At 38.0% G+C, this 72,089-nt stretch overlaps 2 protein-coding genes across 3 annotated transcripts; one reads left to right on the forward strand and one right to left on the reverse strand.

Moving 5' to 3' along the window:
* Positions 1–5,267: 5,267 nt before the first annotated feature.
* On the reverse strand, positions 5,268–25,743 carry LOC149832829 (protein FREE1-like). Of its 2 annotated transcripts, XM_090014738.1 has the most exons (10): positions 24,801–25,743; positions 14,062–14,148; positions 13,832–13,963; positions 12,667–12,801; positions 8,785–8,850; positions 8,558–8,668; positions 7,443–7,532; positions 5,960–5,993; positions 5,795–5,874; positions 5,268–5,705 (listed from the first exon to the last, which is right to left on the reverse strand). In XM_090014738.1, exons 1-10 carry the CDS (start codon positions 25,659–25,661, stop codon positions 5,628–5,630), a joined length of 1,674 nt encoding a protein of 557 aa, XP_089870864.1. In that variant the 5' UTR covers positions 25,662–25,743; the 3' UTR covers positions 5,268–5,627. The 2 variants fall into 2 exon arrangements, with proteins under 2 accessions (XP_089870864.1, XP_089870865.1); XM_090014739.1 differs by lacking the exon at positions 8,785–8,850.
* A 31,371-nt stretch (positions 25,744–57,114) lies between these two features.
* On the forward strand, positions 57,115–58,173 carry LOC149832830 (putative BOI-related E3 ubiquitin-protein ligase 3). Its single transcript, XM_090013311.1, has 2 exons — positions 57,115–57,324; positions 57,413–58,173. Exons 1-2 carry the CDS (start codon positions 57,115–57,117, stop codon positions 57,926–57,928), a joined length of 726 nt encoding a protein of 241 aa, XP_089869437.1. The 3' UTR covers positions 57,929–58,173.
* Positions 58,174–72,089: the final 13,916 nt, after the last annotated feature.

Genomic DNA, 72,089 nt, shown 5'->3' on the forward strand with positions numbered 1-72,089 from the left:
TTGATCTTCCAGGTATAAAACCAAATTGATTCTCCGATATCATGACAACCTTCCTCAACCTAGACTCAATCACCCTCTTCCAAAGTTTCATAGTATGACTCATAAGTTTTATACCACAATAGTTTGTGTAATCTTGTATATCACCCTTATTCTTATATAGAGGCACCAAAGTACTCTTCCTCCACTCATTAGACATCTTATTTGTCTGCCAAATCTTGTTAAAAAGATTTGTCAATCATTCTAAACATTTCTTTCCCAAGCATTTCCAAGCCTCGATAGGTATACCATTTGGGTCAACTGCTCTTCTTGATTTCATTTTCTTTAAATTCTTTGCAATTTCTTTCTTTTGAATCTTGCGCATGAAGTCATGATTCATCTCATGAAAAGGAATGGAGAAGTCTCCAAGATCCTGAGCATAACTTTCATTAAATAGCTTATCAAAATAATCTTTCTATCTCTCCTTAATCTCTTCATCTTTGACTGAAACCCTTTGTGTTTCATCTTTGATACATCTAACCATACCCAGATTCCTCGATTTCCTATCTTTCATTTTTGCAAGCCTATAAATATCCTTCTCGCCCTCTTTGGTATCCAACTTGTCATAAACCTCCTTATATACCTTATCCCTCGTGTTTCAAACTACTTTTTTAGCTTTCTTCTTTGCTATCATATACTTCTTCAAATTCTCATTATCACGACTCTTACTTAGATTTCTATAACACTCTCTTTTAACCTTAATAACTAATTTGACATCCTTGTTCCACCATGATGTATCCTTACCTAGTGGTGCACTGCCTTTAAACTCACACAATACCTTCTTAGCCACCTTTCTCATGCCACCCGCTATCTTATTCCATATTGATTCTGAATCCTCCTCGAGATACCAATCAGCTTCCTTAACTACCTGCTCTACAAACATTCTTTGTTTAGCTCATTTCAGTGCCCACCACTTAATTCTAGGATCTATCCTATGTCTATCCATTTTGCGACATTGTCTAATTCTAAGATCTAAAATTAAAACTCTATGTTGTGTAGCTACATTTTCTTCCGGTATAACCTTACAATCAATGCAACAACCCCTATCTCTCTTTCTAAGTAGGAAAAAATCTATCTGACTCGTATTAACTCTACTTTTAAATGTTACTAGGTGAGACTCCATCTTCCTAAACCAAGTGTTTGCTAAGATCATATCATAGGACAAATCAAAATTTAAAATCCTTTCTCCACTTTCGTTTCTTTCTCCTATACCATAGCCTCCATGGATACTCTCAAATTCATCCCTACGAATGCCTACATGTCCATTAAGGTCACCGTCGATGAAAAGCTTTTCTCCATAAGATATCCCTTGTACTACTCCATCTAAATCTTTTCAAAATTGACGCTTAATGAAATCATCTAAACCTAATTGAGGTGTATAAACACTAATAATATTAATAATATTCATAGCTAATACTAATTTGATAAGTAGAATCATATCACCCTTCCTACGGACCTCAACTACATTATCTATAAACTCACGACTCATAACAATCCCTACTCTATTCCTATTCTTATTTATTCCTGTATACCAAATCTTATATCCCCAAGGTTCTATCACTTTTGCTTTCTCACCTACCCATTTGGTCTCTTATAGACATAAAATATCAATCTTTCTTCTACACATAACATCTACTAACTCTACCAACTTACCAGTTAAAGACCCTATGATATAATAAATTAATAAAACAAAATTTAAAAATATGTATCCAACTAAAAGGGAAACGTGTTTCCCATAAATTTTTGTTGTTTCCCAATTGTTCTGGAAATACAATGTTTCTCATTTCCAAAATGGTTTCTTAGGAAACACGTTTTTCACTCTCTTATAGTGTTTTTACAAAGCTTGCTTCTTAATAAATAAACAATTATGGTAAACACATCTAACGATTTAGAGCTTGCATAATATACCAAAAACTATGTTTTTTGGAGGCTCCAAATGCGACCTACCGAAAAAGGGGCAGCACAATCACCATTATATATATATATATATATATATATATATATATATATATATATATATATATATAGAGAGAGAGAGAGAGAGAGAGAGTAACTACCTACAATGATCTGTGCCCACCGTAACGAGGATTTAAAGTGTTATTTTCTCTGTTTTTCTCAAATCTGACCATAGAATTGTGATCTCCGTGCTTGATTTTATAGGAATTGACTTTGCAAATCCTTTAATTCGGTCACGTGGGTTGGATTTATAAGGTTTGAAAATAGATGGTATAATTTTTCATAAATATTATAAATATCCAAGGTTTAAAAAATCATGGTTTTTAATAAAAAAAGCACAATACAAGTGTTGTTTCCTAGAAAATTAATTATGCCAAACACAGCTGCAGAGTCAGATATGGGAGAAACAAACGGCCGAACACCGATCCCCCCGCCCCTTGCCCCATTTTGCTCATGGTAGGCACAAAACAAGGTAGACAACTACTCTCTCTCTAGTAGAAATGCAGATCTGATCCTCCAAATGTGATCTTCATGTTTAGTGGAGTAGAATCTAGACTATGGTTTCATGTTTTTTTAACATGTCGGATTTTTCAGGAATGAAAAAACAATGTACTCCCTTTCAGCAAGAGGGATCTAGGGTACTTTTACACCAATGAACTTGTTGGTTATGGAAAAAGAGACATTTTTTTGTAGGGGACAAGACTTCTTTCTAGTTGTAAAGATCTGAGTGAGGACAACTGTAGCTTTCTAGTTTGTTGATATCTGGATCTGTGCTAGGGATGCAAACCGATTGGATTCCGATCAGCTAAATACATGGGAGAGTCGGATCTGGATCAGGGGTCAGAACAGCCAAAAATCACAAAACCCCAATACTGGATCCGACCCCTTTGCATCCCTAATCTGTACCCATATGTGAAAATGCCCCACACAATGTCCATATCTAACCAACAAACAGAAATCCACTAGCTATATCCTGATATGTCAAAAAGGTGAAATGATCAATATATTTGCTTGATGAAGTGACAATGCAAATTGCTTTCAGAGGTGGACCACGTAAGGCTGGGTGGTCGTGGGGTCTCATCTGGGGTTTTTCTCGCTTCGGCGAGGGTTCCTCGTCATAATAAAAAAAAAAAAAAGGAAAAAAAAGGTAATAATGCAAATTGTTGTTTCTGAGTTTTTTCACCTCACGAATGAAAATCGACTTCCTAACGAATGCTTTGAATCCGGAGAAAGGTTCCATAATTGATGCATGTTGGTACAAAGAAGGGATTTTGTTTGCTAACTAAACAAAATCCAAAGATGGTCCATCACATCCTTGCAACACAAATGCCCATTGAAAGTACCCATGGGTTCCCTTCATGAGCACATTTTAGCCATCTGTTGCAACTCTCTATTCATTCAAGCCATTGGAAAATGACAGCATGGCAATTAATTGTGCCTTCAATAAAGGATGCCACTTTCCCAACTACCATTTTAAAGAGAGCTTTTGCAATCCATCTAGGCCATGCCAACATGATATAGTCCTAGATCCTGAGCTTCAACATGTGAAACTTTATATGTTACAAAACTGCTGCTGGAGATGATCTAGGGAACTTAGTCACGTTTAGTTTGATGCCGAACACAGATGACATAAGATTTCTGATTCCCAAGCATGATCTTCTTCTTGGGACTGTTTGTTTCAGCAGTAGGAAAGTGAAGTACCTTTCTTACGAAAGGCACATTTTTTTCTAAAGAGTTGGATGGTCAGGTGGGAAAACACTTTCTAAGGACTGAGGTGTGGAGGCACTTTCCTTGGAAATGCAGAGTTTCCGATAGAAACACTGGGGCCCACTGTACTAGTCAAACCAAAGTCCAAACACACCCCATAGATCAAGCCCGCATTGATGTGTTGCCATGTGCTCAAGCATCAGTAGCCAGCTACAGTTGGAAGCAGACCATTATGATGCCTACTTTAGCCAACACAACAAAAATGCCATAAATTTGTTGTATCTATTGAATTGAGCACAAGCTCCACTGATCTGTCCCATGTCTACAGGTCTGAAGTAATTGTTATGTATTGTACCTTTGGTTTAGCTCCAAAATGCCAACTGTAAACATACCCTACCGGTTAGCCAGAATCGATCTGGAACACCCTTTTTTAGAGAGTAATTTTCACAAAGTTTCATTTATCTTTCCCATCTTGACGAGTGACTTCAAAAACTTAGGGGGCACTCCATTGGTTGCTTGATTTTATAAAGATTATTATAATAGAACTTGTCGAAGAGCAGATTAAACATAAAGAGCCCAGATACAAGTGAAGTTCTTCCCATCACCAACCAAAGAGATACAATGCTTCAATAATGATCTGATAAACAGAAATTCTGGAAACTGACAACAGTTCTGCATGGCCGTTCGATGTACTTGCATTAACGTGATTTGCATGAGTCATGATCATGGTCAGAGTTAGGGGGGTCTGATTGTGTGAAATAATTTGATACTTGCATATACACGGTGACCTGTATGATATAACTTGATATTTCAAAAACATGGTAACTACAATATGGGTTATAGTACGGAAGTCAATGAATCAGATTTTATCCGATATCTGACCAACTTGGATTCCATTTAATTGCATTTAATACGCCAAAACCATATCAGATTATAATCAGGTGGGGATATGGTTTTGATTTTTTGCAATTGAATCTGACAAATATCCAAATTTGATGGATATCTGAATCTGTTTACATGCAAAAAAGCAGATCAGGCATGGGCTTTTCACCATCCATTCCGATTCCAAATTCCAATCTGTTTAACCAACATCCAATTAGCCGAATATGGTATTAACTACACGTGGTCCGAATCCAAACCCTTTACATCCCTAGTTATATTGTGGATCTGGCCATAAACTTGGGTGGTACTTGCTTTAGATCCCAAATCCAATAGCCCTTGTCTGGACTGGGCTCTAGGCCGGTCACTGAAGGGCCAAGTTCATCTCAGTCCAGGTTCCATACTTTTAGAAATTTTAAGTGTAAATACTTTTTTTACAGAGGTCTTAGAGTCACTCTTATCTGGGCATGGAGATGGAACCGGCCAGGTGTAAATAGGTCCAAACAGGTACTGGATATCGAACAAATCTAAGCATATCTTTGGATTTGTTCAGTCTTGTGGTACACCACGATTACAAAATACTATTTGTTCAATCTTCTGGCTGCAAACAATCAAGGGAGAAAGTTCTGGCTGAAAAAACAATACAAAATAACATGATAACCAGAATACTTGCTCTGCAAAAACAAAGCTTTCAAAACAACTTTAGCACACCATTTATTTACCGCTTCGGCCAACAGTAACAATTACTGTAATCAAAGACACCCAACATTCTAAAGCATACCGACCATCATTTATCTATCACCCGTAGAATCATCAAATCTCCTACTGCGTCAACCATTTTGACACCAGTGACTTGTGCAGCAACTCACACAGATTACACAGTAGGGGAATGAACCACGACAAAAGGGATAGTTCTTAGTAAGGTGCCATTTATAAACAGGCGGTTCAGTATATACACAAGCCTCTAACTAGAAGCCATTACTAGAACTTAAGAGCGGAGGAAGTAGTGGAGATCTCAGAGGAAGTTAAAATGAGGCAGGTATCCATCGTCAGTGTGCACTGACAAGGAAGGGATGCTGACAGACTCCACACTCTATCGTCTCCGATCCAGAGCTTGGAACTTGGACCTGCAAGTGCAAGTGATAAGAAAATGCACAAAATTCTTCGTAAGAGAATAGAGAAGGTGTACCGTGAGGGTTTCAAAGAGATTACGCACCTGCAAATGGACTGTGCATATTGGGCATGCAACTTCTCTCATCCTTCTCCCAGATCCATCAGAACCGGCTCGAGAAGAAGCTGTCAGATTGCCACTAATCAGAGAAAAAAAACTTGTGGTGGTAGATGCCAAATGGAATATAACCTGGACATCAGTGAAGCTGACCTGATGATGACTTTCGATTTTTGTTCATTTCTTCCTGTGGTCCAATAAACAAATACAGATCTTAATCAGAGTTTGGCATAATCCTGCTCGCAATGCCAAGATGGTGACAGGCTTGATATCCGCAATGTTGCCTTTGGAAATATCTCACAGAATATGCAGTCTTAGGGATGCCTCTGGATTCTTATTTTCATTTGATTAAAGTGAAAACGAGGTTTACAGTAGGAAAAATTAACTCTCGCATGGAAAAACCCAACCAACATTATAACCCCAAGTCCTTTCTCTTTCCTTTTGAACATAAAAGGATAATAATTCATCAGACAAATTAAATGGCAATTATCAAAAGGCCACGATACTTTTCCACCGAAGTGTTCTAACTTTTAAAATACACCAAAACTTTTAACCTGGGTTGAGCACATAACCGCATGAGTTAACCCCCAATAATCTTATATGTTGAAATAACACATTTACCCTTTCAAAAGTAACTAAAGCCAAATTTAGTTCCATGACTTGAACTCATCCCTGTCCTAACTTCTTCATCGTAAATGATAAAAGTGAACAACAAATAAAAACTATCTTGTTCTGGCGATCTTACACGCAAACAATGAAGGATAAATGGGTATTCAGCATAAGGAATATTGTTGATAACTTGATACATTTCTATAGGGGTAACAATGATAGCTTTAACATTATAATAAACATAACCCATGACCAAAACAATGGTCGTAGAGCTATGTCACACGGGTGCGGGTGTGGGTGTGGGTGCGGGGGTGCGGCAATATATATATATATATATATATATATATATATATATATATATATATATATATATATATATATATATATATATATATATATATATATATATATATATAAAGTCCAAAAGTTGGACATAAATGACTCTGGCTGCGTTGACCACACCCAGGGTCAGGTTGACCGCACCGGGTGCCGCACCTGCATCGCGTCGACGCGGGTGCAGCACCCAGTTGGCCGAGTCACTATGACATAGTCGTAGAGAAATGGGGGTATCTGCTTCAAGGTGGCAAAAGCTTGGGATCATTTTAAAAATGTGAAAACTCTGGTGGGCATCTTGATTAAGATAAAAAATTTGGTAGGTATTTGAAAATTACCCTAAATTAATATAAGATGTCGACAAGATTTCTGTTAACATGAAAAAATCCAACTGGATAAACCTAGTTAAGGTCTTCCACGAGTTGCCAGAAAAACATCAAAAAAGAAGCATTAAAGAAAAACTCCAACAAGATGGCCCACAAGTAGACTTTGAATGAGTGCTCTATGTTGTCAAATGCAAGCCCAAATGACACCAAGTCGACTAGACCCGTTGGTGGACTTGTCAACAAATTGGCACATTAGGTTAAATATAACGTCCACTGCAGCAATGCTTGTTCTATTAAACAGAACATTAAAATGATATATGATCAAACTCCTATGTAATTTATGGATCTACTAAAGATTCATATTGTACCTGAAGCTTCTTGGCAAGATCTTCATGGCTCTGCACTCCAACTGCTTTATTGGTTTCTTTGGCACTACTCAGCCTTTGAGTTACTTCAGCCTACAGGGAGAAAAAAAATGGACAGTTTTCTGAGCTGAATGAGAGAAAAAACCTGATTCTTCCACCATAAACACAACCAGTGAGATACTATTTGCATCCCTTTTGCTGTATAAAGAATATGAAAATTTGGACACAAAAACCAAAAAAAAAAGGTTATAAAGTGTTATTTTCTTTTTGAAGTCCAAGCTCTCTCTCTCTCTCTCTCTCTCTCTCTCTCTCTCTCTCTCTCTCTCTCTGACATCCAGATAGTCAGAGACCAAATTACCAGGCAGTACTAGATCTACAAAATTTTCTTATACCTCATTTGAAGGTGTGTGTGTGTGTGTGCATGCTCAAAACCAACACTAACAATTTCAATTTTGTTAGAATGGAAGCAGGGCCAAGGTCAAACCCACTTATACATTTTGTGATACACATATGTGGATTAGACATATAGATCCAAATAAACAGTTCATGTATCCACTTGACTACAAAAGTGGGGTTCAGAACCTGACCAACTACATCTATAAGCATCCCAAATCTGGACCCATGTCCATCAGGTCCCCTAGACCAAAACCTCCAGAAGTTATATCTGGATTGAGTGCGTACCCCAGAGCCCACACCTGATGATTCACAGCTTTGTGAATCAATGGCATCGGAACGCTACAATTACAAATCTGCCAACGGTATAACTCTCTAGAAGCAACAGCCTAGCACCCCAATATAGCAATCATCAGTCGTCATAACACATAAACAGAGAGAAGGTCAATGAAGAATCATGGATTTCTATATAACACACTCAAACTAAATTCCAACTTCAAGAATAAAACGGTAAGCAGAAAGAGATGCAAAGTGTTGACAGCACATCATACTTCAATAATCAAGAAATCAGGGTTAAATAAGATAGTCTGACCGGTTAGAGTGATGCTATCCTAATTGAGGGGTATCTGGTTCAAACTCAACTGGGGGTTGCCCTCCAGCCTGAGTATCCACCAGAAAAAGGAAAAACCAATAAGTTCACTGACAGGCACAAGTAAAAACCATACCAAGCATCTGTCACAAACTCTCACAGGTTGAGCTTGATCATCATTTGTGAGAGCAATTCTACCACAGGTGCACTTATCACAGAATATATCTCCACAGTTCCTGCAATGATGCTGAAAATAGCAATGGTCCAAAATTATGCCAAAAAGTCACCTTACAGGAAAGCTTATTTAGTTATTCCAGAAAAAATAATTGCAATATGAGACAGCCAAGGAGGAAGAATTATAACCTTACGATTAAAGGCCCCAAAATCTGTTGCACATGCTGTGCACTTTGATACTGCTTCATCAGGGACCTGATGGAGCAATTTGCATTAATTTTTTATCATTAAATTTGAATATAAAAAATTAAAAAGTACAAGAAAGAACAAATAAATTAGTCATGCTGGTTTACATCACAAGGAATACATTTTTTTTTTGGATTTATAACCTGAAGAAACTGCACCCGGCACAAAGACCTGGTCGTGCTGGCTCAGCCTGCCATACCTACTGTCGTCATGCCGGCAGCGTAAAACTCCAAGGCTAGGACCCCTGCCCCCGGAGCCTATGCTATGTGTTTGCTTGCACAGAGGGGCAACGCCTATGAGAATCGAACCTTAACTGCCCGTCTAACAGCCAACGCCCCCACAGAACTAAGCCAACCACCCTTGGGGCAGGATTCAAATAATTTGCAAGCAAGAAAAGTCTCTCTTTAGAAAAAGTATGATACCAATCCTGTGAATCTGTATACCAAAAATTATCCTGATGTCCAAATCCTTGTAGTCAAGTTCTAGCATAACATAGAGCCTAGACTACAAAAGCCAGTATCAAACATTGTCCAAACTCTCTAGTCAAGTTCTCGCATAAAATAGAGCATAAAATATAAAGTGAATCTGTATACCAAAATTATCCTGATGTACAAATCCTTGTGGTCAAGTTCTTGCATAATGTAGAACATAGATCAGTGTTGTAAGTATTGTACCGCATTGTATAATACGTACCGTTACTATGAGGATTTTCAATACGATACACACTAGTATCGTGATACGAGTGTGTATCATACTCGTATCGGTTGTGTTGTACTGTATCGTATGATATAGTCGACTTCTCCATTTGTGTAGAAGTCACTAGAGGGGAACTCATGTACCCCAGAAATCGTGAGAGCAATTTAGGGGCCGATTCATGCGTAAGGGAAGGGGCTTTTATGGTTTGCTCAAGAGTGCATTTTCACCCTTTTTTCACTCAAGGAAGTGGACTAACATAAAAAATCTCTATTAGTAGCTTCTTATTGAGTTTTTAAGAGGAAGATGGCATCAAATGGTCTGACATGGAAATGGGGCACTCAAGTTAGTGAGCGGGAAATGATTGAAAATCAAGTGCAACCTTTGCCATAATACTTTTTTTAAGATATCTCCTGGTTGAAGCATCATTTGGTAGTAGACCTCACCTGAGTCAGCTTCTCTAGTAGACCTCATCTGAGTCAGCCTAAGTCCAGTAAGTCATGCAAGCCATTCCCTTAACCCCAAACCTAGTTTAGAGTCCACTAAACCCAAGTCTGCCCAGCCTGAATTCTAACAAACACAGAAAGTGTCAGACTTCGAAAAATCACCCAGCCCAAACCGTGAAGTATCTGAGTCTGCAAATTGGATCCAGCATACTTTAAGGTGTCTAGCGTCTACCCTCAAAATCTCACGATTTATTGAGTTCACTGTAAAGAGAACTCGATTTTAAAAGTTGTCTTGTCTATCCCTGTCCTGTCTAATCTGTCCGACCACTTCTAAAAATTGCATCTCCATGTCTCTGTGTCGCTTGCCCCTGAAATTTGTGATTTTTCTATGATGTCATTTGGGAGTTCTAAATTTTCTCCTGGAAGCTTCATAGATAGGTGGGAAACCCGTTCGTAAGCACGAAACTCATCGCTTCCGAAACTTGATAGGAATCTCGATTCTCCTACGCTTCTCCTATGCTTCCCACACGTTTTTTTCATGTTTCCCTACATGATTCCTATGTGCTTCTCTCATGCTTCTTTTCATGCTTCCCACTCGCTTCTCATATACATCCTTTAAATTGGCAACCAACATTTTTAGATTTTGAGAAGAATTTAATTCTAACACTAAAATCACAAAATTTAAGAATAATCATTTTTATTTTAGTTTTTCTTCTCTTCTCCTTTGATTAGTATTTTGCTTCGCAATCGATCCATATCACTTCTTTTTTTGTTCCTATTTTGCTTTTAAATTGATTCTTCGCTTTCCGCTTCTTATAAATTTTAAAATATCTCGCTTCTCGCTTTTGCTTCTCGTTTGTTCCGCTTCCTAGTATGGTAACCTCAGGGTACACAAACCAGATTCACACATGGACATTGACCAGCAAAAAATAGCAAATCACTCAAAAAAAGAAATTCCTTCAATTGTTCCAGAAAAGAAACATAGGGGGGGGGGGGGGGGAGGGGGGTCAAATGAGATAGCTGGATGGTTAGGTCGCACTATCATAACAGAGGAGTCTTGGGTTCGAATCTCATGGGGGTTATCCCAAGAAAAGAAACATAGTCGGATCAAATGAGATAGTTGGATTATCATAACCGAGGGGTCTCAGGTTCAAATCTCATGGGGGTTATCCCCAACTTGGCTATCCAAAAAAAGAAAAGAAACGTAATCAACAACATATACCTAACGATCAAATGTATACAAACATCATAAGGCTCTTAATGAACCTGAAGCACATCTAAGGCTGAACTTATTAACAAGTAAACGTAAAAGGTAACCTTGAAAAGCTATCATCCTAAAAAAAAAAGGAATGCTTCATTTATCATGATCCTCACGTTATGCAATACCTCCAACATCATTTGCATCACCTACTTCTACACAAATTAAGAAACTAAAATCAAATAAATGAATAAAAGACAAAAAACATATAAACTACAAATTAAATACTTGCTCCCCCTAACAATTGCCAATATAAGCCACAATCTGAACCCAGCTTGAAGCACACTCAAAAGTAAAGCTTAAAAAGGTTTTTGAGTGGTCTAGTGACAAGCTACGATTATTTATAAACCTTCATGACTGAGAAACACACCATACCCATCAAAAAACAAGCTAGACACCCCACCATTTCTGGGAAGCTAAGGTACAAGTTGACATGTCCACCTGCTAATCAGTTGCTCAGTCTGGTTGAAACAAGTCGAGCACGTACCTCTTGAGATTCCACTTGACTAGATGAAAGATAAGAAAGCCTTTGACTCTATAAGACTTGTCCATCTCATGAATCAACTTGACAAATTTCAAGCAGTCACCACAAAGTGAAAATAAAATTCTCACCAGTTTTCACTTCTTTTTATTTTCTTAAACAAAAAGACAGATGAAATCACTTCTAAAAACAAAATCAGTATTTTCATTATTGTTTTCTTGTTGAAATATTGTTGAGATCATCTCAAGAAAAAATAGATTTTTAAAGGAATTTCCTTGCTAGCATTACTGTGAAATTGATAATGGCGATTATGGTTTTTCAAATTATGTAAGAAACATCATTTTGACACCAAGAAACTTTCCCAAAAAATAATCTTTGGCCTAAAACAGACAGGAAGCAACCATTGCTAAGTGATATCAGGAAGCCCAGTTCTCAAACAATCCATGTTTTTGCATCTGGTCGAGGTATTACACAAGCAAGCTCTCAACCAAGGATAGAAAAAGCTGTTGGTCAAGACAACATGGTCTTGCAGAAGATGAAGCAATTGAGACCTAATTTTATTGAAGGTACATATTGAAGGTACATAGACAAAAAACAAAAAAACAACTGCTTTCTTTCAGATTGCTTTTATTAAGGATACAAAAAACATTTCGAGAAATCAACAGCTCAAATTACATTATCAGTATCAACTAAGCTGCTTCAAAACTCAAGACCAACTATAAAATCTTGTAGACATTAGAACAAAAAACTTAAAGGAGTACTAATACATTGAAAAAAGAGCAAAATACAATAGTTAGTACAGTAAAATGTTCTTTTTTTTAAGGCAAACCGACGAAGAGGATAAATTGCAATTTGGCAAACCAAAAAAAAACAAGGTTAATGTGAACCACAACATGGAAGCAAAAATAATTGCATGAAAATAAAAATTGCATCTTTCAGAAGCATACCCAGTGATCTTTTTCCTCATTGGCAGGCTTAATAATGTTTATCCAATCAACAAAGCCTTTCTTCTTTTCTGTTGTCTGGTCTGACGGTTTACCAGCATCAGTGTTTTCTCTGCTTCTCACTCCCATTTCCTTAAGCTGACATTTGGACAAATAAGAAACTGTAAGCCACTCCACCATGTGACAGTGTCAAGTATTTGACAATGAAAGGCCTTCTTGCATCTCTCCCTAACCTATCACTCATCCAACAGTGATAAAACCTCGATCAAGAAACATTTATCCAACACCAAAATCTTTCCCTCTAAAACCTCAAACAAATAGAGACAATGAGCATATGTAAAATAGCTAGGGCTTGCAGACCAAAGGAAAGTGACCAAATGCACGCAGAATGATTTCTGCAGCGTCAAAAAGAAAAAACAGACCAAAATGCAGCACAATTTTCTGCAGGGAAAAAAGAAAAAGAACGACCATGTGACTGTCTCAAGCCTGCTTAAGTCAAAAGCCCAGACCTATTAAAAATTACTTGCCCATGACTACCCTTAACTAGGGGTGTCAACGGGTCGGGTTTGGTTCAGACCCAGGTGGAACCAGACTTGGACCCGATTTTCGGGTATGGTATCTGGTCCGGACCCAGGTCTAATCGGGTCCACTATAAGAGAAACCATACCCGGACCCGATAAGAACTATATGAACCAGACCCGGACCATACCCAGTAAAATAATAATTTTTATCATTTTTACATTAAAAATTTGTGGGTCTTAATCGGAACTCGGGTCGGGCCCGGGTCTGGCATAAAATTTCACAAACTATACCCGGATCCATGTATTAATCGGCTTCAGGTCCGAACCTGGGTTTTCTTATTTATCACCATACTTGGACCCTATAGGGTTTGGTCTGGGTCAGGTCCAGGTATACAGGACCCGTTGACACCCCTACCCTTAACCATAAGCCATCACATATGCCGCATCACTTACAAGATGGAGTTTCTCAAGAAAAAGACAGAAAAAGGGGCAAAGGAGCACGCATGTGCACACGGACACAGTGGTTAAAAAAGATGTAACAAATAAAGAGTACAAACACAAAATAAAAATGTGTTTTCAAGATAATAATGATAATCAATACAATACAAACCACCAAAGGAGCATAAATTCTATATTATGATTCTAACCTGCACAGCAGCAGCAGTTACGGTGTCCAAAATGGTACTAGTGGTATATCTATTTGATTGCAGGCGTATGCGCCTTGGCTCAATGTCAACAGCACTCTTGGACCAAAAAGTATATATAGATGGATCATTCACCTGGAAAACTCAGAAATGAACAAGTAGTGATTAGAAAATAGTAAAGCCATTAAAAGAAGAAAAAATAGCCTGCAGGTTAAAGGAACCAAATAGCTTACTTCCCATTTTGTAATTGTCTCAAGCGGGTATATTCTAAGCATCCGATTTGTATTTGGCTCAAGCATGTGGATCCCATCCAAACCAATCTGCGAAAGAAAAAGGAAAAAGGTTTAAAATGTGATTATCTTATTATAAAAGAATTGATAAGCATACCAGATTCACAAATAACATATTAATCTACTAGAGGAAAAGGAAAGGGTGTGACTTTCTGCAATAAGCATCCAACATGAACCTTGGGAAGGAATGGATGCCTCTACCATAGGAGAAAGCATTACTTGCAATGTTGTGAAAAGCGTTGAGGCGTAGCGAGGCGCTCCACCAAAAACTGAGGCAAGGCATATGCCTCGAGGTGTAAAGCATAAGCCTCAATTTTTTTTTGAAAACTTAAAAAAACTATAAAAAATATCTAAAATTATAAATAAATAAATAAATGCTTTATTGATGAAGCAACAAAAAATCTCAAATAAATAATGAAAAAATATGAGATTAACATGTAAAAGCAAAAATGCATATAAGAAAATATACATTAACACAAAAAATTATAAAAACTCAAAGAGTAACATGGCACCCCTAAAGAAATTGAGTCAATGCTTTATATAATCCAATGAATTGGATATGTTTAGAAAACAGCCAAAAAAACCAACAGAGGCTCAGCTTGTCTAGAAGGAGAAGCTAGTGCATGTCACCTTGTGTTGGGGTGTTGCAGGTTAAAACCCAATGGTATGGTTGTATAACTAGTAGGGGTCTGACTAACCCTAGCTTGCCTTTCAAAAAAACGCAAGGAGTGCAGGGAGAGACGCAGGGCGAGAAGATAGTCGTAGGGAGAGCAAGGAGAGAGAAAGATGCAGGGAAAGACCGAGAGACGCAGGGATAGCAAGGAGAGACCGAGAGACACAGAGAAGGAGAGCAAAGAGAGAGAGAGAGAGACGCAGGGAGGATTGGTACATACCTTCTTCTTCTTCTTTGCCAGAGATGCAAGGAGACCGAGAGAGCAGGGAGGGAGATAGTCCAAAAAAATTTTGGGGCTAACTCATAACTATGAGGCACACGCCTCATGCCTGAAGCGCACCTCACCCTGAGGCGCACGCCTCATAGCGCATGAGGCATACACCTCAGGGCAATTGCGCCTCAAGGCAAAAAGGCCCTCGCCTTGAGGCGAAGCGAGGCATGCTTTTTGCGCCTTGAGGGGTGTTTTTAACAATACTGATTACTTGTAAGGAATGACTAGATAAGGCTAAGATGGCATATACAAAAATATCTTACAAAAACAGAAAAAGGACACACTTCATGTGCAGGATGGGATTGTAGAATATTATAGCAAAATTTCTTGATCCACTACGGATACAGGTTATTGGATACACTTCTTGCAAAAATTATGTCTATAGTCAACATCATCACAAAAATTTACATATCAAAAAGAAAAGGTTCAAGTTATTAACATGACTCAGGTTTGGGTTTGGATTGACATGTTTGGATCGACCCATTATTGTGATGTATATTGTTATTTTGTATATTGCCTTAAATACCCCTCATTAAATCCTTTTGTAAATCAGGGGTATTTTTGGGATGTATTTTATTTTAGCAGTTTCAATTATAAAAGAGACCAAGAGGCACGATTTTCCCAATTCTGGGAATCGTGTGATTACAGCCCCAAAACCTTCTTGTCTTCTTTCTCATTGCAGGTCTCTCAAGAATCCTAATCTATCATGGTATTAGAGCTATGATCCGGATCAACGCTAGTAAGTCTCCACGACCATCAAGATCTAATTTTCTCTCCAGGTTTTCATCCTCCTCTTCTTATCTTCTCTTTTTCTCAAGGTTTCTCAAATCTGTGTTTTCTTTTTCAAATCTGTTTCTCTCCTAAATATTCATTTCTATCTTCTCATCATCTTTTCTTCTTGAAGTTTCCCAAATCTGCATTCTTCCCAAAAACTGGTATCTTTTCGAATCTACGTCTTATATCTCTATTATCCCTGCTTTCTTTCATTAATCTAAAAAAAAAGGAGGGGTAATAACATAAATACCTTTTTTGGTTTCTTATCTAATATCTTTGAGTCACGTTGTTGACCAATCTTTGCTTGATTGAGTCTGTCTGAACCTCGATTTTTCTCTTGAATCATGTTGATTAATATTTTTCTCTCTGATTGAGTCTGCCCTAATTTTCCTTTGATATCACGTTATGGTATCTCAACAACCCAAGGCCTGCTGAAATCATTCTATGCTGATCAATTTTTTCTGTTGGGTTCTTTTTAACCTGATCTGCAAAAAAAAGGCAGATCTCCACCTCGTTGTTAGTCAGCAGTCAGAAGTTACCATTTTCTTGGGTTGCGTTTCTCCATTATTTGTTGTGTGATCACCACCCTTGAGCCTATGTTTCCCTTATTTTACCCATAATTCTTTATGTGTTTTTCACCTATTTTGTTTTGCTACTTCATTGTTTATTGTGCGACAACATTTATCACTCATGGATTCAAACTCCTCCCAAGGATCCATCCCTGCCAATTTCCTCAGCCAATTAATCTCTGAAAAATTAAACTCCAACTTTCTTACCTGGAAGAGACAAATTGTTCCCTTCATTAAGAGCCAAGATCTTGCTGGTTACCTAGACGGATCAGTTTTTGCTCCACCTAAGTTTCTTGTACAGGATATTAAAGATGACAAAGGGGTTATCATAACAACAAGGACTGTTTGCAATCCATATTATGTCAATTGGATGAAGAAGGATCAGGCTCTAGTAGCCTATATTACTTTCACCTTGTCTCAAGAAGTATTAGTGGGAGTTCTAGATGACTGTGGTGCCATCGTATTGTGGAGCACCTTGATCCAGACTTATTCTCAAATTTCAGAGGCTAAGGTCATCTACCTGAAGAGAGAGTTTTAGATGTTGAAGAAGGATGCAACCATATCTATATTGGAGTATTTCAATAAGATTTCGTCTATCACAGATCAGTTGGCATCTATGTCACATGGGTGCGGGTGCGGGGGTGCGGCAGGGGCAAAAATGTAAATATATATAGAGAAGGGGGTCGGGGATGAAGACTTGTTACCCACGTTCTGCTTGTTGTGTACTTTAGCTCAACGGGACAAAATTGATGAACCGAAAGGATTGGCAATCTGATCGACCCAGCCTGCTGCGTTCTGCTGACTGTCATGATTCAATCATGTCTGAAACTCCCTGGTCTTCACGAAAAAAAATATAAACGAAAGGTTTGACGTGGTTTGTTGGAGAGAGAGTCTTCACGAGGCCTACGACGCCACTACCACGCCACTGCCTAGGGTTCTTCAAATTTCATTTTATATACAGTTGCACACAGATGACAGCTAAAAGAAATTTATTGGATTTGACATGTGGAAAAGAGAGGTCTACACAAGGCTACGGCTAGAGCACCTCGTCAGGAGAAAAGTGAATACTAATAGCCACCAAGGCTCTACTCTACCACCATCATTATCATTTATTATCATTTATTATCATTTATTATGGAGAGAGAAAATCCTTGACGAAAAAGGATTTGGTTGGTTGAAGCATAAAGACTTCAAAAGGCTCTTGAATTTTGGTTTTAATTTTTGAGGAAGATGGATCATCATTTCCAAGTTAACAGTATGCCAACGCTGTAAATTAATTGTTTGGAGGCAGGAATAACATGGGATGCCAACAAAGCTCGTCAGATGTTGTGGACACAAGTGCCCCTTTATAAAACAAGAGCAGCAGCAGCAAGCAGCTGTCCAGAATTTTTTTTTTTAAATTCTGCAGCCCATTTCGTAGGGCAATTTTTTTTTTAAAAAAAATCCAAACAAAAATGGACCGAAATGATCCTGGGTGCGGTCAACGCACCCAGGATCGGGTTGACCGCACCCGGTGCCGCACCCGCACCCGCGTCGACGCAGGTGCGGCACCCTGCTAGCCGAATACCTGTGACATAGGTTGGCATTGGTTGGATGTGAGGTCTCTAAGAGAGATAAAATTCAGCATGCCTTAGTTGGTTTGGGCCCAGAGTTTCATGTGTTGTCCACCACCTTGCAGTACACTGGAGCAGTTCAAAGTTTTGATGATTTGAAGGCCAAGCTCCTTAGTTATGAGATGTCACTAAAGGGAACATCTGACACAGGAAAAAGTGAAGTAGAACTTGATGAGGCATTAATTACATGAACATTGCAGAATCATGGACGTGGAGGAGGCAGGGGCTTTTATCAGGGAAGACGAGGAATCCTTCCCACTCCAAATAGGCCCCCATTCGCAAGTAGAGGCAATTCTAACAATATACCTACATGTTATATATGCAAAAGAAAGGGTCATGTAAAGGCAACGTGTTGGTTCAAGGATGACCTAAGGTATAATCCTGAAACTCAAGGCAAAGTTCAGTATGATGATCATGGGCAGAACAAGGGACAGAGTGGTCCTGACAAAGAACTTTTAGCAGCACTTTCTAGGTTAAGTTTCAAACAAAATGATCAAGGTGTTTGGAAAGTTGATTCTGGGGCTGCCAGTCATGTCATAGTCTATCTAACACGGACTCTTCTAACAGGGCACCACACCCACGTCACACCCGCGTGGGTGCGGGTGCGACACTTAGACACGACTTCATTTGTGTCAGGTGAAGTCAACCACATCGGGGTCCATTTCTATCCAAAAATAAATTCAGTTAACCCTACCAAATTTCAGTTTTATTTATATTATATATAAATACATAAATGCACACACATACCTGTATATATATATATATATATATATATATATATATATATATATATATATATATATATATATATATATATATATATATATGCACCTCCAATGGTGTTGTTTTTTAGTAATGAGGAATAGCAATTGTAGATTATTAATTTGATTTGTTGCATGAATTTAGGCATGATGAATTGATGATATGATAATTGTTTTTATTTCATTAGTGTTAACTTAAAACTGTTAAGTATATATATATACCCTCCTAGCACCCAAAGTTCTTTTAAAGTGCTGCATCGCCGCACCCGCACCTATGTGACATAAGTCACAGGTGATGCAGGTAAATTCTCTATATTAATTCCTTGTTATGGTAGAAGTAACATTATTACTGGAGATGGTAAACATCACCGCATCACACATTCTGAAAATGTTATTATATCTTTGTCTAAATCTCATCTTATTCACTTGTCTAATGTATTGTGTTCTCCTAATATTAAAAATAATAGTCTCTATTTTCAAACTTGTTGATGACACCAATTCTTACATTGAGTTTACCCTGTCTTTTGTGTATGTAAAGGACCTTCAAACGAGAAAGATGTTCACTGAAGGTGAAAGACGTGGCAACATGTATGTCTTCAAAGAGGATGCCCTGAGTGCCCGAGCCAAGCTGGATAGTCATCCGAAGCCTAAGTCCCATGCATCTATCTTTAGTATTTCAGAGTCTTGTCGAGCAAATGTGTGGCATAGTAGGTTAGGTCATTGTGGTCATGTTTTTGTTGAGAGATTAGTTATTAATAAATTATTGCCTAAATCAGTCTTGGATCATGAGTCTAGTGATGTTTTGTATCCAAGTTGTCAAGTCTGCAAGAGTCATGTACTTTCATCTAATTCGTATAATAAAAGAACTTCGAGACCCTTCGAAATCGTCCATTCTGATGTTTGGGGGCCATCCCCACTTGTTTCTCTCTCTACAAATAAATATTATGTTTCATTCATTGATGATTATTCCCTATACCTGGATATTTTTTCGGAAACATAAATATGAAGTGTTTGGCATGTTTTAAAGGTTTTGTGTCTATATTTGTACCCAATTTTCACTAAACATTTTAAATTTTCAATGTGATGGTGGTGGTGAATATTAATCAAAGGAATTTATTGATTTCCTACAGAATAATGGTATTAATTAAAGGGTTTCATGCCCGAACACACCTCAACAAAATGGTATTGCCGAAAGAAAGCATTGTCATATTGTGGAAAGTACATTGTTTATGGTTCATGCAAGTAAGATTTTCATAAAGTTGTGGACCGAAGCTTTTCACACAGCTGTCCACATCATAAATCGATTGCCCATAAAGATTTTGCAAAATAGCTCTCCTTATTTCACATTATTCAAGAAACATCCAAACTACAATGAGCTAAGGGCATTTGGTTGTGCATGCTATGTTCACGTGGATAGCCAACCAAGAAATAAGTTTCAGGATAAGGCTCACATCTACCATTTTGTTGGGTATGCCAATGATTACAAGGGTTATAGATGCTACAATCCTAAGTCAGAAAAGATCAAAATCTCCAAAAATGTTATATTTGATCAACATAATTTTTCTTCTCATATGTGCAACAACCATGTTTCTCAGGACAACACTAATGTTGAGGTCAAACCTGGTTGGATGATGGTTTATTTTCCGGAATGAATTACAACATACATCTCAATTATGAATTTGATCAACTTCATGACCAAGGATTAGAGAATGAAACACATGGAGTTTACACAAAAGCTGATTTTGAAGGTGAGCGGGTAGGCTCAGGCAGAATTAAAGAGGGTTGTGTTTACACAAGACGCAATAAGGATCCACAACAAGCCATGTCAAATGATCAACAACCACAATCAAACTATGGAAATCAACTCAAGCTGGTGATAAAGTCAAGCGGGGTGAGACATCTGATTGAAAGGTGGATGAGTTATTAAAACTTCAGCATAGATTTCCAATTATTCCTCACTCAGACTGAAGGACAGCAAGAACCCAAATTGTTTCAGCATGCAACACAGTCAAATAGGTGGATAGAGGCCATGAATGAAGAAATAAAAGATTTACATGAGTGTCAGACTTGAGAGATAGTAAAAAGATCACCTAATAAGAATGTAGTTGGCTCAAAATGGATATATAAAATAAAGTATAAACTTGATGATACCATTGAGAGATACAAAGCCAAAATGGTAGCAAAAGGATTCACGCTGGAGTACGGACATGATTATGACGAGACTTTTAGCCATGTGGTTAAGATAGGTACCATTAGCATTATCTTGTCCTTAGCCATTGATCATTGAAGAAAATTGAGTCAATTGGATGTTAAAAATGTCTTTTTTCATGGGCATCTCAAGGAAGAGGTCTATATGGATCAACCACTAGGATATGATGAGAATAATCCAAAGACTCATGTTTGCAAGTTAAAAAGAACCATTTATGGGTTGAAACAAGCTTCAAGATCTTGGTTTGAAACTTTTTCCTTTGCAATTCAAAGTTATGGTTTTCTTCGTTCTCCACAGGATCACTCTCTCTTTATCTACAAAGGTAACAATTTTGTCACTTTACTTCTTATTTATGTTGATGACATAATTATTACCGGCAGTTGTGATAAACATATTAAAGAGGTGAAGGAGTTTTTGAATAAACAGTTTAAGATGAAGGACCTTCGATTGTTGAGGTATTTCCTTGGAGTCGATATTGACCGAAAGGATGATTCCCTTATTCTTATACAGCATAAATACACTATGGATCTCCTTAATAAGACAGGGATGAAGGAATGTAAGCCAGCTGCCACTCTAGTTTCTATCCACCAAAGATTGAGTGTTGATGAGGGAGAACTATATTGTGATCTGACCAAGTATAAGAGTCATGTCAGCATGCTGCAATATCTTATATTTACTCGTTCAGACATTTTGTTTGTTGTTAATCAAGTGTCTTAGTTCATGCACCACCCTAGAGTTCCACACATGGAGGCTACAAAGAAAATTCTAAGATATTTAAAGGGTCCTGCAGGAGATGGTCTGATTTATGGAAAAAAAGCCACAACTGAGAATTTAAAAATGGTTATGGCATATTCCGATGCCGACTGGGCTAGTGATCCCGATGAAAGGAGATCCATGTCTGGGTAGTGTGTTTTTATTGGGAGAAATCTTGTCTCTTGGAGTAGTCAGAAGCAGAAAGCTATAGCGAGATCCAGTACAAAAGTAGAGTATCGTTCCATGGCTTCTGTTACTGCTGAATTGACTTGGATCAGACACCTGTTATATGATTTGGGGGAAACTGTACCTAAATCCCTACTACTATGTGACAATCAAGGGGTTATCAATACCTTGTTAAATCCTATTCATCATGGAAAAACAAAATATATTGAAATTGATCAACATTTCATCAGACAAAAAATTGATGACGAGATAGAGACCAGAGTGCAGACTGAAGAGCATGAAGCTGATTTGTTTACCAAGGGCCTCACGAAGTGAAGATTTTGGTATTTGAGAGGCAAGTTGTCCATGGTCAATAACCACGTTCAACTTGAGAGAGGCTATTAACGTGACTCGGATTTGGGTTTGGGTTTGGATCGACCCATTATTGTGATGTATAATTTTTATTTTGTATATTGTCTTAAATACCCCTCATTAAATACTTTTGTATCATATGTAATCAGGGGTATTTTTGGGATGCATTTTATTTTAGCAGTTTCAATTATAAAAGAGACCAAGAGGCACGATTTTCCCAATTCTAGGAATAGTGTGATTACAGCCCCAAAACCTTCTTGTCTTCTTTCTCTTTGGAGGTCTCTTAGGAACCCTAATCTATCATAAGTATCTTGGAAGAGGTAGGTTTCCATTAATACCCTCTTGTATTCTCTAAATTATTTTTAGTAAGACGTACATTTAAAGGGGGAAGAAATCAAAGAAGAATGGTTTACTACTGATAATGGGTCATTTGAATCATGGATAACATCATCCTTGGCCAGGAACTGTCTGATAACAAGGAGATGCATCTCAGGCTCATGTATCAACAATATGACAAGGAACTAGTGCATTTCCTTATTCTAGATATTTTTGATTGTTTGCTTCTAATGGAAGTGTTGTAGTCAAAAATAAAAAAATCCAAGGTTAAAACTTATAGTGGCTATGACTAGAATAATTTATTTTATTTAATCATGTGGCAATTTGATAAAAAATAGGCCTTTGTTCTTGATTTTAGCTCCAACTTCCATTTTCAGAAGAACCTTGAATTTCATGCAACTGGCAGCATGATGTGCTCAAGGGCTGACCTTTTGGTTCAATATGGGTTTTGAGGGGGTTTCAGTTGTCTCCACATCTTTATCCTTTGGGTGGCCAACTATCGGAAGCACTGGTTTATGGTTAGCAGAATCTGGTTATTTTTTCCTCTTGGTAAAACTTTTGAAAGGGCAAAAGGTTGCAATTAGAGGATAAGCAGGTCAAATTTTGTAAGGCCTCTAAATAGGTGTTTCCATAAGGCTTAGTCTGGATTCTTAGCTGGCTCCATTTGATTGTATACCTATTTTAGTCAAAGAACTTTGACCAAGGGTCACAGCTGTGGAAGATAGAATAAACCTATTGGTATTATTTATCTCCTTGAGTGGTTACATGACCTATTGGGACTGCAAATACCTAGTGACTCCGGGGATTCATGTTTGTTCAGGATTAGTGATATAGCGATACATAATGCAACATGCTTGCAAATTATATAAATGATCTTCTGGCAAGTTTTATAGGCTAGATCCAGCAAAATGTCATCACAATGTTTTCAATTTGTTCCCCCATAATAAATATCCCTCTTTAAGTGACCCCAACATGCTTACTACATGTTTGGGCTTCAAGAAAGGAAAGAAAGAAAGAATCCAAAATCCAACAAAGACTTCAAATTAAATTTTGGCTCAGGAAGTGTAATCTCGAAATGTGTGGACACTCCTTTCGGTAATATTGCTCCTTTTGACCAAGTGGATGTGGTATTCAGTGATACCAGAGCATAATAATATTTTCATATTTGCTTATATTTTACCATTCACTAAAGAGTTCCAAGATTGCTAGATAGATTGACAAGGCCTTTTTTTTCCTTTTCCTATTTGAAGGGAATAGAGGGGAAGTCTTAAACAGAATCAGTGATGGTGAAGCACCCTGCTATGGAAACATAACTGCCGTTTCATGATGATATTTTTCAATCACCATCTTTTAAAATAAGCAGGCAATTATTCTTTATAGCAAGTAGAGCTGTTCATAAGAGTATGGTGGCAAGCAGCTGACTGCTGATCTTCGTGCTCAGTCTTTCACAGACGTGCATGGGCAAAAGGTCCAAGGTTTATGCAGGATGATGTGCAACTAAAGGCAAGTTAAAAAATTTCAAGGAAGAAGGCGCTTGCAAATGCAAGAATTGATTGTCTTGAATGTCCAAAACAAGAGCAAGTAGTTCTAATCTTAGACAACTCGTTTTCTATTCTCAAAGACATTGATCGTTGGTATTTTTATAAAAGGAAGACAGGATCACTTCATACAACAAAAGGAAGAGGAAGCTTGATCAGACATGTATCATACTTTCTGAATATGGTATCAGATGACAAATTATCTCATGATTTTCAAAATAAAGGAAAGACAGAAAACATATATATAAGAATAAGAGTGAAATCACGCAGTCCGTGGTCCAGTTCTTGTACATGTAGCGTAACCTACATTAAACTATGTAAAATCATGAAGAACAACCAGATAGAAAACACAACTGTGCATAGTGATCATGGTATTGTCCTAGATTTTCTGCTGGTAGGGATGATGTATAGTCGTTTTCTTCATACACAAAATAACAATAACAGATAGGAAACTCAGAATCCAATATTTTCTGTTTCTTCTGTATCAAGAGTTAACCATTGGGATTCAATCCTAGAAATGTAAGTCAAAATTAATTAAACCAACAAAAGAGAAGGATACCCCCCACATTATTCACATTGAAAATAAAGATTGAGCAAAAAGAAACAAAGACATGACAAACCACAAAGATCTACTATTCCATTCACAACCTGGCAAAGAACATCCATGGTGCCCTGAGAAGCCCCTTCTGGCAACAGCTTCACCCTGAACTTCTGCACCCCGCTCCTCACATCCTCCTGCGTCTCCGCCTTTGGGACCGCCCTCGTGATCTTCACCAAGCTCGACTGCTCCTTCCCCGCCGAGAACCCCGTGGACCTCCCGTAGTCATCGAACCCGGACAACACCTTACCAGACGTCCCACGCGCCGCATAAGGCTCCACGCTCCCACCATCATAGGCATAAACACCCTCACCAAATTCATCATCGTCCCTGCCGAAGCTCCGACTGTTCCGAAACTGAGGTCGATCATACAATTCCTGCCCTAGTTCCGGCACGCGATTCTGGTTATACTCCTGACCGCCATACCTCCCCGAATTGCCGTCCAAATAACCCAAATTATCGTACTTCGGCAGGGAATCGTACGAATTATATGGCGGAGTCGTCGAAACAGGGTACGATGAAGGGTAGGGCGGGGGGATGGAGGAAGGGGGAGGGGGAGGGTAATTGGGGTAGGAAGAGGATTGTTGCTGGATGGGTTGGGGAGGGTAAGGCGGGTCGAGGGCGTAGGAAGGGTTGAAGGATTGTGGGTGGGGTTGGAACTGAGGGGTTTGGGCGTAGGAAGGGGCGGTGGGAGGGATGGGATCGGGAGGTGGGGAAAGATGGGGGTAGGAAGGATAAGGGGAGGGGTAATCGGGGACGTGGGGGATGGTGGTGGTGGTGGAATAGGGCGGGGCGGAAGCGTAGGAGGGTGGCTGATTCTGGGGGAGGTGGTGGGGCGCCGGTAGTGGTGGTGGCGGTGGTTGGTGATGGTAATACGAAGAGTTGTAATCGCCAACACCACCTTGCTGCATGGTGAAGGGAGTAGGAAAAGGACGGGGGAGGATTCGAGAGATCGAGATCGAGAGAGAGAGAGACGAAGAAGGGCGTAGCGTTAAGCTTGAATTTCGTTTTGGTTTTCTTTTTTGGTTTAATTTCATCATCAGTTAGGAGGTTGTGACACGTGTCAGATCTGTGGATGAAAAAAAGAATTAATCTGGATCTGCCGATTAAATTGAAAAAAAAAGACCGACCCGATCAGGTCTTAAATTGACCTGGTGGTGGTAGGAAAGGAAAAGGAAATGAGCTCTAACTCATGAAAAGTAGGCTTGGCAAGCTGAACACAAACAATGAGCGTTCGGCTGGGATCAGCTCGTGTAGGCTGCTCATTAACTAACAATAAACATATTTTTTACATTTTATATCATAAAATGTAGATGGTTTGAAATGTTTGGCTTGCAAATAATAAGCCTAGGATTCAAATTCTATAGATTTGTTTTGCTTGCAAGTAATGAGCCTAGAGTTCAAATTCTATAGATTTTATTTTGTAAATGAGTTAGTCTGAGCTTTTCTCAATAGCAGTCCAAATTTTGTTATTTTTATTTTTAAAAAATGTATTCTGTTGATAAACAAACCTGACTGGAGCTTTGTTTGTTTAACTCATGCTCACCATGAGCTTGAGCTCGGCTTGGCTTACCATAAGAATGAGTCAAGCTTAAATACCCTTTCTTCAGTTCATTCAGCTAGTTTACCAACCAGCTCGACTCTGTAAATGGTGGTCTGCTCTTCCTTACATGCATGATGTAATCTTCAATTTTCTTATGCAAAAGTATAAAACACAGTCTAAGTGGTATCTGGGTTCAAATCCTGGATTGGCCTCACCAAAACACTGGTATAGAATTTAAGAGTTTTTTTCATTAAGATTGATAATTTTGGAAGAGGGGTTCGTACAATGGTCTTGTTTCAAGGAGAGGATATTTACTGTGTTCTCATTTTACTACTCCCTGTTGCCGCTTGAAATGACAATCCTTACAAGTCTTTGTGGGGTTTTGTTCTTTCATCTCAGTCCAAGACCTTTGTTTGGCTACTTATATTGAGCCACACTTAAAAATTGAGGATTTCATAAAACTAGCAGATGTATCAAGTGCAACTCAGCTGAAGAGAGAGTTTATCACCTTGTTTTTTTTATCAAGGATTTCATATAACTTGGCTACTTTCAACATTTACTGTCCTCCTCCTGCATTGGTGTCACTTGGGTTGCCATGGAGGAGTCTTTTGCTAGGGACTAATTGATACTTGCATTGTGGTACACTTGGAAAGAGAGAAATTGTCTCCAAGTCTTTTGACATCTTTCACCTGGTTAGGATGAGATCTGAGGATGCGAAATTCATCTTCTTTTCAAGCTTTATTGGTTGAGATTATTTTTTTTTTTTTAACCACACTCGGCATGAAGACCTAGTCACACTGTCCTTATCACCGTACTGAAATTATAAGCACATCATCTTCTTTTATTTGTTTAGATTAACATTTTTATACTCGTCGTTGGCAAATTAACATGATCCTAAAGGCTAGCGTGATTGAAGTAAAAGCTGAAACTGACTCCGGCCACACTCAGTTGGGTCAAGTACTACTAAAGGCTTCTGACTATGAACAGGTTTTGTTTGGAAACTGGTAACTGAGATGAGAGATAAAACATTTGGTATAGACTTTAGTCAAAGGTGACTGTTTGGGAGAATGATGTTAAGGAAGTAGTTTATACATTTAAAAAAGATGATAAAGACCATCTCTTTTTTGTATTTGCCCTAAAAAACTGAATTTTGATAACTACCACCACTTACAAGTGGTAGCTGTCCAATTGAGGGATTGACATCTGCCACTTTTCCAAATGCATGAAAGTCTCTGTGACTGCCAGATCTCAAACACAAACCAATTTCAATTCCGAGTGACCTGCTCGTTCCCAAGCATTGAGAAATGACAGTTTATTCTCCACATGACCAAACCCACTAATTACCAGCCCTACCAAGTACCACCCATTAAGAAGAGCTGGGTCAGCTAGGCCCATTGTGTATTGCACCTTGAGCATCTCACACTTTTTAAGAGGTGATGTTTGGATTTAGCTATCTTGGTCCCATCAAATGTGTTGCAGCTTGAATTCAATTCATGGAGGAGCTGTGACAGCACTTTTTTCAGCAATACATTTTTAGAGTGAATGGTTCAAAGACTTGAGAGGGGGGGGAGTGTTGTTGAATGGGCCCCTACCCTGTCTCACTCCATTTGGATCGGGGATAGAGGACATGAAACGGGGATGAAGGCCGGTATGGAGGTTAAAATCAAAACCCATGCGGGGATGGACTTACGCTTCCCCCCATCTTGCCCCCATCCCCGTCTCTATCCTTGCATTTTCCCGCCCCGCCTTGTCCCACCCTACCTCGTTCCCAATCCTTCTTTAGGGATGGTAATGGATCGAGAGAAAATGGGGCCCTGTCCCGCCTCGCCCTATTTGGATCAGGGATGGAGAACCTGAAACGAGAAGGGAGGTTAAAATAAAAAACCGGTGCGGGGATGGAGGGCAGGATTTTGAAATGAGGCCAGGGTGGAGACCTTGTCGCCCACCCCCACCCCAACCCCAGTCCACTGCCATCATTATTTGCCGATGAGAAATCCTAGATTTGAGTTCTGAGAGCAGTCACTTGATGTAAAAGACAGTATTGTCCACGTCAGAAATATAGGACCACACTGGGTGCCGTGTTTGCTAGGTATTTGTAAAAGTGATTCAAAATCATAAGAGAATCTTACTCTTGTAATTACCAATCACCAGTAGATCCAAATGACTGATCCATGTTTGGCATCCACACAAAAGAGCATAAATCCCATTTAGGTATATGATTTCGCAAAATTTTTCATGAACTAGGGGAGGCCTCAACTTTGAAGTGTCTCACCCAAACGTCCTCCATGACACCTCTTTTCTTTTTTTGAAGGCGAGCTGGGGTTAGGCAGACCCTCCACCAGTTACACAACATACTATTGGGTTTTGAACTTGCAACCTCCCAACACAAGGTGACATGCACTGACAACTCCTCTTTTCTTTTATTTTAAAGGCAAGCTGGGGTTAGGCAGACCCCTACCAGTTATTATTCAACATACCACGGGGTTTGAACCTGCAACGCCCCACCACAAGGAGACGTGCATTGACAGCTCCTACCAACCACGCAGAGACCCCGTTGGTTATACTAACAGCTCCTACCAAACAAGCGGACTGCCGTGCCGCGCCGCGCCCCGTTGTTTAAAGAATTTGTTTCAGGTCTACCTATAACCAGATGCAATTTAATTTGGTCCAATATAATTGCATTGTCACTCAGGACTTGGATCAAACCATCTCTTAGTTATCAGTTTTCAATGCAATTTTTCTTGTTTTGGGCTAGGTCGACCAAAATCTCTTCACCACCAAACGCACATTTGCAGGCCTCCAGTTACCAACACGACTAACATCTCTCTTTCAGTAAAAAAAAACATTAAAAAAAACACATAGAGCTGGTATCCCATGTGGTAAGCCCGGTCCTATGCCAAGCTGAAGGCCCCGGTTCGAATCCCTCTGCCACATGAAGCTTAAGAGATATCTGGTAGGGGTCTGCCTAACCCCATCTTGCCTTAGAAAAAAACATCATTTATGCAATTGAAAATTTTCTGTTTGCATAAAAGGGGGCTGCACTATGAAGCATGATAGCCTCCAGAACAGGAACATTGCAAAAAATAGAAATCTCAATTTTCTTATACATAAACTACATAAAAATGCAAATAAATATACAAAAAAATGCAAAAAGATGGTTTCTCGCATTAATGTCTTAAAAACATGATATTTTCAGAAACAACTAATATTATGAAAATATTGCATTTTTTTAGAATTATGTTGGCGTTTCAAAATATTGCAATAGTTTAAAAATATCAACGATATTTGAGACATAGCTCTAACTGCATTTGCATCTCTGGTATGGTGTCCATTTCTACTTTCAAAACTTCATCGACGTGATAATATTTAAGACACTGCCCATCATAAACCAACCTTTCACTTGACAAATACAACTATGTCACAGTGACACGCCATTTTGATCGTGTGTCCTACGACGCGCTATGACACACCGATTTAGACATGGATTCATATGAATATTCTCCTTATTTTTAAATATTTTTTTATAAATGTAATAATGTTTTAATTCAAACAAATTTAATTATTAAAATAACTAAACTTAGTTTTTTTATTAATTAAAAAGTTAAAAAAATCTGCGTCTGTGTCCTATTTTGGAAAAAAAAATTGAACTTGCAAATTGAAACCATATCGTGTCCTAGTGTCCTTGTAGACATAGAAACACAATTGCTGGTTAGCCAAAGACTCCTGTGTTGTAAAAAAAAAAAAAATTGTTGGCCAAATATGATCTGATCAGTTCTCATTAAAACTCCTCGGGGTTTGTGTCACCTAGCTTTCTGGTGATTGATTTTCCCAAGGAAATATAGCATTCAATGAGGCAGACAAACATCAAATTAAGCAAAGTGTCCGTCCAGAAACAGAAAATTCATTGGATTGAGCCTCACTTCATGATCTGCTTGTACTGCATGGAACCGTGCATGCAAACACTTCACGTGGAGGGAAACACGGCCATATCTGCTCACAAATTCCAATTACTCTTCTACAAGCTGAACAAAAAAACATAACACACATGGGCTATCTTTCTGGTACGAACATTGCATTTATGAACCTGGGCATATCGGAAGATGAACCTTGTAAGGAAGAGGAGAGACTGGTACAAGAGAATCAATTAGTTAACAAGATGAAAATGAAATATATAAGATTGGCATGCAGCCTGATCATGATTAGAGGAACAAGATTCAGAATATATATATATATATATATATATATATATATATATATATATATATTCTTCACCCAATACCGCAAATCTTGATATTGGGATTTCCTCGACATGCAAAAGTGTCAGACAAAATTAAAGCCACATTTGGAAGCGAGGAAAATCTCACATCAAAATAAGCATTACATATGAAAACTTCTCTTTGTGAAGAATTTTTTTTTGCTTGTGTGACATCAGGGGCGGAGTTACATGCTAGCCAGGGTGAGAAAGTGTCCACCTTGACCTGAAAATGTACAGAAAGAGGGTTTGCGTTAAGGATAGCAGTGGACCGGGGGGAGGGGAGGCAGGGGACAAGGTCTCAACCCCCACCCCGTATCAAAATCTTGTCGTCTATCCCTACACAGGCCTTGATTTTAATCTCCATCTTTGCCTCCATCCCCGATCCAAACAAGATGAGGCAGGGCGGGGCACCATTTTCCCTCGGTTCATTGTCATCCTAAAAAACACTACAAGAAATCTGTGGATTAGCAATGACCTCAATTCGTCGCTAAACTATTTAGCGATGGATTAGCATCGGCTTAGCAACGGATAACTTTTATAGTAAAATTCTAGTCGCTAATTAGCAACGAAAACTATCTGTCGCAAGTTTCGTCGCTAATTTGCAATAAATTAGCGAATGCCATAATTCGTCACAAGGCCATCATTAATATGTGGAGATTTGGTTTAGCGACGGATTAAAATCCATCGCTAATTCCATCACTATTGTAGCGGTAAATTAAAATTCCTCGTAAAAATATTAACCGATTCACTTTTAAGACGGATAAATATTCATCACGAAATTATATGTCGATACTAAATAGCGATGGATAATATCTGTCGCAAACAATAAAAAAAATTTAAAAAAATTGTTTAAAACATAAATATCGAGAAAAAATTCTCGTGATACAATTTAGATTTCTTGTACAATTTATATTTTTTGTATATAAAAAATAAAGTACACAAAAAATACATATAAAAAGCAACTAAAATAATTTATCGATCCACTACAATCCTTGCCAAGTTCTAATTATTTACAAGTGAACATTTATAAAGATTTTCTTTTGAAACAACAAGAAGGTAGAACAAATTTAACACATGAATCTAATCATCGCCAAGATTCGGTGTGTCATCTTCTTTATTGTCTTGATCTGCCCCTTCAGCTCCTCTACGTTGATTATCTTCAGTATCCTACAAGAGAAAAGAAAGGTTAGTATTGATAAACAAAATATAATAAAATAAATTATATGCAATGCACCTAAGTTAAGGCAATCAAAGTAACATGAGTGAATTACACATAATTTAGCTAGCAATAAAATGAAGGATATTAACAGAATTAAGATGTGTTCTAAAGCTGACATAAAAAATTCATAATGATTCAATCATGCAAATATGTGTTCTAATCATGCATATACTATCGTGAAATCTAACGACATGAAACAAATTACATGAAACTTTCATACCTGAGAGGCACCTGCAGACAAAGTTTCCCAGTCCCCAAAAAAGCTGCAAAACTCATTAGGGATAACATCGAAAAATGCTTCATGTAAATAATCACGCATTGTGTCCTTAACAGGCTGACAGACACCATCCCAAGAATTAGGAGGGATAGTCAGATGCTTGGAGTTGATGCTGGCGGAAGAACTCTGTGAGCCGTGATTGGAGGAGGCAACGACAGATGAGGTGTTTATATTATTCTCAAACCCGAACACACGACCATTTTTGGGTTCACCTGTTGCATTCACCCATGTTGCAGGATCAAAAGGTGGATGTTGAGTGGAGTCATCGCCATATCGTTCTACCATCTATTGCTCATATGACTTCTACAAAGTAATGATTACAGTATGAAAGAAAGTCACTGATTGTCCATAGAACAACAACCTTTAGATTGAAATTTTATTTTTTGTGGGCACCGTACGTGAGAACACTGTCATCCACCAGTACTTTCAGTTTATCAATTAATGACCTCAAATATACATCAAGATTTTGGCCCAGAGAGGTCAGACTAGGGATCAATAGAAACAAGAAAAGATTTTGACGTTTCATACACAAGCTTGGAGGAAGATTGTATGATGTTACAAATACTGCCCAACACGAGTATGAAATTGATTTACCCTCAAATGAATTAAATTCATTTGTACATAAACCGAGCTTAACATTTCTCACTTCCATTGTGAAGGTCTGATGAGTATGATCAAAGTACTTTCAAGCTTTCGCGTCAACAGGATGCGTGATCTTGTCTTTATCATATCAAACTTTATTTACATGTCATCTAATGTGTTTAGCTGTCCTCGAAGTCATATACAATCATTGCAATCTAAAGGTGAGAGGGAAGTAGTGAAGCAACTTGTATGACACTTCTTTTGACCTCGTGCTACCATTGTCTGTTGTCTTAAGCTTGAACCGAGAATGCCCACATGACAGACATGATCTGCTATTTTTCTGATTTTTGAAATACAACATGCAGTGATTTAGACAAACATCTATCTTTTGATACTCCATACCGAGAGCGTTGACCATAACCTTTGCATGATAGAAATTTTATGGCAAATTCTCATCTTTGGGCAACATATTCTTCACAATAGAGCACAAACAGTCAAACCATGATTGACTCAAATTAAACTTGAACTTCAAATTCAGTAGTTGAAGAACTGCAGACAAGATAGTGTGACTCTCGCAACCATTCCAAAGTGGCTCATCAACATCGCTAAGTAAATCATAAAATATACTAGCTGTATCGTTTGATGCTTCTTCCTCTACCCCAGTTGTTACATCACTAGGACCCATATCAGAACCTAGTTCTGGTCCTGCGACATCAAATATCAAAATCCATATATGGATTATCGTGCACCATATCTACCCATGCATCAAAATTATTCTTAAATTCTTCACAAAGAAACATCCAATTCTAATAATCACTCACAAAGCCCTTCTTGTATTGGTGATGTCTAACACCATGAGGTTCTACAAATCGATTGTTCTTACAAATTTTGTAAGTACACCTAATCTGACATGTGGGATCCACTGTACTGACACTTGCCGTTGTAAATTCAATAAAATTGTCAACACCATTCATATATTCAAGCGATACCTCATTGTCAACTATCCTATGATACATCCATTCACGGTTTGTAGTCATTTTATTGTATGATGTTACAGATATTATCCTAACCAGTTAAAAGAGAATCATCAGAATGATATGATGAAGAAAATATCAAATTTATCATGCATTTGTGGTAGATGTAATGATTTGATATATATTGCACACACACACACACACACACACACACACACATATATATATATATATATATATATATATATATATATATATATATATATATATAATCATACAATCACAAGAACTATGATACATGCATTGATAACTTAATATTTTCATGTGCAAAACCATTCATTTGAAGCATGTTTGAAGCATTGTTAACTTATCATTCATTTTCATGTGCAAACTCATTCATAACATGATACATTCATTTGAAACATGTTTTCATGGTACAATTTCATATGGAAATCATAATCAAATTGAAAGTAACTTCATGCAAGCATAGATACAATCACATGAAACATTGCAATACATTCAAATCATTCATATCAAAACAATGTCAAACATGCACCTGCGGCAAACACATTCCAATATCCCGCTAACTACTACCATGACTTGCATGAAATTCGAACTTCAAAGATAACAATACTTCTATTTTCATACATTAAAATCATACTCAGCATGATCTCCAAACTCCATCAAAGCAGTCTTAGATATCCACAATTGAGTGAGTGTGTGAACAGAAAAGTGTTGCATCCAAGATAAATAACCTCTGATGCACATGCATCACTTACTCACCACGGGTATTTACCCGATTTGTATTGCTTTTGTCACTTACTTACCACGGGTGGCAGGGCACAAGTGGGATCCGTTGAGAAATATGCAAGAGACACTATGCTAAAATGAAGTTTATTACTTGATGACAATGAGGGTGACGCCCCCTGTCGAAAATGAGCCTCAAAACTACTAGCGGCAAGGGCCTTACCCCAGCCAACCTGCAAAAAAAAATAGTCAAAGTTGGCAGAGCTTGACCCCTACCGACCTACCTAGGCAAATAGAGAGGCGACATGGCTTGGCTGCGTCCTGCCGACTCACCGAAAAAACCCGAGGATGTGTCAGAGCTCGACCCCTGCCCACCAAAAAGAGAAAAAAGAGAGGGAGACTGCCACAAGGTTCGGCCCCTGCCATTGATCACAGACACAAGGAGGTGGCGGGGGCTCGACCTCTGCCAACCTATCGAGAAAAAGGGAGATGGTAGGGGCTCAACCCCTACCAACCTGCCTGAACAAGAAGTAGGCAGGGGGCCCAGCCACCCTGCTGACCGAGGCACGAGAAACCCCTCTTCTGGGAGCCCTCTACCTGATAGAAGAGGCAACGTAGGCGACAGTCCTGCCGCATGCTGGAAAGGAGAGGGGGCGGCAGAGGCTTGGCCCCTGTCGGCCCGCTCGAGCTAGCCGACGGCAGAGCCTTGCCCCTGCCAACCCTCTATAAGAGGAACATGAGCGACAGGGGCTGCCGAAAAAGAAAAAGAAAGGGGATGCCGAACACGACAGAAGGGGGGTCGTTGGGGAGTCTGCCAGTCTTAGGGAGTAAGAAGACCCTGGAGATGGAGGGTATACCTGGAAGGGGGCTCGCCGGATGTGGCTCGTCAAAAAACACAGAGGGGGAGCAACGAGAGAGAGAATGGGAAGGGAAAGAGAGAAGAGGTCGTTGGGAGGTCGATGGTCACCGGACGGGCGGTGGGAGGTCAATGAGCGATGGGCGGGCGGGCGACTGATGAAACGAAAAGGAAAAAGGGGCTCGCATTAGATATTTATGAAAAATTTAGCGATGGATTAGTGATGACAATATTCTATCGTAAACACCGTCGTAAATGTGCGACGAAGTAACGACAATTTTTTTTGATGTTGAGCCGTCGCAATTTTGCGACGGAGTTTGAGACAGAATTATTTCGTCACGAATCCATAGCTAATTCACGATGAATTCCGGACGGAATTTTTTTCGTCTAATTTTGCAAATAATTTGAATGTTAGCGACAGATCATTTTCTCTAGCTAATCTGTCGTAAATTTACGATAGAACATTTTTGTCGTAAATTTTCGTCGCTAATTAGAGTTTTTCTTGTAACGGAAGGACGAGAGATGGGTAGGATGGGGCAAGGTTGGGATTGGCGATGGGGCAGGGCAGGGTGGGGAAAAGCATAAGTTTATCTCCGCCTCCACCCCCGTACGTTTGATTTTAACCTCCATCCTCGGTCCAAACGGGGTGAGGCCCCGTTTTTCCCTGGTTCGCTACCATCCAGTTCCAGTCAAGGTGGGTAGTGAATGTTGTGCCCTCCCCCCCCCCTCCCTCTCTCTCTCTCTCTCTCTCTCTATATATATATATATATATATATATATATATATATATATATATATATATATATATATATATCCTATCACGAGAAAAGAAAATTGATATGATAATGAGCTGAAATGGTTATATTTTAATAAATGCAAAAAATAGATTAAATTAATTTTTATATTATTTAATGGCTTTAGCACATGTCACGCTTTGATTGACACATAATATTTTTTAATTATTTTTTGGCCGATTCAGAACGATTCACTTGAGAATAGATATCTGCCAATTCACTTGAATAGTTGGCCAAACGATACAGATCCGATTCCAATACTAACAACATTGGTGTGCCCACCCTAACTTGGATTTCTAGCTCTGCCCTCTTGTGACACACGAAAATTGTGGAGAAACATTGTTATATATTAAAAAAATAATAATGGTGTCAATTTCCCCAAACTATCACAACATTTTCACAATAGGTTATCCCATTGCACTCTTTTTCATGATTCTAGTTTTTTTTAATCTTGTGGTAAAATAATGCTATTTTCATAAAAAGGTCTCTGAGAAGATTTGTGATAATGGATCCACCTAACTATTGCCATGATTTCGGCATCCTACAATTTTTGGGGTGGGGTCAATTGAATAGATGTTTAGAGTTCATTGCATTCTCATGGCTTTTGGATTGCTCTAGGGCACAGTGACAAAAGCTTTTTTAGGCAAAATCTCGTTTTTCAAAAACTCATGAGACATTGAAAAAAATTCATAAATCTTTCATTTTTGGCAAAATCTTGGCAATAAAAATATATATTAAAAATTACAAAAAATAATTTTTATAAGTAAATATTAATAAAAATTATTTAAAAATAAAAATACACAGTTTTTTCACGATAAATAGCCCTTTAAAATGTAAATATCACGTTTAAATCACGACATTTGTCACTATCTAGGGTCTCAATGTTAATGAAAAGAATTGAGAGATTTAAAGCATCTGCAGCCTCAATTTTTGGATGCAGGATCCGGTGGTTACCTACCACCTACCTTGGTCTTCCCATTGACAATGGCTTGATTCGAGCTCATTTATGGAAACCGGTCTTCGATAACATTGACTGTCTTCTATAATCATGGAAGACGTACACGTGACCTTGTGTTGGGATGTTGCAGGTTCAAAACCCAATGATATAGTTGTATATCATTTTTTGGAATTGTATTGGGTTCAGATCAACGTTTTATGTGATATCTATGTTTTGATCCAGATCCATTTGCACATTTTGCATGCAAAACCCTTTCTGGTACTGGATCCAGAGTTGCATTCGGACTGATGGCACAGAATTCAGATAAGGAGGATCCGGCCCATATCCAATCTGTTTGCAGAGCCATAACTGGTGAGTTGTTGGCAATGGCATAGATTCAACTACAGCTAAGATGAGCAACCTAACCTAACCTTTAATTATACTTGGGGGTCATGGGTTGTGCAGACTAATTAACAACATAAAAATCTATTTATAAACGATAATTAGTCAAGATTTCAGAGCTGGATACCATCTTATTTAGGTCAATCATCAGGTTTTACTTGAGCGGACCCGATATGGATCCTGATGATATTAGGGTTTGAACATATTAAGGCAGGTCCGATTAGCTGATTGGGTTGAACCCATAAAATATGAGAAGTAGATGGACTTGGTTCTTGTTTAGAAGTTTGTAACCAAACTGTAATGTGATTCTAGATTTGGCTAAGATTGGTAATTTTACACATAAAAATGTTATGATTTTTTCAATCCCAGATCTTATCCTGATTGATCCATAGATCTAAAATGGATAAATTACATTAAAAAAATTTAAAATATAAATAAAAACTTAAACTAGAACCAGATCCAAATATATCTCTTAGACTCGGGGTACACGCTGCTTCGCTCCTGCATCAGTCGGTGAGGTTGCTTTGATCCAAAAAGGCCCATTGCTTCTTCTCAGCCTATGTGCAGCCACACCATATTCCTTGACCAGCCTCCTCACTGGATCTAAACTCATGATCAGCAATGTGCGCTTTGTCCTACTCATTTTTCTATGTATAAACCGGGTTAATTATAGGGGTGTCAACGGGCCGGGTTTACCCGGACCAAACCCTATACAGTATGGGTATGGTGACAAATAAGAAGACCAGATTAAGACTTGGTTTCGGACCTTAAGGTCCAATTAATATATGGATCCAAGTATAGTTTATGAAATTTTATACCAGACCCGGGTATGACCTGAGTTCCGATTAAGACTAGGGATGGCAGTGGACCGGAGTGGAGGCGGGAGACAAGGTCTCCACCCCCACCCTGTCACAAAATTCTGCCCTCCATCCAGAGCCGTACCTGTGTTTTATGGGGCCTGAGGCGGAGGGAAAAAATGGGCCCCCTATTAATAGTAGGAGTTCGGTGGCAGTGCCTCCGATTTTTTTTTAAAGAATCAAAATATCAATAAAATTTGCATTCACATTAAACAAATATAATATTCCAAATATTTATATTATATTAAATAAAAATATATAAAATATTTATATAAACTACCCAAACAATGGGCTCCTAAAATCTTTTTGGGCCCAGGGGCCCTGAGGCCCAAGCCTCATTGGCCTCTTTACAGGTCCGGCTCTGCCTCCATCCTTTCCCTCATCCCCACACTGATTTTGATTTTAACCTCAATCCGCTTCATGTCCTCCATCCCCGATACAAACGGGGCGAGGGGGGTGGGGGCAGTCCACGTTTCTCTCGAGTCCATTGCCATCCCTAAAGGTATTTTAGTTATTTTATTAATAGGGGGGGGAGCATAAGTCCATCCTCGCAGCCGTTTTGACTTTAACCTTTATCCCTGCCTCCATCCCTGGTCTAAAACCCGTAAATTTTCAATGTAAAAATGATAAAACATATTTTTTTATAGGGTATTGTCCCGGTCCGGTTCATGTAGTTTTTATCGTCAACCAAACCCAACCCATTGACACCACTAGGTTTAATGTTTGCTACAATCGATTGGACCTGCTATTGACTTGGCGAAACCCCTTTTTTGGTTTTAATCTAATCTCATGGATGTGATTCAGATACTCCGATTAATTAGTAAGAATGGTTTTTGGATCACCAAAATTTGACATGTTTATAGGTTTTTTTGGTAATACAAAAATGAATAGTGGTAGATACATAAAAAAAAAAAAAATATTCAACCGAGAAACATGATTTAAGAAACGATTTAGGTGGTTAGATAGAGTCAAAACGACTTACATCAAGAGATGCAAAAATGGATTGTCAGGACAATTGATTGTAGCAAATGCATATCCGGGTAAACCTGGCCTACCCAAGTTAGCACACATTACTTGATGGTTTTTCACCAAGTTGGATCTGGCCCAAGAACCAAAGCCAAGTACCCACACTCCTTGAATTGGCTGCAGATTCTGATGCAATTGGCTCGGCATTCCAGATAGGTTCGGGTCTTCATCAACATGCACACCATGTACTCTGGTCGCACCTCATGAGTCATGACAGCATCAGGAAAAGGCAGATATGATTAAATGTGAATATGGGCTGGCCCAGCCTGTCAAGTTTTCAGGGCCCTGCTTGTTTTGGCCCAAGCATGTGCAGCTCTTCTCTGCCAGTTTATGACTGTACAGTCACAGGCCGGGCCTGGACCTTGGTTGACCCAAACTGGCCTGATTTGCCCAAAGACTCCAAGGTCTCAGTGTGGATCCGGTCAAATATCCAATCCCCAAGGGTCTCCTGGATACCATTCTTCCATTGAATGAATGACACCCAACCACCATGGCTGGAGCCTTTTCTCTCACTCATCCATTTGAGATGCTGCATATGCGCTTCATCTAGAGCATCAATGGCCCTGAAAAATTTTGTTGGTCCTATCTAAAACATAAGTGATCTATCCATGATAGTTGGGTGTCATTATCGAGCGAATGAATGGCATCCAAAGATGGTAATACCGAAACCATTATTGAATTCTAAATTTAGTTATAAATCATAGGACCAAGATCTGAGATCCAAGGTAATCAAATGACGACCCTTGGTGAAGTTTTGGTTAGATCTCAAACCCTACTCTTTTGTATGATCAATGGTCAATAAAAGCAAAACCTAACAAATCTGGACCTGGGTCCGATTCGTTGAGAATGTAGGCCCCGGAGACCAACAAAAAGTTACTGAAGGATGAAGGAAGCAGCAGTTTACTGAGGGGCGGGGTGGGCACCTTGGGTCTAGTTCTTTATATCATGTCTGAGTCATCGCCATCAATGCCACCATTTTCTATACAAGTTTTGTATGGATCCGTACTCTTCGGAGACTCTGTAGTCTTCGTTCATATGACTCAATGGCAACACATGCTCAGCAGGTAAAAGTAAAGGAAAGGGCCATGTGATGGCTCAATGCATCGGTCCTTCTCCTCCCTAGGGATGGCAGTGGACCGGGGCGGGGGCTGCTGACAAGGTCTTCACCTCCGCCCCGTCTCAAAATCCTGCCCTCCATTCCTGTGCGGGTTTTGATTTTAACGTCCATCCCCGCCTCTCCATCCGGGTTTCATGTCCTTCATCCCCGGTCCAAACACGGTGAGGCGGGGCCCCGTTTCCCCTCGATCCACTACCATCACTAAAGAAGGATCAGTGACAGAAAAGTGTAATCCATCTACGCCTTCATCCCCGCACGGGTTTTGATTTTAACTTACATGTCCGTTTCGTGTCCTTCATCCCCGGTCCAAACACGGCGAGGCGGGGCCCCGTTTCCCCTCGATCCACTACCATCACTAAAGAAGGATCAGTGACAGACGGGGAAAAGTGTAATCCATCTACGCCTTCATCCCTGCACGGGTTTTGATTTTAACCTCCATGTCCGTTTCATGTCCTTCATCCCCGGTCCAAACACGGCGAGGCGGGGCCCCGTTTCCCCTCGATCCACTACCATCACTAAAGAAGGATCAGTGACAGACGGGGAAAAGTGTAATCCATCTACGCCTTCATCCCCGCACGGGTTTTGATTTTAACCTCCATGTCCGTTTCGTGTCCTTCATCCCCGGTCCAAAATGGGCAAAGCGGGGGTGGGCCCCTGTTTTCCTCCAGGCCACTGCCATCCCTACTCATCGTATAGATCCAGGACCTCATGACAAGGCTGGGTGGGTGTTCCCATAGCCCCCCCCCCCCTCTCTCTCTCTCTCTCTCACACACACACACACACACATATATATATATATATATATATATATATATATATATATATATATAGTGAAAAATATACTAATTGAAAAATGCAAAATAAATATTCTAAACAGTTTTTTGGGTGTTTTTTCTGCGGTTCTGATCCTATACATCTGTTCAATCTGGTTGATTTACTGATAATCGATACCTAGATCATGTTTATTTGATAAAAAAAAAAGGATATTTGAAGCGTTGCAAATTTATGAACGTTTTTAGATGTTGATTTTTCAAACATTATAAAAAACCGACCCATATATTAGAATCAAATTAAATCAAGCATGTAGATAACATTTGTGGGGACAAAATTTAAAAACAAAATAAAGAGCCAAAAAATCCATTTAATATGTTTTCACCACTATATATACTTCTCTCTCACTACAAGAAAATCGTGGATTAGCGATGGTCTCTATTCATCGCTAATCCGTCGCTAAACAGTTTAGCGACGGCTCAGCGACGGATTAGCGATCGATAGAGACCATCGCGAATTTTTGCTCGCTAATTAGCGAAAAAACTTATCTGCCGTTAATTCCATCGCTAATTTGCGACAGATTAACGACGGATAATGTCCGTCGCTAAGCTGTCGCTAAATTTTAAAATAAAAATAAAAAAAATTGATCCCTGTCGGGCAGTATTCCGGCAACAATAAGCCGGACTTATACCGCACCCGACATGCATTGCACAGAACTAGTGTTCTCCAGCGTCGCCGTCCTCCGTGAACCGGCGTCATCTTCCTCCGTGAACCGTCCTCCGTGAACCGATGCTCTCCGGCGTCATCGTCCTCCGTGAACCGTCCTTCGTGAACCGATGCTCTCCGGCGTCACCGTCCTCTGTGAACCGGTGTTGTCATCCTCCGTGAACCGGCATCGCCGTCCTCCGTGAACCGGTGTTGTCATCCTCCGTGAACCGGCATCGCCGTCCTCCGTGAACTGGCCTCCCGCACCGATGCCTCGAGGTTAAAGTGGTTCGAGTCTCCCTCCGACTTCACCCCGGACGGAAGGACGATCGCAAAGGAGAAAGACAACATTCTGTCTTCAATATTGTCGTTCCTTGACAGTCCAGAGGCCGACCACTTCTTCTCATCCACTGCAGCTGCTGGCACCGCCATCTTCGGCTCCAACGAGCTGCCAAAAGCTGAGGTTCCGGCCACTGCTTTTGTGTCTGCCTCGTCGCCGTCTTCCATGAAATGGCATCCTCCGTGAGACGGCGTCCTCCGGCGTCGCCGTCCTCCGGCATCGCCGTCCTCCAGTGTCCTCCGACGTCGTCGTCCTCCGTGAAACTGCCTCGTCGCCGTCATGCTCTCCGCCGTCGCCGTCCTCCGAAGAAGTCTGTTTAAATCGAGCGCGGTCGATTTAAATTTCGAACGTGGAGAGAGGGAAAATTTTGCGCTCTGTTAAATCGAAAATTAGCGAGGGATTTAGCGAGGGAATTTTTCCGTCCCTAATCCGTCGCTAATTAGCGACGGATTAGCGATGGAAAAATTCCCTCGCTAAAATGTTTTTTTTTTGTATTGAGAATTAGCGATGAAAAAATCATTGTCGTTAATTAGCGACGGATTAGCGATGAAATAACTTTCATCGCTAATTAGCGACGGCTTAGCGATGAAAGTTGTTTCATCGTTAATCCGTCGCTACTTAGCGACGGATTCATGAAAAAAGTTTTCTCTAGCTAATCTGTCGCAAAGTTGCGACGGAAAAAATCCATCGCAAATTTCCGTCGCTAATTAACATTTTTCTTGTAGTGTCTCTGGATATATAAATTTAAGGATTTTATTGTTTTTAATTTATGGATCAAATCTGACCTTGTGTATAGGAATCACCACCATCTATTTGATAAGGCTGATACTTAAATTGTGTTATTTGATAAAAAAAAAACATGACTTTTAAATCATATAATTTTGGAATTTTTGCAACTGTTGTTTTTTGAGTTGCCAAAAAAATCCTGCACACAAGTAGGATTCTGACCATTCAAACGCCCATCCTCACTACATAATTTTGTTTTTTTATTGGATCATATTTATGTGTTCTTTAAAAAAAGGATCATATCTATGACTTACAGAATCGATAAAAGCTGCCAGATTCAGTGAGATCCCACCCTCTCTCTCTCTCTCTCTAAAAAATCTCTCTCCACAGCCATCAGTTCATCACTATGCCACAACACCGTACAAGTGTGCAGAACTTGATCAAAGTTTTTGATTGCATCTGAGTGTGTTCCATTCTGCAGCAAACGGCGCACCCCTGGTTTCACATTTAACAGTAAAGGACTAAAACACCGTACGGGCTCCATCGCGTTGGGAACAGGAGCTGCACTCTCCTTGCCAGCTTCCTTTTCCTTCAAATTTCTACTTTGCCAAACATGGAAACGGGCACGAATCATTTCTCTTTTCCTTTGGACTTCTACCAGATATCTCTCTTAAGCCCCGATGTGTCAGAGGGATTCGAACCTGGGCTTTCGGCTTGGCACAGGACTTCGCTTACCACATGCATGGTGTGTGTAACCTTTTGTTTATTCTTACATTATGCAAGACGATGAAGTGTCGTTTACTAAAATTAATTATTGTTATTATTTTAGCAGACCAGATAGAGACCAAAATGTGAGTGGCCCAATGAGCTAACCATATCCAACTTTGAATTTGGAAAATGGCAGCTCTGATGCATGGTGTGGTTCGCATTTTCTTTTTTTTGAGAAGAAATATTGCCCATGTGAAATTAGTGCATGGAGACCGTTGGATTTGGTAATGAATGGTCCACATCGTAGCAATTTTCTGTAGATTGCACCGTGTCTCCATTTGTTTTCACGGACATGCGTTAGGCCAGGTCTTGCTTAATGATTCAGTAAATCCACGGATCTTGTGTGAACTCCAATATGTACAAGGACGGACCCCAAAACTTTTATTGGGGGGAGGGGAAACATAAACAAGATATTTCAATTTTTTTTTTTAAAGGTGAGGCCAGAAAGTGTGTTTGTGGCACTCCAGTCTTAACGATGTATGTCATCTTTGAATATATATATATATATATATATATATATATATATATATATATATATATATATATATATATATATATATATATATATATATATATATATATATATATATAAGTAACATCGAATGGCCAAAACGTCAGATGCACGGCCGGGTCTTTGACTGCTGCTAAAGATGTGGGTGAGAAAATAATATTCAGTGGCAACCATTGCTAAATGTTATTTTTACTACTAACATGCACGTGCATATGAGTAACATTGAACGAAAATTTGTTTAATGTTACTCCCTTCTTTCTCTCTCTTTATATATATATATATATATATATATGAAAGGAGGACCGTCCAACCAAAAAAAGATCAAAATCTCCAATTGATGATAATCTACCAGGTTTCTTCTCAAATGGTCAAGTTTTTCATCAACCGGACTTTACATATTGAATTTTTATCATTCACTTAGTGAGCAACATGTTTTGGATTATGAATTTTCAATATTTAAATGTGTTTTTGAAAGCACTAAAAAACAACGGCCCACAATAATTCGTATTGTAAAGTTTTAAATGCATTGTGAGCCATCGATTTTTCATATTTCGAAAAACATATATGTCTGTCGTAAAGTCCTTATGTAAAGCATATTTCTTTCTAAATAAATCATAAATAACAAATATATGATGTCTGATCGATTGATGAGATGCTCAAGCATTGGAAGAGAGTCATCTCAAAGTCATTGGTTGCAAATTTTGGTCATTTCTTTGGTTGGACGGCCCCTTTCCCCATATACATGTATATATAGTCACTACAATACAAGAGCTACCATGCGAATTGTGATTTTCATGATTTTTGTTTCTTTTCTCTTAAATCTAATGGTAGGGTTGTAATATGTATGTTTGATTTTACAAGGACAAGCTCTTACATCATCCAATTATGATGCATAAACAAGATTTTGTAATGTTTTAAAATCAGCAACTCATAATCTTCATAAATATTCAAGCATTCAAAAATTCTATTTTTTATCAAAAGATACATGATCAAACAATTGATTCCTAGCAAATTCACCATGCCAAACTAGCGATGGTAGTGGACTGGGGGAAAACGGAGCCCCGCCCCGCCTCGCCCCATTTGGACAAGGGATGAAGGGCATGAAACAGGGATGAAGGTTAAAATCCATCCTCGTGCGGGATGGAGGCGGGGATGGACTTTCACTTTCGCCCTTGTTTGGATCGGCGATGGAGGACATGAAACGAGGATGGAGGTTAAAATCCATCCTCGTGCGAGGATGGAGGCAATGATGGAGGTTCGAATTTTGAGACAAGGTGGGGGTGGAGACCTTGTCCTCCGCCCCTGTCCATTGCCATCCCTATGTTGAACACATCTTCATAGTTGGATTTGAAAAAAAAATGTTAAAAATAGCTAATTCACACAATAGTTCTCATATTCTAGTGACCTTTTGTATAGGGTAATGACACCATTACGTACAAACGAGTTTGGATCTTGTATGTGCAAGTTGTCTGATCCAATCGACCTGATAGATGGATTCAACATGTTCATAATAGTTGGAACCAGCTTTGGATTATGTTTTATCGATGAAAAAACATGATTTATGACCAGAAAAGTATCGTACATTGTAGGTCATTGACTTTTCAAGCCTTAAAAAATCCTACCTTCAAAAGTTGATCCCCACTAAGTGAAACATATAGATCATATTTGTAAGGTTGGTTTTATGAAAAATGACAAAAAAAAGGATCTTTGTAGGTCACGGCGACATGACCAAATATAGCCTTATATATAAAGTTGTAGCTGCCTACCCAGTTTTTGGCTAGACGACAATGGACACACATTGAGCATCCATTGCGTGTGATGGATGCTCAATGAGTGTTTTGTGTATAAAATGCCTTTAGTGGCACTCCAAAAGTGTCAATAAAAGGTCAAAAAACAAAGTTGCTTCTATTACGGTGGGAATTGCACTACACTCACTCATATATATATATATATATATATATATATATATATATATATATATATATATATATATATATATATATATATATATATATATATATATATATATATATATATATATATATATATATAAACACACACACACTTTATTTACATAGATTTAAGTTCCAAAAATTAAGATCTAATCTTTGGATCATGTTTAACATGTTTTATTTACTACATTCGTGTGTCTTAAACATGGTGTTATATATCATTTTTAAAACACCCTTACTTTCATGAATTGTGAGCCATTGATTTTTTATCATTTCAAAAATTGAATCTGATGGTGTATTAGATATGATAAAGCCTTGTACCATAGTAAATAGATGATGCTAAACACATCTGTATGATTAGTACAAAACCATCATATATATATATATATATATATATATATAGTGTGTGTGTGTGTGTGTGTGTGTGATTGGAGACACAAAGCTATCGAGCTGAAAATCATAAGTTTAAGCTTTATTTGACTCAAATGCAGACATGTTCATCATAGTTTGTCCAATCTTGGATTATGCTATTTTGATTTAAAAAACATGAATTTTAAGTCAAAAAACTTAATGCATTGTGGGCCATTGATTTTTAAAGTCCTTAAAAAAGCTGCTTGCATGTCACAATCACAAAATTCAAAACTCATTAGTAAACAAACTTTGTCGATCATATCCATAAGATCTGATCTAAAAAAAAATCTAAAACATATAAAATGAATGTGATTTATATTCAATAGTTTCATGCCTTCAGTAATACCAATATAATAAACCACACACACACACACACACACACATATATATATATATATATATATATATATATATATATATATATATATATATATATATATATATATAAAAGATTTGCTACGATCGTTTGTATGTGCAAACAACCTAGCAAATGAGGAACAACCCCCTTGTTTTATTTTTTTCTCACATTTAACACCATATATGCGATCTATAAGTTTTTTTAGTAGAAACTAGCTTTTGGATCTCTTGAATGTGACCATTTTACTAGTTTCTTTGACAATCCAAAAATCAACAACTATAAAGATATTGATTTTTGTTTACTCATAAAAACAATTTTTTTGTCAAAAAAACATGATCCAAGAGTGAATTCCTACTAAACGACCATGTTGAACAACCTCTACGTGGTTAGATTATGTCAAAACAACTTATATTATAGGATTTTAACTAAATTGTAGGTGCAATCAATTATATCAAATATAAACCATATATAGATTGAGTGATAGGTAGCTGCGCAATCCATCGGTGGGCTACTCTTAGTGCAGTTTTGCTGAGCATCCATCACGCAAGTGGAGGTTCTAGAGTGCCGCTAAGGCCTCAGTTCTGCTGGGACCTTTAGCGCAGTCAAAAAAGTTTTGCTAACATGCCGGGCGCATCCCTTAAGGGGCGTTAGCAATGGAACCGCCGCTAAAGGAAAAAATGTGCAAGAATTATGTTTTTCAGCATTTTTTGTGCTGTTTTTGCGTGTTGGCCGTCCATGACATGCTATGATGGACAGCCAGCGTGATTCCACTTGAGTTGTGCACGTAAGGATTGCTCAGCTACGAAACTCTCTCTCTCTCTCTCTCTATATATATATATATATATATATATATATACTCTCTCTCTCTCTCTCTCTCTCTCTCTCTCTCTCTCTCTCTATATATATATATATATATATATATATATATATATATATATATATATATATATATATATATATATATATATATAGGCTAGGGCAGGAATATCATCATCGACCCACCGCAAATTGTTAGGCTTTTGTTGGTAAAACCCTTGAGGTCGTCCCTACCCCCTAGTGTATACACCCAGCTTCCATCTCATGGCAAAGGATGCTTCTTGTCAATTTTGAACTGGAATCATTCAATCAACTTGTTGACATTCACAGGTGACCCAAGGCCTTCTCTGTAAAATAGATAGAAAAGCAATTGACTCGCAATATTGTAACTTGTAGTGGTTATCACTTATTTTATTGCGTGCATCTATTTTATATCAGATCTACAGTTGCTATGATGATTCAAATTCACTAAATAATTAAACCATCATAGATCCTAAACGTGAAATTAATATCCATCCCAAGGAAAAGACCATCAAGTGTGACAATGAACAATGCAGATAAATGTATTTTACCATGCATAACAAAGTTGCCAAATTGGATACCATAATTTTTCTTGACAGAAAAATGGACACCACCATTTGAAAGAAAAAGATTGGGCGATCCAGATCTTGCTGCAATGCACAGTATACATATGGGCTGTCAACTTTCTATCATACGATAGAAAGCTGGAGCTGGGCCCACCATTCTTTTCATTTTCTGTTTGTTGTCCTTTTATACATCATATCATTAATGGGGTGCAAGGTCCAATTCTCCCTTATTATTCCAAGAACAATAATGGAATTGAATGCATTCAACGAAACATTGGTTAGAACAATGTACTAATCAACAACTGTGGGGTACTTCCATCAATTGATATTGGTTGACATTTATCAATATTTCCAAACTTTGGGGGGACACATCTTCCATGATCTCCCTCCACTTTATATGGATAAGAGCATATGGGACAGTAGATGCCACATGGTCTCTTTTTCATGAAGTTTGCTTTAGATTGATGGTTAATACATGATTTGAGCTCGAAGATTAACCGTGGATATACCAGAGTGAGAAGTCGGTGTAGGGATGGCAGTAGACTCGGGGAAAATGGGGCCCTGTCTGGCTTCATCTCGTTTGGACACCGGGTATAGAGGACATGAAATAGGGATGGAGAAGGTGATGAAGGTTAAAAACAAAACTGCGGGGATGGATTTATGCTTTCCTCCACCCCCGCCCTGCCTCGCCCGGTTTGAACCGGGGATGGAGGACTTGAAAAAGAGATGGAGGGCAGAATTTTGAGATGGGGTGTGGGGGTGAAGACCTTGTCCCCCCGCCTCCGCCTGATCCACTGTCATCCCTAGTGGTCAACTAACTGGGCCATCAAAACTATTGGCAGGAAACCCACCCATGAGGCCCCGATCTACTGCCATCCCTAAGTCGGTGCAAGAAGCGATTCACAAAGCGCAAATTGAGAAGCGAGCATTAAAAAAGTGCTTTAAAACATGAAGCATGCACATGACCCGGATCCTCATGATGCCTTGAATTCAATCCAAGTCCAACGTCCCAGTTGAACAAGAACTCCTCCCATGATGGGACGTCCAAGAAGGAGACCTCCCAAGAGTGCAAGTCCTGCAAAGATCCTTCTCAAGAAGGAAACATGATAATCACCATCTGTACATAACTTTATAAGTAGATGACCCTGTCTCACAATGAATGTGTGAGAAACAAGAAGATCGTGAAAGTAAGTCATTTAAACCGAACCACGTTAAAAACATGTCTTGTGTGTGTGCTCTAGATTGTTTCAAGGTGTGTGAGTGTTCTCTTTTCCTCCATGTAGGAGCCAACCTCTTAACCGTGCCTCTCCTGCACAGTATTGGTTCCTTTAGCATGAAGCATGAAAGGAAGCAAGTAAGAAGTAATACTTTTTTATGCTAAAAATTGTTTCATCATGTAATAGTTTCTTTGATAAAAATATATTATAACACTTCGTTAAACTTGAAAGGTGCATTTGCTATATCCATAGAAATTATAATTTTATATTAACGGAAGCAAGCTTCTCATATAATTTCTCAAGAATGAATTACACATGTTTCACACTTCCGAAGCCAGGTTTTTAGGAGACTAACTGTGTAGACAATAAAAAATGAACCAAAAGTAAAGGAATCAATTAAGAATCAAAATGTGGTCCTTGTCTAATGCAAGTTGTAGAGCCAACAAAGGGATGCCCTTAACCTAAAATCATTGTAATAATGGTGCCTTGACAAAAGAGGAGGAAGAACTGGATCGGTCAAGCTGGAGATTGGTAATTGATGATGAAATTCATGAGGGTGTCCCTACCAACCCACGGACGAATCATGAATATTGAGTAATATCTATCCATCTGTCATGCTTTTCCTGCTTTTGAAAGAGCATAAAATCCAATCTATATATGCTCCAAGTGTCACCTGTTTGGCACATCATGACATTCAACGACACTTCTTGCAATCAGCAAAGAATGGCAGGTTAGGCTCTTCCAGAAGTCTAAGGGTCAAGTATGCTACCCAAATCCAGAATTTTTTAACACTTTATTTCCTGCGGTAAGCTTTTGAAAATCAATTAATTTACAGTGGATTAATTGATTCGTAGGGGTATGCCTAAGCCCAGCTTTCTTATAAAAAGGATAAAAAGGTTTTTATAATTTAGTGGAAAATAAACAAACTTTCATTTGTTTAACAAATAATTTCTTTTTTTATTTTATATATTTAGTCAAGATATTTTTTTTCTATTATTTGTTTTGGATAGTCAAGCTGGCGTTAGGCAGACCATGATCAGTGTGAAGATTTACTAGTTGCATCTCTCTTAGTATTTCAGAAACAATGTCACAAACTTCTTCTTGAGAAAAGCTCGGTGAGGGAAAATCTTGTAATATTGTAAACAATTAGAAAAGAAATGGGAAATTATTAGCATACATAAAAAATTCTAAAATTTATAAAGAAATATAAAGAAACTGCAAAAAATATAAATAATAAAAAATCATACAAACTGTTTTCATTGTTCTAATTAATATCACGGTGCAAACAAGATATTTTTAAGGTAAGTATTTTTTTCAGGATTATATAATGTTTTTTGGGTATTATATTATGGAAATATTTTATTGCCAAAAGGTTCGTCTTTCTAAATTTTATTGACACCAATGACACCAAAACTATCTAAAATATTTCACAATATAATTTACTTGACTTGTTGAGTCTATACACGTTTGGAAGAAAATAATCAGAATATTATCTGATCCATGAGTAAACTTTATTCGCCACATCCCAACTTATCTCCAAACCTCTTTGATTCATAGGTTTAGTCTGTCAGACACAGCTAAAGCTTTCTTATCTTGACTCTAGCAATAAAGATCCTTCTTTTCCTTGCCATTATCATCAAATCTTTTATTGAAGTAAACAACACAAGTCTCCCCCACTATGCAACATAATTGCCTTATTAAAATAATGCACTTCTCCCTTCAACAAGCCTCGAAAATTTCGGTCCCTAATACGGGGCTTGAAACCCTAGGCACGGTCTAGTTGAATTGTGTACGGAACCAAATTAAATAGTACATGTGAATGCTACAAAATTTCCTTACATTTTTATGTGCCAATTACTATTTATGTTCCGGAGATTTTGCTTTTCTAAGTCTCGAAAACCGCAACATCTGGGCTGTAATAATTCTCACCAGTTAAAAAAAAAAAAATAGGATTTTTTTTTTAATTTAATAAATATGGTCTGCAAGAATAAGATGCCTATATGATCGTAGGCTACGTTTGGCGCTCCCTCCATATTGTGGATGAACGTCCGTAGCAGTCAGTGCTGGGGATGACATAATTTAGAAGTTGGTTTGCAGGATAAAAAAAGCTGTTTGGAAAGCGTAACTTGAAAGGACTTTTAAACATTATCATTAGTTAAGAAAGCTTTCTAAAACATTGTTTTTGTAGTAAAGGATCAAATTACCCTTGGCCTTTTAAAATAGGTAATGGGTATAACTATGTTTTGGATCGTACTACTGGATTCACTTACCATTATCCATGTTTTAAAAAGTTTATTATGCATTTTGATCTTTGATATGGATCTCAAATTGGATTCAATTATGAATGCATGTTTAAAAATCATGGATTTTTGCCTAAATATGAATCTCAAATTGGATCCAAATATCAAAACAATATAAAACTTACTTAAAACAAATACACAACAAATTTTCCGATATCCTAAACATATAATTGGTATCATATTAGATCCAATTATGAATGTATGTTTAAAATCATAAAATTTTGCCCCGATATATTAAACTCGAATTGGATTCAAATACTATGCCATAAATTCATCTATACTCTGCAAATAATGATTTATACATTCAAAATATTGGAAACAATTGTACATAGTATTCTCATGAACCACGCCTCTCAAGAGAGGTCTACATTAAATATATATTATATAAAATAAAATTTTGGATTACATTTAACACAAATTACATAAATCTTCAGGTGACAGTATTGTTGAGCCATCAATCCTGTTGAAGCCTGAGTTGGCTAGTATCAAAAGTGTAAGATCCCACTGGTCTCTCTGATCAATTAATAATTAGATATTAGACTTGCCCCACTCAATTATAGACATGGTCCATGGGTCACAATAAAACTATGCATATGAAAGGATCAAGACATCAATCTTTCACTGATACACTGAAACCAGCAAAAAAAACATTTTAACTCTATTTTGGCCACTCTTGGGAGTACTTTCCAACCACATATTAATGTTCCTATAAACATTAATTTTTGGCCACCCTTAGAACATTTCAACTCTAATATGGGCAGTGGCAACTAGGGGTGGCAAAATCTGACCCGACCCGCCAACCTACTTCTTAGCCGGGTTAGGGTTTGGCTTAAACGGGTTCGTGTCGTAAACGGGTCAACCCGCCTAACCCGTTTATTAAACGGGCCGTGTTCGTGTTAGGGGTATGCTAACCCGTTTGACCCATTTTATAAATGGGCTAGGTGGGCAGGTCAACCCGTTTACACGAACCCGTCAACCTGCAATCCGTTTATATATATATATATATATATATATATATATATATATATATATATATATATATATATATATATATTAACTTATCTAACCCTAACTCCTGTTTGACCAATAGTCTAAACCAAATCAAATCGTAAACAAAAATGTCTATGTTATCGGGTCGGCCCGTTTAATAAATGGGTCACCGTGTCATGTCGACCCGACCCGTTTATTAAACGGGTTAACCGTGTCATGTTGGGTTACCCGTTTAATAAATGGGTCGTGTTCGTGTTTGCCACATCCAACCCATTTAATAAATGGGTCATGTCCGTGTTGAGGCCGACCTGACCCGATTGCCACCCCTAGTGGCAACACCTCGGTACATTTTGTACATTGTCATTCTTCTGAACTCTAGTCATCACAGTAAGAGTAGAACCACAACTAAAATCTGCTACAGCTGTAACGAAACAAAGAACCCTGTTACTTATCTTGCAATGCAACTGGTGAGTTGCAACACTATCCAAATAGGCCATCATAATCAAGATAACTATATGATGGCATATCCTCAATTTGATATACATCCTCCAACAAAAACTCCCTCTCCGGCTGAGCACGAGTCCACTTCAAAACATTTTGTGTAACAAGACTTCTCTAAAGATGACTTTGCTACTTTGGTAACACAGACCATCAGGATCACTGCAAGAAAGAGTAGTCGTAAATCATGATATTGATGGGTCAATGTTCATGGCTCAGATGCATACTTTGAGCCTCTCACTGTAAGAAGAGTCAAATAATAGACTAGTGTCCTTGACAACTCACGAGAAAGCACAAGCCCAGATACAAGTAGTACCTGCAATAATGTCATTAGAGATGCATATCAAAAATTTTGCCTGACGATGCAACTTTGATAATCATAGAAATCGAATTGTATGAACTTCAAAAGTTGGCACAGCACAAAATAGAAGAAAAATAAAAATGATCATGACCTGTTAGTTAACCATATAACTTTGACATGAAGTTCATAGATGGCAGCCATCTAATTGAAGAACTGCTACTTAATCCTGCACATATTTGTTGATCATGATTTATAATGCAACAGAGAGAGAGAGAGAGAGAGAGAGAGAGAGAGAGAGAGAGAGAGAGAGTCTCACGTACCATCATATTCCCAACCACGAAGCCATTATATATTCTCTTACACTGATAGGAGTCACAAACAAAAGTAACTATAACACATTATTCATCTTTTCAAGATGAAAAATAAAAAAAGCCCATATCATACAGCGTTTCCCACTATAAAACAATTCACTTTTAACATTAAACATAAGATCTGCAGTTAAAATTTTTGTGATGCAAAGAAGCCCATATATCATACGTTTCTCACTTTTCCTTGTCCTCTGGTAGTAAAATTGCATTATAACTAGCCTTCAGCCATAACTATAAAAATAGAACATAGATTCAAAATTCAGGAAGAAAGACAAACTCAAGTGCTGTCGTTCTTTCAGCAAAGCATATGTCTTCTTGATTAGAACATAAATTTAAGAGAGCAAAACTAACTGTATCCATGTATGTTCTGTGCAGCATTTAACTTGTTCATATTCATGAATGTAACATAACATAACATATTACTAGGCATCTTGAACATGTATCCATGGTGAAAGCCGAAAGTTCAAACATCCAAGTTGAGCAAATTAATGTCAAAAGCTACAGCACAGAACTGATGAGATAAACAAAATTGCACACTACTATAAAATCCCAGAGCCTTGAACAAGTTGATTGACTCTGAATAAACAGTCAAATTTCTGGTGAACTTCATGTTTTGTTGGAATTGTTCACAGAACCCATTACCAAATTCATCCAAGTGACTCGTAGTTTTTTCGTGAAAATAACTTGAGCATACAAGAGTTCTCAATAAGTTTAACTTGCATCACAAGTCGACAGTTGCCTAAACAATGGACAAACTCTCCATATTGTATAGGCATTTCCCATTTGAAAAATTACCAATCTCAAAGCTCACATTGCTCCCCCTGTGTACACTCCCAGTTACCATATTCAATCTATATCTAGTTGTGATACTCCAACCTCAATCAAACTGTACAAATGACAATTATGTTACCAAAATCAAAACTTGAACTTTAAAGGAATGATTATGTTCATTGCTACTTTCTTTACACCTTTTTTGAAGAAATTACAACCACCAAGATGACTTGTCTGAAATGCCAAAGATACAAACTAGAGTGCTAGAAAAAAATGGATAAACCCTCAGTTCAAACAATAAATACGCTTGCAGTGGTCAAATCTGTTACAACGTGAAGGCTGAAATGATGCCTATCAAGATGAAACAAGACAATATTAGAAGGCACCTAACAATGAGCAGATATGGTTTCGAGAGTGAAACATTTTTTTTTGGTTCGACGTTCAAGTTTTGTTAAACGATGATCGAAAGATATGTTGCATCCCTTGGTGCTCTGTAGCAATGTTTTGCAATAGCACATCAAATTATTTTTTTGATGTTATGTGTAGATTTAACCTCAGTTCTAATTAATGGATTTGCAACAAATTGACATATCTTTTTGCCTGTTATCTAATTGAGACATTTTAACCCTGATTAATTGCGGACTTGGGAGTGCTGTATGAACTTTATGATGCTTATAACTGAGACATCAAAAACTCCTGATTTGGAGTGCTGCATGAACTTTATCTTGCTTTTCGTATTTTCAATGCCTTTCAATATGGCCAGGAAAAAGGATTCATCATGCAGGATATTGCAATTTTGAGATTTGTTGTCCATGAAAATCCAAAGAGAGAGAGATAGAGAGAGAGAGTCTGAAGTTCACCCAGCCACTGGTGTGCTTGCTCAGAAGGACGGTGTCGAGGAGAGAGGGAGAGATCGGCGAAAATGACGAAGCAGCCTCTAGGTCGACCAACATAACGATAAATCCCTAATACAAGACATTTATATGGCATGTTGTAAATAAGGGAACCAGCTTGAACATTAATATCCAAACTCGTCATTTGCGCTTCATCCACACTGAAGAAAATACTCATCCCGCTTTTTCCTAAGGGAAGGAGTTTTTTCCTCCTCCCCAAAATTCTAGATGAGAAGAAGTTTTAAACATAGCTTCCAACCACCTTCCCATCTAGAAAATATGGGGCCCATGTCCTGAAAGACCAGAGTCGGGTCACTAAACACGGCCTTAGCCCTCTACTCAGAGAGAGGTGAGTCACAAAATAACCTGCACTGACCTATTCATTACCCCCATCTGTTACTTGAATACTTGGAATGTGATGGAGAATAGAATGCTTCCTCTTTTCTTTTCTTGCTTTTCTCTCTCTCTCCCTTTTACTTTTCCTCTTTCCTTTTTCAGCTGAAACTTTGAATTGGTATATATCTCCATGGTTCTCGCTACAAGTCCATGATTGACTTTTCCAAAGTTACCATTATCCTACAAGAAAAGTTGTGGGTATATACTGTAATCCCTCAAAGTTTCATTCTTATTTACCCAAGGCATAATAATAGGTAATACGACCCAATTTAATTAGTAGAGACCTGGCCCAGCCCATCTTGAAAACCAACCTAAACCTAACCCAGGGAGAGAAGAAAGTTGATCCGAGTCAAAACTAAATTTTACTAACCTGCGGCGTGCAATCTACATGTTGCTAGCTTATTCTCAGTCGTAATAAATAAAACAAAGCTAATTTAATTAACAAGCCGACATGATCACTAGAACCACAGACCCCAACAAACCATGTCCCCGAAGCTAATCATAAAATTTTGTAGTTTTTATGACTGTTGAATTATTGAATTGTCAAAAATCCTGTACACAGGTCGCATTCTGCGGTCTTCACTAACGAACAAGTAGATTACATCTATTGGGTCAGATTTGATGAAAGGTGAAAACGACCTATAACAATAAAATCTCACAAAATTTTGTTTAACTCTTTGAATGTCGACTCCTTGTCGATGACTTCAAGTGTGTAACTCTCATCTGATGAAATTCAATGAAACGTTTTCCTTTCCCTACTTAAAAAAAAAAAAATCTCAGATGGGTTTATAAGTTACAACATTAAGACATGAAGAGAGGATGAGTGGATCTCATTCGGTCTGTGTTGGTGGTAGTTAAGCAAATTATTTACCATGCGAGGGTGCTTCTTGGGTTGATGATCTATCAAAAGCCGTATATAAAGGGAGTCGTGATTTGCCACCTTTTACACATTGGAGTCCCTGTCTCATAACTCCACCACAAACCACACTTACCCCCCCCCCCTCTCTCTCTCTCTCTCCCCAATGTTCGCCTCCTCCCTGCACCCATAAAAACTTTCCTTCTCCCACCACTTATCCAGAGAAGAGAAGAGAAGAGAAGCATGGCTGTTTACATGCAATACCCAGACTCTTACTTGCTGGGCTTCTCCAGCGAGCCAACCGAATACCAAGAAACAGTCGGTGGGTTCGGTTGTTTACAACAGCAGCAGCAGCACAGAAGCAACCCTCTCCTCCCCCCCACATGCAACCAAATCATCGCTGCTTTCCTGGCGAAACAGAAGCAAGAGATAGACGAGTTCATCACCCTCCAGGTAATATAACCATATACCCCCACAATCTCTTCTCTCCTTCTAGTCCTTATTCGTTCTTTAACACCACCCTCTTATTCTTGTTATGAAGGGGGAGAGATTGAGGGAGGAGTTGGAGTCACAGAGGAGGGAGCAGTTGCAGGCGGTGCTGAGGAGGGTCGAGGCGAGGGCGTCGGCGCTGGTGGGCGAGAGGGATGCGCTGATCGAGGGGGAGCGCCGGCGAGGGGCGGAGCTGCAGGGGCTGCTCCGGCAGGTGGAGGCCGAGAGCGCAGTCTGGCTGAGGGTCGCCCGCGAGAGGGAGGCTGCCGCGGCCATCCTCGCCGCCGCCCTCGAGCGCCTGAGGGGCTGCTGCGGCCCTTCAGGCGACGACGACGCCGAGTCCCGCTGCAGCGATTCCAACATCCCCGCCGAGAAGGTGGAGGAGGAGCACCACCGCCTTCTGCCACCGTCGTCGTCTCCATGCAGAGCATGTGGGGGACAACAGGCACGTGTGGTCATCCTGCCCTGCAAGCACCTCTGCACTTGCGGACCGTGCGGGGCGTCGGTTCTCACGTGCCCCGTCTGCGGCTCGGCCAAGAGGGCGAGCCTCGAGGTCTTCTTCGTGTAGCCATTGAAGACCTGAAAAGAGAGAAAAAAAAAAAGAAATGCAAAAGGAAAAAGGACTAATAATAGAGAATATTAACCTTTTTTTTAATTTATTTTGGTTGGTATTTTTCTTTTTTCCTTGGAGTGTTTTGGATGGATCTGATTCGTTATAATTGCCTATCGTCTTTTCCATCTTGAGATTTACGAAAAGGAAAAGAAAAAGTAGGGAGGGAAATTTCCTTTTTATTTATTTTTAAGTTTATTGTTTTGAGTGTCATTTCTCAGACTCTGAAACTGTGTGGTCAGAGAGAGAGAGAGAGAGAGAGAGAGAGAGAGAGGACGAACCGACATCCAAAAATAGCAAAAAAAAAAATGGTTTTGGAAAACTGAACCATAGATTTCCTTATTTCACGCCTTCCCGAAATCAAAGAAACGTTATTAAAATGAACCTCATAGGGGAAGAAAAAAGAAAAAGACAGCCATGTTGTTACCATCTTTAATATGTCCATTTCTTGCATAATTTTTAGATGGGTGGTTTGTTGATGGGTCCATTAGGATAAAGGATCCTCTTAGTAGCATCCACGTAAAAGACGGATGTTGATATAATACCAATATATATATATATATATATATATATATATATATATATATATATATATATATATATATATATATATATATATATATATATATATATATATATATATATATATGCAGCCCCCCTACCAGTAAAGTCATGTTGCAATACAATATCACTCTTTGAGGATGCCAGTAAGGTGGTTTATCCTTCTAAACTTTGTCATACTCCAGGACTCCTAGATTAGCCAATAAAGCTGGGAGACGATTGCACTCTTTCGAAGTCAACTCACATTGACACCGATTTCTGCTTGCAAAAAATTCAACAATATCTGTTTAAATCTGCACTATGTGAAGCCTGATTGCCATGGGTTGGTCAAAAACAAGCAAAACATATATCACTTGGTCTACCAATCTTCACCACCCACCCAACTCTAAATTATTGGCCTGAATGTTTTGGAATTCGGGAATTGTGGTGTGGACAGTGAGTCAAGAGAGGATAAAGAGAATACGATGGAAGAGAGAAAGATCGGAAAACATCAGACAATGGCATGCTTCAGTAAGGTTCTTACTCGATCGTACCTACAATATGCACAGGGTGCTGGGAATTTAGTCTTTTCTTGGGTAGCCCTTTTTCAGCCTTGAACAGGGATTTTAATTCCATTCAATACGTTTTTAATAAACTTGTAAATCTCAAGTTTTGTGACTTACAAGCTTACCTTTATGTGGTTATCTGGAATTCATTGTTAGCCCCTATAATCACATTGGATTTGATTGTCAAGATTCAACATCTCTCAATTGGCTATAGAGGGCGAATAAGCATATTATAAAATTTGTACCAACTAAACTTGTACAACTATCAATATTTATGTATGATATTTTTTTTAGATTCTATGAGTTATTTTTCAACAGTCATGTGAATTTTTTTATCCTTTCACCCATGTTATAAGTTATTTTTTATTTTGCCATGTGTATTTTTCCATTTTTAATCATGATATTTTTCTCACATGTTATGTATTATTTTTTCACATAATCATATGATATTTTCATCATCATATGAACCATGATTATTTTCACATTTGGTATAGGTTTAACCATGACATTTTTTTTGTATGCACTAATTTTACATAACCATATACGTTTCTCATCATGAATTCATAATAAAATAAGTTTTGCTAAAACATAATAAATACTCTTTTTAAAACTTTCATCATAGTCAATACTCACATTATCCATGTGCATCATTATCATATGCAACTTGCTACCTCCTGATCTAGATCAGTATATATCCAAAACTGAATAATCATAAGTATTACTAAAAACATGAATAACACTATATTGTATACCATGCATAAAGTTTCTAAATATGAATTAATATCTCTTCATGCATTCATACAAACAACCCATGAAGAGCATGATTTATGATGCTTATTTATCATCATATGCAAATAAATATCTATATTCAATTTGGATATGCTCTAGATCTATAATCAATAAGAGTTATCCCTTTACCATTTGGATATGTCAAATTAGATAAGCTCATTCTAAGGCTTTAATCTTATCAAATATGATAATAAGTAATTAAACAATAAGCATGCCAACATATAAATTTGGATCCATTATCAGATCCACTCAAAAAATATTTATCCAAATCCATTGGATTCATATGAGTTCATGTCCTAAACTGGCTTGTGATGTTATCATCAAGTCCAACATGATTTATAGGAAAAATGAATCTCATGCAAGCTTAAATAATTTATATAAAATCATACATCATAGGAGATTTGACTATTATCCAAATTCATATCCATATATTTTAAATTCAAATAGATCCATACCATACATCCAACATTATACTTATCTGGATCTATTCGGATCAAACCATAATTCACATATAATATATTATTAGGTCTAAATATCTGACTTGATACTATTTAGATTCAACATAAAACATGCATTAAATCTAGATTCATACAACATATCTAACATTACACTTATCCAAATTCAACGCTAAATCCATCCAATAAGAGGACCCAATAAAAAACTATTCAAATTATAAATGCTTAAAACCATAACTGGGTTCTTAAGTCAAAAAATATTTTTAAACTGGATCTCAATACTTGATCCATGAGTTATTTTACTCAACACCCAAAAAACTTAAAAACTAAAAAAATGACTCATTCAAGTATAATAATAGTGCAAGCATATTCAATGATGTGTTCTAGATCCAAAAACATTCATCTGGATCTAAACTCATTCAACTGGACCTATCCAAATTCATACAGGTTCAACTAGATCTAAAATTATTTTACTGAATCCAACCAGATCTACATTACCTTACTTGATTCAATATTGATCTGAATATTAAATCTAATGGATCCTAGTTCAATTAAACTTGATCCATCATAAAAACTGGATCAATACAAAGCCATATCAGATCCATATATTAGTCTAATAAAAAACATGAATTATCTAGTAAAATATATCAAAAAATAAACTGTAATCAGGATCCAATATAGATGCATACTAAAAATTCCTCTTCCATACAAGGGTAGAGATCCAATCTAGATTATAAATGGATCTAAGAAAACCAAACCATGAATTTTTGAATCACAAAGAAATTTAATATATCTAAATTTTATGGATATTACTTTATTTGACTATCGAACTCATGAAAATAATCTATGATCGAAATAATAGATCCAAATATGTTTGAATAAAGCACTTGAAGGTTTTCAACAAGCTTGAAATACTTTTTTGCAAAATAAAAAAAGTCAGAAGGTAGTTCTTGGCAAAAACAATAAATCAGAACTCTAAAAATAGAATTCTCAAAACTTTTTGAGTTAAATAGAAAACTACAGGCACTTTTCTATAATTTTAAAAAAGCTTTAGCACCGTTTTGAAAAAATCCAGAAACTACAATCCTGTGTCTGATAAATTTCAATGAACAGGTCTGTTTCTAAAGTTGCCGAGAGACAAAGCATTTGTTTACGTAATTACCCAGAAACAAAGCCTTTATTTTGAAAACAAACAACACAATTGAAATAACTTTAAAAGAAGCAGGGGCAATATGGTAATCGTAATCCGCTTAAAATAAGGGATGCAACAAGAATTAATTGAAAAAGGAGGGGAAAAAAGTGAAAACACTTAAAAAAGTGCTTAAACCAGAAAAATGAGGGTTATTGATTTTTTCGAGAACCCTAACCGCCCTCTCTCCAAACCCTTTTTTTTAAAATTTTGTTCTCCTCTTCTTCTGCAGGTTCATCCGCGGCTGGCGCTGCAACCGCCTGGTGGGGGTTCTCCACCATCTCCGGCTTGGGCTTCGACAACGATGCTTGACGCAGGCAGTGACTCTAGCATCATCCAATCCCGACGCTGGCATGCACCGTCCCTTTATCCGGTGAAACAGCAGCCCCAATGGCTGAGACACTCCTCTTGAGGAGGGGGCTCCAGCCAACCGATCGACCAGTCCGAGTTATCAGATTCAAACCCAGACATGCATCGACCGTTCGATTGCACCAGAACGATATTGTACTCCCTGTCGATCCCCTTCCGCTCCTCCTGGCTGTGCCACTTCCGCTTCACCTGCCTTAAAGAAGATGAGAATCTTCCGAAAATTCACGGAATCCGGCTCCCAGAAACTCGACTCCGACGATTATGAAGATCCAGGAGAAGAGTTTGAGGGAACCAAGGGCTCATGTTCCTTCCCACCCCATGAGTTTGAGACAAGGGAAATCGACAACCATTTTACTTTTTCCTTTTTTTTTTCTTGCATCCGTTAAGATCTGGCAGCTTCGATGCTAGTCTCACTTCTGCGGCAGTTTCTCTCTGACTTTCGTGTCATTCTTTGTTGTCGCCGATTCTCTCAGGCAGCTTCATCGACCACCCTCGGCGGGTCCTGGGTTTTTCACGACCGTCAGGCACCACTGCTCACCCCCTGTTAAGCAGGCTCCGATACCAATATTGGAATTAGGGGATCGTGGTACGCAATGTGTGTGAGGAGAATAGACTTCTAAGCCTCATGTTTTGTGAGTTACGAGCCTACCATTGCGCGGCTCCTTGAATTAATTCCATTGTGAGCTCCTGCGGCCACACTGGATCCCATTATCAATTATCAAGATCAAATACAATGGTTCTAATATATGAAACCGATTCTCCAATTACCCTTTAGCATCCTATAAAGAAATAACTTCACCCACTCTGATGGTGGTGGTCTCCACATGTTGGCAAAAATCCAATTTTCTTTAGCTGGTTGTTGTAATCTTCTAAGCATAGGCAGAATGAACTCCCAAGTGTCATTCAACACTTCCATTACAATCCTTTCACAAGGCAATGATTCCTGGTTAAATAGGATACTATTCCTAACCTCCCAGAATTTCCTTACCAGTTGAAACATTACCAGCCCAACCACTTAAAGCTACCCCAATCGTGTCTCTCATCTTGCAATCCCTACCAAATAGGTATTCAACCCATTTTCAAATCTTACGAGCAACTCTACACTCTAAAGAAAATATGATTGATAGTTGTTGGATTTAATAATTCACCAAAAAGAATAAAAAGGATCGCAATGTATGTTTTCGCTAAATCATTGAAATCAAAATTGAAACAAAACTTAATGCAAAAGCGTACCTGAATCCATAAACGCTTAGATAGATCATTGACAAACATGATCTTTTAAAACCTGTATATCTGACCCTAGGATTGAATCTCTTGATGATTATGGGAAGCCTCAAAGAAAGGGCCATTATATAAGGTTTTAGGATCATAACCTAAAGTGATTAGGAGTCTGTCTTTGATTCAACTCATTATAGAATTGTAGTCAGAATAGGTCTCGCCACATGATGTACCATACCATATGATATATCACAGGACCCAACCGAATTAGATCACATAAATCGGGCTTGAACTTAAGACAATCTTACAATGTGTGGTTCAATGTATGTTGACCCACATGATTTTGACAACAATCTCACTTGGGCTACATACGTAACCTTATAATCACACATTGTAACCTTATGAGCTCAAAAATACTGTCTTATCAATAGATATCTCTACTAATCCTGTTCATCGATCATGTCAACATAAAACCAAAGCAATCTTTATTATAAATAACGTGATTGAATCCATCAATGATCACGTATATCAATATAACCAAATGACATAAATCAAGTATGAATGTGAAGCATGAAAATTACATGCAATGTGATCAAACATGTATATTTCTAAATGGTCCTTCTTGAAAGCTTTAGTGAGATCACAACATAATGAGTATAGAATAAAACTGAAACTTTAACTTTATACCAAAGCGGCAACAAAACTTTATTATATCATAGAACGTTCAAATACAAACTCCCACTAAACCTGCATATCATAAAATGATAAAACACCCGTTCGAGCAGTAAAGTAAGTGAATCCGCACTCATGGAGTTTGTGCCAACATGTTCTATCGATATCTGACCATTCTGCACTTTTTCTTTAACAACAAAGAACTTAATGCCAATATGTTTTGACTTCGAGGAACTCCTGTTGTTATTGAAATATAGCAGTGATGAATTATTGTCATAAAATAATTTTAACGGTCTTTCAATATTATCTAAAATCCACAACCCTGTGACCAAATTACGTAGCAATATTCTATGGTTGGACACCTCATAAGAAGTTATAAATTCTGTTGTCATGATGGAAGAAGCAATGAGTGTCTGCTTGACACTCCTCCAGAAAATAGCTCTCCCCTGACCAACAAAAAAACATAACCTGATGTGGATCTGCAACTGTCTTGGCATCCCGCAAAGTCATAATTAGAATACCTAATGATCTCCAACTGATCTGACTTTATGTATGCGAGCATGTAACATTTCGTTATCTACAAATTCTGTATAACCCATTTGGCTGCTTTTCAATGATCCATACATGGGAAACTAAGATATCTACCTAACATCCCAATAATATATGCTAAATTCAGATGCGTACATGCCTGAGCATACATAAGACTTCCCACAATAAATTTATAGGGAATTTGTTGCATAACCTTAATTTTAGACTATTGTTTGGGGCACTGAGCAAGACTAAACTTGTCTCCCTTAGCAACAAGAGTATCCTTTGGTTTGCAATCTATCATGCCATATCTTTGCAGAATTCTTTTGATATAGCTCTTTTGCGATAATCTAAAAATACCTCGAGAACGATCGTGATGTATTTGAATCCTTAATATAAAAGAGGCATCCCCAAAATCTTTCATTTCAATTTTTTTGTCAAAAATCTTTTGGTTTCGTGCAATATGCCTATATCATTACTAGCAAAAATATGTCATCTACACACAAAATCAGGAAAATAAATTTACTTACACTAAACTTATGGTATATACATTCATCAACCATATTCATTTCAAAGCCAAATGAGATAACAACTTGATGAAACTTATGATACTATTGACGAGAAGCTTGCTTAAGAATATAGATGGATTTCTTTAGTTTGTAAACAATTTTCTTGGCATCGCCTGAGACAAAATTTGTGGGAACAATATCAAGAATAAAAATCTGATTATTGTCTCATCGATGTCCCCATTAAAGAATGTACTCTTAACATCCATATAATGCAGCTCTAAATCATAACGAGCCACAAAAAAAATCGTCCTAAAAGAGTCTTTCGTAGGAACCAGATAGAAAGTCTCTATATAATCAATGCCTTCCCTTTAAGTAAACTCTTTTGCAACAAGATAAACTTTATATCTTTTCACATTACCCTTTGAATCTCTTTTGACTTTAAATATCTATTTACAACCAATGAGTTTCACACCTTTAGGTAACGAGACAAGATCACACACGTCATTGTCCATTATATATTTAATCTTTTTATGCATTGCTTCAATCCACTTTTGAGAGTTAGAACTTTGTATGGGTTGATGGAAGTTGATAAGATCATCCTCCCTTAAACCTGTATCACTCTTATATTCTTATAAAAAAATAATATAATCATCTAAAATTGTTCTTCTTCTCTCTCTAGTTGTTTTTCTTAATGGCACTAGTTCTTGAGGTGTTTCTTGAGGTTGTTGAGTTTGAACTCTAAGAGTAAAAACTTGATTTTGGATAGAGAGATCTAAAACATTGCCTTGATCCAAATTTGTGGGAACAATATCAAGAATAAAAATCTGATTATTGTCACCCACAACTGTAGGAAGAGAAAAAAACTCTTCTTCAAAAGCAGTGTCTTTTACTTTATCACTCTTTCCAAACTTTGCACCATCAAAGAAACAAGCGTTTCCAGTTTTATAAAAGGACTTATTCAAAGGGTCATACAACTTATAATCACTTGATCTTTCAGAATACCCAACAAAATAGCAGATAATCATTCTTCAATCCAGTTTCTTTTCATGTGACATGTAGAGCCTAACCTCAGTTAAACATTCTTAAATATGAAAGTGTTTCATACTAGGCTTTCTGCCTATCCACAATTCATAAGGGGTCTTGGTTATTGCTTTAGAGGATACCATGTTCAAAACATAAGCTGCAGTCTTTAATGCTTCTCCCTATAGAGACTCTGGTAAAGTAGAATGATAAATCATACTCCTTACTATGTCATTAAGAGTCCTGTTTTGTCTCTCAGCAACACCATTTATGCCAGGAGTGCCTGATATGGTATACTGAGGGACAATCCCATATTCCTCTAAGAATTTAGCAAGGGGACCTGCACGTTGTTCACCTGATCCATTATATCTACTATAGTACTCACCACCATGGTCAGATGTGACAACCTTAATTCTTTTACCAAGTTGATTTTCAATTTCGACCTTAAACGATTTCAACATATCTAGGGATTGAGACTTTTTGTGAATTAAATATAGGTACTCATAACAAGAATAGTCGTCTATGAATGTGATAAAATATTGTTGACCATTCCAAGAAGTCGTAGGAAAAGACCTACAAATATATGTATGAATTAGTTCTAAGACGTCTGTTCTCCTTTCTGCACCTAATTTATTTACGTTTGTTTGTTTTCCTTTTATACACTCAATACAAACTTGAAAGTCACTGAAATCAAGAGAATCAAGAATCTCACTCGACACAAGCCTTTCAATTCTTTGTTTAAAAATATGACCTAAGTGCTTATCTCACAATAAAACAGAATTTTTATTTGTTAATTTTTGTTTTGTACCACAAGAACTTAGTTGCAAGGTTTCATTAAATGAGACAATAATATCAAATAAATAAAGGTTATCACCCATAAATAAAGAATCGATCCCAATAAGATTTGAATCAAAAAATAATTTAAATTTATTATTTCTAAATAAACAAGAATAACCATATTTATCCAAAATGAAAACAGAAACCAAATTCTACCTAGAAGACGACGCAATAAATGTTTCTTTCAAATCTAAATAATTTTTACTCTTTAAAAGTAACCTAAATATCCCTATTGCTTCAACTTCAACTGTTTTGCCATCACCCATATAGATGCATCTTTCAGCATCAATTGACAGTTAACAACTTAGGCAACCCTACATAGACACACTTATGTAAGTGATAACACCATAATTCATCCACCAAGTGTGTTCGAGCACATAAGCCAAATTAACTTTACATTAAACTAAAGTAAGAAGCGTACCTTTCTTCTCACGTCAAGCATGATACTTGGTACAATCCTTCTTCATATGGTCCTCCAATTTACAAAAGAAACAAGTAGACTTTGGGTCCTGGTGTCTTTTCTGTTTTTTTCTGCGATTAAGGGTGAACTGCAACTTCTTTAGTCCTTTTCTTTTTCTTAAACCTGTTCTTAGAGGTTACTGCCTAATGAGCACTCTCTGTCTTCTCTTGATTCATCCTATCATCTTCTTGCACACAGTATAAAATGAGCTCATTAAGAGTCCATTTTTCCTTCTGATAGTTGTAACTGATCTTAAACTGACTGTATTGTGCAATAATAAATATCAAAACTAAGTGCACGAGTAAGTCCTTATACAACTCTAACTTTATTGCCTTGAGTTTTGAAGCAAGATGGAACATCTCTATAATGTACTCCTTAATGTTTCTTTTACCTTTATACCTCATTGAGATAAGACTCGAAAGTAGGGTACTTGTCTCAACCTTTTTGTTTTTCATAAAACACTTTTCAATTTTTTCAAAAAAACGTTTGGCATTCACTTCTTCGAACATGGTGTCTCTGAAGGATTCAGGAATTGCACGTTTCATAATCATGAGATCCATGCTATTAGATTGATCTCACTATTCTTAATGAAACTTCTATCCGTAACAACAGGGGGTTGATCTTCTCATAGTGCAAGATCCAAATCCATACATTTGAGAACAATCATAACGTTCTATATGCAGTTTTTAAAATCAAAACTGCTCAAAACAAAGATAAAATTAATATTTACAGATATCGTAGAAGTAGATGTATTAACTGAATAAAGAATAAACAAGCTCACAATTAACATACATTTTCACATGCATTAATACAAAACAACATATTTAAACAGTGGTGAACCCTGTCTCAAGATACCCAACACAACATTGACACTTAGTCTTTGAACAAAAGTGTCAACTTGTAAGTGATACACTCAAAACAATAATCCAACATGGATAATTAGTCCTGTCAAACAACGAACCTTTCTTTGGACCAACTCGTTATTCATATGAAAAACTGTATAACTGTCTCATATTTATTACAGAAAATATATATTTGAATTCGGCCAAATAGTAATCTTCTTTTAGGCCGATCACTATTCGCATGAACCATAAACATATACACATCACAATATTTCAAAATGAACTAATCTATACAACAAAGGTTACTTTGGCAACATATTAATTCAACCAATTCAATTGAGAATATTGAACCCAAAATAAAAAATAATACCAATGTTCAAATATGTCAACACATGCATATGAACATAATTAAGCATAATCAATATTGTGCATGGGCCGAAAAGTAACTCAAAATAAGCCTGCCAAAGTGACCCATAATACATGCCAAAAAGCCTTAAAAAAAACCTTAACTTTTTTTATAGGCATATCCATGGTCAAAATCCAGGGAGCAAGTCATAGTATAGGGTCTTAACAGGCCCAACCCGCATATGACTCGCTTCAGTCCCCGCAGCCAAATGGGGGTTGAACTGGGTTAGCTACCTTTCTGATCCAAAAAGCAAGCCGGTCTGGGTTCGGCTGAATTCCAAACCAGCCCTTATCCGGTCGACTGAAGGTTGACCTGACCTTGGGTCGATCGGCTGAAAACCGAACCAACCAATCACATATGATCAAAATGGCAAAAGCTAGGGTATGGTCCACCGGGTCAGAACCGACCGAGCCTGACCCGCGAGTTAGGTCAAACCTGACCCGATAGGGTCAAACCTATACACGAGCCGGTTCAGTTCTTGTGACCTGATCAGAACTGAACCAATTCGACCCCTGAACATGGTCTTGGTATGGCCATTGATTGACAGACCGAAGACTGTCTGGTAGTTCTCTAATGGTCAAAAATGGCCTACCGCCACCCTGATGGCCGAAATCAATCCAACACTCCTACCAAAAGGCAGAACATGACCTGACGCCACTCCGATGCTTGAGAATGGTCTGACACCACCCTGATGGTCGAATAACACCAGTGATGGTTGGATATTCTACTGGATGGTCACCGACCTTGAACCACCCATCGATAGTGGCTGGGGTGAACCAAATGCCCCCACCATTGTCATCGAACATAACCAGCCCCAGGTCACCGGTCGACTAGTGGAGCGAATCAGATACCCCACCTGCCGGGTCCCAAAACTTGGTCACCCACCTGTGGCTGGGGCAAACCGAAAGCTCAGCTGCCATCATCGGGCTTCATCCGGTGTTCGGTGTGGCTGATCAATCGAGGGGCCTACCGGCAACCCCGCCCCGGTCGCCTGAGAAGTGGAAAGGTATTTCGGCCCTTCCCCTAACAAAAACTAAAATGAGGAGGTGGAAGTTCGTTCGACCCTCACTGGACCAAAAAGAGGCCAGGGAAGATTGTCCGGTCTTCCCTCCTCCTCAAAGACCGTGCAGACACTCGATGGTGCCTCCGCGAAAAGTCAGAGGATGTCCGACAAACTGCCAGACGCCGTTCAGTGTCCAATGACCATCGATCCCGTCAATCTTCCAACGATGCCGCCGAACGCGACAAACAAAATTTTTTTATTAGCCCCTAATGCCAGCAATTGAAAAAGGAGAACTCCAAATCCATAGGATTTCGGCGACCCAAAAAGAACATACAATAGCAAAATCTTATTTCAACGATTTAACAGGAACAAGGTGCTCTGAAGCCAATTATTGGATTAAGTAATTCACCAAAAAGAATAAAAAGGCTTACAATACATGTTCTCACTAAATTGTTGAAATCAAAACTGAAACAAAACTTAATGCAGAAGCATACCTGAATCCATAAGCACTCTGATAAATCGTTAACGAGTATGATCTTCTAGAACCTGTATATCTGACCCTATTCCTTTCTTTAAACCTCATGAGAGAGAGTGAATCTCTTGATAGTTACAAAGAGCCTCAAAGAGAGGACCATTATATAAGGTTTAGAGACCATAACCTAATTTAATTCGGAGTCTGTCTCTAATTCAACCCATTATAGAATTGTAGACATAACAAGTCTCTCCACATGAGTGTCATACCATATGAGATATCACAGGGCCCAACCAAATTAGATCACATAAACTGAGCCTGAACCTAAGATAATCTTAAAATGTGTGGTTCAACGTATATAGGCCTATACGACCAGGTTCGGTCAAACCACAATTGGGTCGACTTTCGGTTTCCTTCAGGGGGCGACTGACCCGGTTCAATCCCCATTTAGTTGTGGGGATTGAACTGAGTCAGTTGATGTCTCTGTGCACCGATCCTAGCCAGACCTATAATGGGTCTGGTTTGACCTGACCTGTAGGTCAAACCTGGTCATACCCTACCTGATGACTCAAAGCTATACCCGACTGTAGTGTATTAGGGTCTAACCTAGGTCGGCTCAGGCATATTTTCACCCACCAGTTAAGTTTAATCCGATCCCACAGGCCAGACCCTCGCATGTGCCTTGAAACTCGTAATAAAAAAAAGTTTTAAGGATTTTATTATTGAATTCAGGATCATTAAGTATGCATTTTGGGTCCATTTAGAGAGTTGACTTCAATTAGTTTTTGACCCTATATGGATTATGGTTATATTTTCTTTTATTCGTATGCATGTATTCACATATTTGAACCATGGTATTCTTTTCAGAATAAGGGTGAGATATTCTAAAATGAGTTTATTGAAACAACATGTTACCAAAATAACCTCTCTTGTGCAGATTGACTTATTTGGAATATTGAGATGTTTATATATTTGGGTTTCATGCGAATAGCGATCGACCTAAAGAAAAATTACTGTTTGGCCGAGCTTAAATATATATATATTTTTAGTAATGAATATGAGATGATTATTAGTTTTTTCATGTGAATAATGAGTCAGTCTAATGAAAGGCTTTTGTTTGACAAGATTAATTATTTATTTTTTATTTTTGTGATTAAGAATACCACTTATAAGTTGATATTTTTGTCCAAAGACTAAATGTCAATGTTGTACTAGGTATCTTATGATGGGATTCACCGCAGTTTAAATATGTCAGTTTATGTAAATTCATGTGAATATGTATGTTAATTATAAGCTTGTTTTGTTCTTGAATAAGTTAATACTTCTGCTTCTATGATATCTGCAAATATCAATTCGATCTCTATTTTAAATGGTTCTAACTTTAAAAACTTGAAAGAGAATGTTATGAATGTTCTTGGATGTATGAATTTGGACCTCGCACTTCGAGAGGATCAACCATATGCTTTTACAGATACGAGTTCCACTGATGATAAAAGGAACCATGAGTAGTGGGATCGATCTAATCGCATGAGTCTTATGATCATGAAACGTGCTATTCTAAAAACCTTCATAGGCACTATGTATGAACAGGTCAATGCCAAGAGGTTCTTTGAGAAAATTGAAAAGCGTTTTGCTAGAAACAAAAAGGCTGAGACAAACACTCTCCTTTCGAGTCTTGTTTCAATGAGGTATAAAGGTAAAAAGAATATTAAGAAGTACATTATGAAATGTCTTATCTTGCTTCAAAACTAAAGATATTGAAGTTAGAGTTGTCTAAGAACTTACTCATTCACTTAGTTTTGATATCTCTTCCTACACAATACAATCAGTTTAACTGTCAGAATAACAAATAGACTCTTAATGAGCTCATTTCACAATGTGTGCAAGAAGAGAAAAGGATAAAGAAAGAAAAGACAGAAAGTGCTCACTTGGTAGTAGCTTCTAAGGACAAATTTAAGAAAAAAAAAGAATAAAGAAGCTGTAGTGGGCCCTCAATCACAGTAGAAACCGAAGAGACATCAGGATCCAAAGTCCAATTATTTTTTTTGCAAAGAGGAGGGTCACATAAAGAATGACTATACGAAATATCATGTTTGGCGTGAAGAGAAGGGTATGCTCCTTACTTTGGTTTATTCTAAGGTTAATTTAACTCATGTACCTAAACAAACTTGGTGGATGGATTCTGGTGCTACCACTCGCATAAGTGTTTCTATGTAGGGTTATCTAAGTTGCCGAACACCAATT

Source organism: Nuphar pumila, chromosome 7, assembly GCF_984573655.1.
Source record: "Nuphar pumila chromosome 7, dmNupPumi1.hap1.1, whole genome shotgun sequence".
Lineage (NCBI taxonomy): Eukaryota > Viridiplantae > Streptophyta > Magnoliopsida > Nymphaeales > Nymphaeaceae > Nuphar > Nuphar pumila.

Bases quoted from the DNA above. Each gene is read 5' to 3' on its own strand.
- LOC149832829 (XM_090014738.1), bottom strand. From the start codon at position 25,661: ATGCAGCAAGGTGGTGTTGGCGATTACAACTCTTCGTATTACCATCAC. The intron at 8,669-8,784 runs GTTATAATTCTT...TGCTATTTTCAG, and splicing joins TTGGGGCCTTTAATCGTAAG to CATCATTGCAGGAACTGTGG. The intron at 5,994-7,442 runs GTACAATATGAA...ATTGGACCACAG, and splicing joins ATCTTGCCAAGAAGCTTCAG to GAAGAAATGAACAAAAATCG.
- LOC149832830 (XM_090013311.1), top strand. From the start codon at position 57,115: ATGGCTGTTTACATGCAATACCCAGACTCTTACTTGCTGGGCTTCTCC. The intron at 57,325-57,412 runs GTAATATAACCA...CTTGTTATGAAG, and splicing joins ACGAGTTCATCACCCTCCAG to GGGGAGAGATTGAGGGAGGA.